At 41.2% G+C, this 72089-nt stretch overlaps 3 protein-coding genes across 3 annotated transcripts; 2 read left to right on the top strand and 1 right to left on the bottom strand.

Annotated features, from left to right (window-relative positions):
* Window positions 1-825: 825 nt before the first annotated feature.
* On the bottom strand, window positions 826-4868 carry PDE6H (phosphodiesterase 6H). Its single transcript, XM_065887871.1, has 3 exons — window positions 4695-4868; window positions 3511-3551; window positions 826-973 (listed from the first exon to the last, which is right to left on the bottom strand). The coding sequence occupies exons 1-3, from the start codon at window positions 4826-4828 to the stop codon at window positions 897-899; spliced, it is 252 nt and encodes an 83-aa protein (XP_065743943.1). The 5' UTR covers window positions 4829-4868; the 3' UTR covers window positions 826-896.
* A 15414-nt stretch (window positions 4869-20282) lies between these two features.
* ARHGDIB (Rho GDP dissociation inhibitor beta) lies at window positions 20283-38395 on the top strand. The gene is made up of 6 exons (XM_065887330.1): window positions 20283-20331; window positions 29213-29393; window positions 30088-30171; window positions 32088-32164; window positions 35570-35633; window positions 37715-38395. Exons 2-6 carry the CDS (start codon window positions 29219-29221, stop codon window positions 37912-37914), a joined length of 600 nt encoding a protein of 199 aa, XP_065743402.1. The 5' UTR covers window positions 20283-20331; window positions 29213-29218; the 3' UTR covers window positions 37915-38395.
* A 1030-nt stretch (window positions 38396-39425) lies between these two features.
* ERP27 (endoplasmic reticulum protein 27) lies at window positions 39426-59495 on the top strand. Its single transcript, XM_065888315.1, has 6 exons — window positions 39426-39519; window positions 39889-39986; window positions 41698-41835; window positions 53254-53370; window positions 56955-57080; window positions 59448-59495. The coding sequence occupies exons 1-6, from the start codon at window positions 39426-39428 to the stop codon at window positions 59493-59495; spliced, it is 621 nt and encodes a 206-aa protein (XP_065744387.1).
* The last annotated feature ends 12594 nt before the right edge of the window (window positions 59496-72089 follow it).

Below are 72089 nucleotides of genomic sequence, written 5' to 3' on the forward strand. Positions count from 1 at the left end.
TCCAAGCCAGACAGAGGCAGCCCTTGAACTGCAAAAATTTCTTGAAAGTATTGGGGAAACATAGCTATGTGCACATTACATCTGACACTACTTCACTGGTGAAGCAAACCATTATTTTATTTTTCCGATTCCGCTACCTATCTTTTGCAGCTGAGTCTAAACTTTAAAGGATACAAATCTTTTCAAGCCACTGAATCAAGGCACTCAGAAGGCTCAGAGTCTTGAGTTTAAATCTCCAGTTTGCCACCAGCTCAGAACTGTACAATTTAAAGCTGCGTCAGATCTCAGGGATAACCTAGTCCAGTAAAATTTAGACCCAGAGAGTCCGTGATTTACAAAGTTATAAAGCAGAATTGGAACTTGACTCTTAACCCTATGCTCCTTTGCATGCACTGTGCTTATTTATTTCCTGTGTGACTGTGCCTTCTTTGTTTAATTGGGTCTCAGAACAGGGCATCAGATATTTGCATATAGCATTTAATACAACTTCATCATGAGATTCGAGGTATCTCCTTTATTAAAGAAAAAGGTAGAGGAGTGACATAAATGGTATCTTAAAGGGCTAATACCGATCGTAATTAATGCCTAGCAAAAACAGATTTGAAAGGCTTAAACTTTAGAGAAATACTGATGACTTCTAACCAGCTGATAGGAAAAGGTGGTAATGTTTGAAAGGCCCTATCGAGAGTTGATTTCACCCGCTCTTCTGAGCTAAACTAGACTGCGTGAGAGAGTCTGACACTAAGAGAACTCTTAGTAGTAACTTAAGGGAAATGACTGTGTAAGCCAAAGAAACCACTTCCGACAGCTGTATGTCAAGACTCTGGCAGATCAATAGGGCAGAAGTAACCAAAGTTACAGCAGATGCTGTTGAGGGTGGCAGAACCTCTGGTGCCTCAGATGATCCCAAACTGAGTGAGCTCGTTCAACTCCAAGTGGCTGAATGCCTCCCAAGGACAAATCACCGTGATATCTGCAAGGGAAAAAAGAAGAACTTATAAGCCAGTCTCACCCCTAGGAGAGCCTCTTCTGCTCAAAAGGGCATCCTTCAGGCAGAGACCCCTCACCCCTCCCTTCCATATGCTGTCTAGATGACCGGGAAGTTGTCTAGAATGGCCCTTCATCCCAGGAAGGATCAGACCAGTTGTTTAATCCTCTGCAGGGCTCTGATTCCCCCAGAACAGGCTCCCAAGGTATTTGTGTTGGTTTTATTCTGCATCCTTTTGGGGGAGATAATCCAAGGCTTTTGACTGGGGCTATCCTGTGGGGGTGTAGCTCTCTGATCACACAGAGTCTCACAAAACCACTAAAGAGGGAACAGAGGTGGAATTCTAGTTAGGCCAAGGGTTAAAGTGACAAATAGGGGTGCTTTAAATTCCCATGGTCTGGGAATCCAGTCTCCTTACTCCTTACCAATCCAGATGTGTTTCTTGGGCTTCTCTGACTGCTCTTAAGCTCCTTTACATTCTGAAATGCTTATATCCCACCACATACTGAGAAGTGATCTCAAGGCATCATCTCATCCAGTCTCTTGCATCAGCAATAAGATATTATTGTTCCCAAATTACAGGGAAGCTGGCTGATACCCAGAGTGATTAAACACCCAGCAAAACATCTCACAGTTGTAGAGACTAGACTAGAACCAGATCAAAGACTTCAGAATTTCCATCAGTATAAACCTTTTGCCACTGTTCCAAATATGTTGGCAGAGTTAAGGATGTGTTCCAGAGTCAAAAGTGAATTTTCTGGTCTTATACACACTTGGCCAAAATAGAGAAGCATTTGATTTAAAAGAGTAGCATCTGAGCTTTATAAAAGTGGCTAGAAATTCTATTTGAGATCCAAAGAGTGGCATTAGACAATAAAAAGTAGATAAACTGAGAGCTGCCCGGAAAGGACACTGATTGCTATGAGTGCCACCATTTATCAAAAGTGTATTGGATGAGCTGGAAACATGTGGCTACACAAAAACCTGCACAAGGAAGTTTATAGCAGCTTTATTCATAATTGCCAAAACTTGGAAGCAATCAAGATGCCTATCAATAGGATAAATAAACTGTGATACAACATATAATGAAATATTCAGTGATAAAAAGAAATGCACTATCAAACCATGTAAAGACATGGAGGGAGCTTAGATAAATATTACTAAGTGAAAGAACTCATACTATATGATTCCAACTGTAGGACCATCTGGAAAAGGCAAAACTATAGAGACAGTAAAAAGATTAGTGGTTGTCAGAAGTTTACGGGGAGAAAGGGATGAACAGGTAGAGCACAAGAGATTTGGGGGGCTAGTGAAGGTATCCTGTATGAACCTGTAATGGTGGATACAGGATATTGTGCATTTGTCAAAACCCAAGGAACTGGACAACACAAAGAATGATGAACAAGCTATTTCAGTTAATAACAATGTATTAATATTGGGTCATGAAATATAACAAATGCCCCACGATAATGCAACATGTTAATAATAGGGGAAACGATGTACAGGGAGAGGAAGGTGGCAGAGGGGGTCTATAGGAACTCTGTACTTTCTGTTTAATTTTCCTATAAACCTAAAACTGCTCTAAAAAATAACGTCTATTAATTTTTAAAAGGACATGCAGGGGACTTCCCTGCTGGAGAAGTGGTTCGGAGTCCGACTGCAGGTGCAGGGGACATGGGTTCGAGCCTTGGTCTAGGAGGACACCACATGCCGTGGAGCAACTGGGCCCCTGCGCCACAACTGCTGGGCCTGAGCTCTGGAGCCCGCGAGCCACGACTGCCGAGCCCGCGCCCCTAGAGGCCAAGCTCCGCAACGGGAGAGGCCACCGCGATGAGAAGCCCGTGCACCGCGGCGAGGAGTGGTCCCCGTTCTCCGCAGCTAGAGAGATCCCGTGTGAAGCTGCAGAGACCCAGTTTAGCCAAAAATAAATAAATAGGGTAAATAATTTTAAAAAATAGGATGTGCAGTAATTTGCATGCATTATCCAACAAATAAAAATTCTAGCCAATTAAAAAATATTGTACCGGATACTTTCAGTATGTAGGGCCCTGTTCTGGGTGCCAGAGGATGTGTGAAAAAAGGAAGTAGGTTGGCCCTGTAGAGTGAAAAGGCTCTCCTGGCCCCACCCTTGTTTCCAGTACCTCACTCTGTGGTCTCAGATTGTCACTTAATTCCTCTATGTCTCAGATTTCTCTTCTGAAAAATAAAGTTGGTCTAGACTCACTCTAAGAATCCTTCTACCGTGAAAGACTACAGTTCATCATTGTACGCCCTCAAGAGTATTTAACAAAACACGAAGATTCATTAAACTTTGGGGCAAGTCTGATTTCTTTTAGAGTTTTAGCCTCTGGGCATACACATACTTATTTTGGAAGTTAAGTTAAAACCCCACTTTTCTAGGTCTTTAAAGAATCTGCTGCCTTAGGTATTTCTGGTAACTTTCAAATGCCCCATGTGGCCTGAAGTAGAGAAAAAGGTGAAATTCCAAGGGTGAGAGTCACTGAAATCTTTGGGTAGCTCACCTGTTCCTAGTCCCTCCATGCCCGGAATGTCATCTCCAAACCTATGGAAAAAAATACAAGAGAAATTAGCTGATATCGGAGCCAAAGGATCCTGGAATAAGTCATGAGAAGAGTTTCCTGATTCAAAGAGAAAGAAGAAGAAGTTTAAGTTTTTGTATTTGAGAAATCCTTTCTGTCTGCATTGAGCTGGCGCAAAGGAAATGGCACTCAGGCAGGTTTTAGACAATGTGTCCCAGAGGAGGAATAGTTTCCCCTCTGTAAAAATTTAGCTCAAGACAATTGAGAGCCAGAAAAAAAAAAAGAGAGAGAGATCAGTGGGGCAATTTAGTCAAGCTCCACTTTTTAAAATAGAAATTGGAATGAGAAAACATTATGAAAATCATTAAAATGATTAATTTATCCATTTGTTTAGTTTATCCAAAAGTACATATTAAGCATCTACTATGTCCCTGGCATTGTGTTAGGCCCTGGGAGTTAAGGAAAAAAACAAACACACAAATTTTCTCTGAGGTATCTCAGTCTCAGGGAACAGATGACAAGAAATAAATGTAATATAAAATAACACAAGTTACCATCGCTGAATGTACAAAATGCAAACATGGAAGTAATGATAATGTTTGTCTAAGGGAGTCAGCAATGGCTTTCAGAAGAAATTAACATGAGTGTGTGTTGAAAATAAACAAGATTTTGCCAAGAAGAGAAAGAGAAAAACAAAGAACTGAAGAGAGAAGATTTGAAGCCATAAAAATAAACGGTGTGTTCCAGAAGTGGCCAGTGTTTCTGTGTTCCAGATTAAAGCACAGGTTACATCAGTGAAGGAGAGTGGTCAAGAAAAGTCTGAAAGGTCAAGTTGAAGGTCACTGTGAAGGTTCCATTTTCCATGTTAATTCTGGCTGTAGATCAGGAATCCTTTCCTGTAGAAAGGATTCCAGGACTGAAAACATGACTCAGCAAAGATTCTGTTCGATAGGAGAACAGAGGGTGGGGTTGGAAATTTTTAAAAGTCTATTTAATATTGTGAGCATTAATTTCTTAAAGCCAAAGCACTCTTTTTTTTTTTATAGATCTTTATTGGAGTGTAATTGCTTTACAATACTGTGTTAGTTTCTGTCGTACAACAAAGTGAATCAGCCATATAGAGGGAAAAAAACAATAGAAAGTCTAATTTTTAATCTTGGTCTTACCCTTTCACGCCTTTCTTAGGAGGCTTGCTCTTGAACTGACGAGTCTGCCTCTGCTTGAACTTGGGGGGTCCTTTGCGTGGGGTGGTGGGACCTTGGTTTGAAGTTGGAGGGGCCACAGTAGAATTGTCACTCATTCTGCTGGTCCTTGGGGGGCTGATGGTTTTCTTTCAGGCTCCTTAGACAGTAAGAGAAAAAAAGAAGACCCTTCAAGGTATGAGAACCATTACTTATTAGACCCTGACGATAAACTGGAGGTGGGGAGAAAAACACCTTGATAAAGAAGCTCAGTATCTTGTGTTGACACCAAAAGGGAGAAGTTATCTTTTAAAGGGGTTTTTAAGAGAATGTGGTACACATCAAGGGAAGCGCTCAGTAGAGTGGGATATAAACTGGCAACTGATAGAGTTCAAAAATCTGGGTGGATTTGTTGCTCCAATAAATCTGCCACTAACTTTCTATGTGAATTTATTATAATGATGTCCTTCTGTTTGACCACCAGTTCTACCATCTATAAAGGGAGAGAAATGAACTAAAGAATGTCTATAGTCTTTGCAGCACTGAAAAATTCTTTAAGCTTTACATATTTGTCCATCTAGCTGTAAAATAACCTGACTCTAAATGTTTATTGACCCATTTTTTATGGCTCTTGTTCTTTATGGTCCTTATTTTATTTACTTCTCATGTGATCCAGAGACTTCTTTCCTAGTTCTGGGGATGACAGTGTAGTAGTCTGGATAGGGGAAACTCTGAACCTGGGGTACCAACACCACGGAAGTGTTCAATACATCCCAATACACACACACACACACACACACACACACAAGCACACAGAAGACAGTGTGGGGTGATTAAGTAGTAAGTGTGTGCTTTAACTCCACATCCAGATATAAAGTTTTCTAGCCACATATTCCTCAGAAATCTTCAACATTTTCTCCTATCTAAATCGAGGAGCTATCCAATATAATTTTCAAGTACAAATAAAAGAACATAACAAATTTTTATTACATGTTATAATAACATGTAATAGCAAATTAGCATGATTTATGCTAAGCTAAAGAATACTTTTCTTTCTCCTTCCCTATAACAAAAGTCGATAGCACTTAATCTGGGAAGGAAGACTCTGAAAAACCTCCACAGAACTTCCAAACAGCCTTAATCTCCCACCTGGAGCCAACCTGTCCATAATCTATGGCCTGGGAGCTTGTTTTCATAGAATTCCATATTTCATTCATTATAGATTTATGCTAATATTCTTAACTTCAATTGTTCCCAACAATGTTTAGCTCATGCTAACCATCTTTTCCCTCTCTCTGCCACACTGCACACCCTTCAAAACTTATATTGTGTAACTTTTATCAACTTTTTCTTATTGCTCTCAAAATCATGTAAAATTATTAATAAATCCTTGCCTCCAAGATATTTTTCTCTATTTTCTCTTCCCCAATTACTATTTTATTTCGATCCTGGCCAGTCCTCAACTCGCTCGATAAAAACACATTGACTACTCTGTGAGCTGGAACCAGGGATGGTGAAGCTGGCCAGGGTCCTGGATCACCTACACATGCAATGGATCTTGTCTTAATCCCCCACTGGAATATGCTCCATGAGGCTGCTTTTTCAGTCTTTGTTCATTTCTGTAGCCTCAGAACCTACAACAGTACCCGGCCCATAGTAGGTATGCCATATACATATCTGTCAGATGAGTGAATAAATAAATAAAGAGAACTAATACTTTGAAACTTGGGTCCTGAGATCCTGTGACCTTCCTGTGACCTTCTCCGTCAAACCATAGGTAAAGCGTCAGCTGATCTTCACCTCATAAAGCCCTCAGTGGCTTTAGGAAATATTCTGCCAGCTCCTCTACTCCCTGAATCCAATTCTTGTGCTGCGGGCCCTCTCCGGCCCTGGTAAACAGGCAAAGTTTGTGCCTCTCCCAAGTGTGGTTGGGACCATGGGAATGGCTTGGCAGGCAGCCGAGAGCAGCATTACTCTCTGACTGTGCCACCAGTAACAGACACATCCCAGCTCCGCCAAAGCCGCAGAGGAAAGTTAGAGAATTTCCCTCAGATCAAGCTTTTGGACTTACCGATTCTTTCAAAGCAATAAGAAACTACAAACTTTCCTTTCTTTAATCTAGAGAGCCTACTAGGCTTAGGATTGCCACATTTAGCAAATAAAAATACAGGAAGACCAGTTAAATTTGAATTTCAGCTATACAACAAATGACTTTTTTTCTAGTATAAGTATATCCCAAATATTTCACGGTACGTACTTATACTTAGAAACTTGTCTTGTTGTTGTTTATCTGAAATTCAAATTTATCTGGGTATCTTCTATGTTATCTGGCAACTCTAACTGGGATCCTACTATGTTAGATCCAAAGTCTATAATGTGAGGGTCTAAGCTAAGGTAACCTTAGTCAGTCAAATCACCCTTTAGGGGGCAAAACAGTGTAAAGAGTAGATGCTTTAGAATCAAATAGAAATAATCTCAAATTCCTGCTCCACAAAACTGTTTATGTGACCTTGGATAAGTTACATAACCTCTCTAGGTCTCACTCCATCTATAAAATGAATCAAATAATATCTTCTTTTTAGGGTAATGGGGAAAATAAGAGGGAATAACGTAGAGTGTTCGGTGAAAAATACTCAAAAAGGAGTAACCTTTTTATAGTAGACCTTCTGACAGTCAAGGAAGCCCTGCAAACAAATTTATGGTTTTGACATAGGTTCACCTGGACTCCCACACCCCTTCCTCCAGGCCATCTGCTGAAGGGTCCTTGTCAAGCACCAGAGAGGTAATTGCTACCTGCACTTGCTGGGTAATCCTCTGCATCCTTCAAATGCCCCAACTATTAAGTTATTTTTGCTCTCAAAATTCTGTCTTAAGAGGACTTCTTTGGATTCCTTTGACAACCCTAACAGCAACCCCAAAGAACTTAAAATTCACACTTGACTTCTATGTACCCCTGATTACACTTCCCCTTTTCTCTGGTGAGTTTCTTTCGCATGTTTATATAATTCTGAAACTGCAGTTGCAAGTTTCTCTAGGCTTGGACCGAGTTCCTGTCTAATTCCAAGTGTGATGCGTTACATAAAAGAATTGTCCTTGGAAATAGTTATGTAAGAGTTGCCTGGCTAATCCCTGAATCCTCATGGCCCTCGGGATTTGCGCTATGAATAATAACTGTTTTCACATTTATTGTGCATTTCGAGTACAATATTTCATTTTTGAGTACCTAGGACAGTCAACCAATCCCTAGGGTGTTTCTGTCATAGATTTACCCTCCAGCTTTCCCTGTAACATCTTTGGGATGAGCAGAACAAATATGACCTTGTCCTGCCTTGGAAATCAGTCCTGTCGGCCACAGGTATCGCCTACAGCTGAACTTATCCTGACTCCGAGGGCAACCCTGGAAGCTGAATACCCTGAATCTAGTATCAGACTTGATTTTAGCTGCAAGCAGAGGTTTCACATTTTTGCCTCCCAAAGTGCCAAGTAATTCATTCCTTCGTGAGACAGAATGTTTTCCCTGTTTTTAAAACACGGTTAGCCCTTCCCCTTTCGAAAATTACAAGCTCTTCCTCTGCAGAAAGTGGATGCAGCAACGTAAGATTTCAAGGTATAGGTTTGAGGGAACTGAGGTTACTGTTGCCTTAGACCCAAGGCAGCAGAGCTCAGCTGTTGGAAGCTACAGATGATGCTCCATAAATTCCAGCTAAGGAAGGGCAGTTTCTGAAGATTCTTGAGTCAGGTTCTCTAATGCTACTATTATCGCCCTAGGCTTCGTGTTCCCTCTTTCTCAGCAAAGATATGGGCGAGGATGGGGCGAATATAGGCGAAGGAGCAATTTCCTCCACGGATGTGGTTGGACCTATAAACGTCACCCAGGGTCCCGCTGAGGCAGAGAGAATCTAATAATGTGGAGAGCCAAGGAAGACCCAAACCAAAGCCGTGAAAAAAACAAAAACAAAAATCCAGCAAATACCTTGCTTCAGCTAGGAGCAAACAAACATTTTAACCTCGGAGGGAGAAGGTTTGGCACACCTGTCCTGCACTGCGGTCATTCCCCCACTGGTTCTGGTATCATTCCCCTCACCCTCACACTCCCACATCAGCCTCTTGGTGCCTGGACTTAGTTTTCAAGCACACCCTGGGAGTAAAGAACTGTTTGCTGTGTGGTCACTTAGTGCCCCAGATCCCTCCTTTCCCAGAAAATTGTTTGCTATGGAGCCGCCAAAAGGGAGGGTCAGTTTTGGGTTGCTTCTAAGTGAATTTAGTAATCAAGGTTTGCAATGACCTTGTAATAATCAAATTTCACTCATTAGCTTGTCACATGGCATTATAAGGAAGTCTGGGTGTATTTCCTCCATGTTTTCTCCCATTTCCATCCCCATCCCTGGTCTAGGCCCACAGGTTCAGTGTGTTCTTTTCTTCCATTTCTTTGTTTTAGAGCCAAATTGAACCCCCCCCCACCCCACGCAAACAAAAGTCCTTTGATTATATCCTGCTTAAACTCTCCAGAAGTTGAGAAATACTCACAGAGCTGAGTGTCTCTCCAATGAGCTGTCCAGTGGCCTTCCTCACAGTAGATGAAGAAAGGACCTTTGCATCCTGATTTATCTCTCTGTAATACCCTCATGCTACCTAAGCGCATCATCACAGGCTTAGAAGCATCAGCCCAGGTGCAAAGAAGCTGCAAGAGTGTGGGGTGAGACTGGGACAGGCTTTTCTGTTAATTGGATGTTCTTACAAACTGACTTGGGCTCTCTCCTGTCCATAAATAAGTATTGAATCCACAAACACACACAATGTGTTGATTTCCAAGGGGAGACTTGCAGATTGTAGTTCAAAATCTTTTTTCCTTCTCCATTGTTACCTTTAGTCCTTACCCCCCATTCTTCCCTTTTCCTGACACACACAAGCCCTTGCATACTGTCCCTCTCTCTCCTCTCTCTCTGTCACACATACACACATATACACACACAGATGATCACATAATTCTCACAGCGTCCCCTGCTTCATTGGAGACATTGATCATGTGAGCAGTGCCATTGAGAAATACCAGTATCTCTCCCTAATCGGTGTTATATGCATTTTCTCAGACACATGAAACCACAAATCAGGAATAACCTAAAATTCAGTGACACGTGACAGACAAAGAGCACAAGTGATAGCTGGGAACTCTTAACTGATGATATTTATTTGAGAATTGACTGCTGGATCTTTTGCACCAAACGCTTCGGGGTGTAAGGTCCAGACTACAATCTCCTTCAGTGGGACCCTTGACACCCATCTTCCAATTGCATTGAGCCACTACTATGAATTTGTACATCACTGTATACAGTTTTGAATAGACCTTGACTCATATGCCAGCATCATTAAGCTCTTTTGACAAATTTGTCATAAAGAAATTAAATGATTTATTCAAGATTGCATATAAAGTGAGTAGGGGAGCCAGGAGCAAGGCCCATCCCTGCAAATATCTTGTTTATTCAGCTATCTTTCTACTCCACTACAGCAAAGCAGACCTGGACCGAGATGCCTGTGTTGCTGGTTACTCTGATGCATTGCTAGTGAACTACAGTGCGCTTCTCTAAATTGTTACTTATAAGAGAATTGTACTCCATGAGATTATAGAGAAAGAATGTCAATTTATCCTTTCTAGGCAGGGAATGATTCTTAACCTGCAGCCCCAAGCAGGTTACATAGGCAGCTAACCAGGTTAAGGGGATTTTTCAGTAATCTTTCCCTTGGTGTTTACCAAAATTAGAGGATTCTGAAGACAGCAAACACCTTGCAGAGGCAGCAGGGTGTTTTGTCTCTGGATGGGTCTTTCCACTCCCTCCTTTGTCTCCATCACTTTTCACATCTTTCTCCACTCCTACACACCAGACCCATGGATGTCTTGATGCTTACCTGTCAAACCCTCCCACATTCTCCACTTCTTTGGTGAAGAACAGAGGACTCCTCATCAGAAACAGTGGAAGCCAGAAGGAAGTGGCACACTTTTCACAGCCTGAAAGAAAAGAACTGTCAGTTCTGAATTCTATTATCAAGTGAATTGATCCTTCAGGAATGAAGGGGAAATAAAGACATCCTCGGACAAAGGAAGATGAAAAGAATCTGTCATCAAAATACCTTGAAAGAATAATAAAGGAAGTTCTTGAAACAGAAAGGAAATGACAGAAGAAGAAAATGTTGAACATCTAGAAAGAAACAACGATGAAAAGAGTAAAAGTATGGGATACAAGGAGGCGCATGAAAGACAAGGAACACGGTGAGCTTCGGCAAGGCTACGTGGAGAAGGACCCTGCAGTTCTAAAGACCTGGTCATCTGGTACCTTCAGGAGGTGCAGCGTGTTTCCCTGTTCCGAGTGGCTTCTCTTTCTGCTCTGCCTCCATTACTTCTACTGAGTCTTAGAGGATTGGAGTAGACTAGCCAATCAACACCCCCTGCCTCTGTTGGACAGAGTTCTTCTACCAGGTCACTTCACTGGTCATTGCCTTGCCTAGTGTGGTGAACTTTTGGTCAGTTATCTATCTCAGATCTTATCAATCAGGTAATAGGGTCACGCAGCTATAAACAAGGTGATCAATAACCAAGTAATTTTCTGGAAGAAGCTTGGGTGTGCCTGGATTTCACAGACAAAAGAAACAAAGCCAGCAGGAACCTTGCTGGGGGGAAAGAAAAATAGAAGATTTATAGATGGATGGAGTGACATAAATGTAATAACATTATTTAATAGATGAATATTAAACACATTTTGCTAAGTGAAAGGATCCAAAGTCAAAAGGCTCTATACTGTCTGATTTTATTTATTATATTCTCAAAAAGGCAAAACTATAGGGCTGGAGAACAGATTGGTGGCTGCCAGGGGGTGAGAGGAGGAGTTGACTATAAAGGGAAATGAAAGGAATTTTTGAAGGGCTATGGAATGATTTGGTATCTAGATCATAGTGGTGGATATACAACTCTATGCATTTGGCCAAACCTATAGAATTGTACACCACAGAGAGCGAGTCTTCCTATATGTCAAATTTAAATCTAAATATCATAAAATACTTTTTTAAAAAAATAATCTTTGTTCCATAGCTCTATAATCCTTAGCTCTTAATCCTTTGTGATGGATGGGAAAGTCTTGTTAATTATATACAGAAAAAGAGTTAAAGGGCAGGTACTAAGTAATTAGAATGTAATTAAGATTTTAGCTGTCCTATAAGCTGCTTACACAAGTGCTAATCTCTAATCTTTCTTTAGTGTTTCTTAAAATACCAGTGAGTCGGAAGACACACGTCAAACACACATCTCCTCCACATTTTGAATCTCCTAGACTGAGCTTCCCACTCTACTAATGCACAAGGGACCCTAGAGAGGAAGACTCTAAATGTGGAGGAGGAATGCACAGGGCCAGTCCCTCCTTCCCTTAACACCTACCACGCTAAGGGATTCTCCAGAACGACATTATTAAGCTTGAAAGAATAACTTCATTAAAAATACAATATTCTCAGGCTTCCCTGGTGGTGCAGTGGTTGGGAGTCCGCCTGCTGATGCAGGGAACACGGGTTCGTGCCCTGGTCCGGGAAGATCCCACACGCCGCGGAGCGGCTGGGCCCGTGAGCCATGGCCGCTGAGCCTGTGCGTCCGGAGCCTGTGCTCCGCAACGGGAGCGGCCACAGCAGTGAGAGGCCCGCGTACTGCAAAAAAAAATTAATAATACAATATTCTCTTTCAGAAAATAGAAAGAAAGGTAGGCTTCCCCACTCATTTTATGATGCCAGTTTTACTCTCATGAGTTTTAAAACTTATTTTTATGTAAGATTCAGGTGTAAGAATTATAGTTTAGCATCTGTATATACTACAAAGTGATCATCACAAGTCTAGTTACCTAGTTACCATCTATCACCATACAACTGACCCCTTCACCCATACCGCATGAAACTTTTCACACCAAAATCAAACAAAAACAGTAAAAAGGAAAAATACAGACCAGTATCGCCCATGAATTTGGATGTAAAATTCCTTAAAATATTAGCATATCCAATACAGCAATACATAAAAATTCTAATACGTCAAGACCAAGTGGGATTTATTCCATATACGCAAGATTTGTTCAATATTCAAAACTCAATCAACATAATTCACTATATCAACAGACTAAAGAAGAAAAATTCTATGATCCTACTAACTGATGCAGAAAAACCATTTCACAAAATCTGGCAGACATTCATGATAAAAACTCTCAAAAAACTAGAAATAGAGGGAAACTAATAAAGACCATCTACAAAAAAACTACAGTTAACATCACATTTAATTATGAAAGGCTGAATGCTTTCTCTCTAAGCTCGGGAGCAAGTCAAGGATGTCTGCTCTCATCACTCTTATCAACACGGGACTGAAAGTTCTGGCCAGTGCAATCAGGCATAAAATAATAGAAACCACAAAGACTGGAAACAAGGGAAAACAACTGTTTCTATTCACAGATGACATGACTAGAAAATCCTAAGGACTCTATATTTTAAAACCTTCCTAAAACTAGTAAGTGAGTTCAGGGCTTCCCTGGTGGCGCAGTGGTTGAGAGTCCGCCTGCCGATGCAGGGGACGCGGGTTCGTGCCCCGGTCCGGGAAGATCCCACATGCCGCGGAGCGGCTGGGCCCATGAGCCATGGCCGCTGAGCCTGCGCGTCCAGAGCCTGTGCCCCGCAACGGGAGAGGCCACAACAGTGAGAGGCCCGCGTACCAGAAAAAAAAAAAAAAAAAAAAGTGGGTTCAGCAATGGGAGATCTCATCCATTTACATAATTAAACCAGTGTTTCCCAAACTTTAAATTTACCTGCAGAGTTTTTTTAAAACAGCTTCCTGGCCCCAACCCCTGAGATTCTGATACAATAGTTCTGAAATCAGGCCTAAGAATTTGCATTTCTAGCAAATTCCTGGGCGATGCTGATCTGCCGATCCTCAGACCGCACTTAGGGTAACCTGGTTTAAACTACTGCCCATAGCCTGATGAAGCGTAAATCATTAACTTAAGGTTGAAATCCAGTTTTATACATCACACTTACTGTCTGAAATCACTTCCTAGAAATGACCCAGTGTCTTTCAAACTCAATACTCAGCATGTCCAAACTCAAGTCATTACTCCCCCAATACCTCTGTTCATTCCTTTGTGTTCTCTATCTCAGCTGGTATTCCTACCAAGGACCCACTCATCCTAGCAAGAAACCCATAAGTCATCTGTGATTCCTCACTCCTTCTCACTCTCATCCTTCACCTCTCATTAATCACCAAGCCATGCCAATTGCACCTAAATCTTTCTCGAATCTGATCACCTCTGTCTCTAGTTCAGGCCTAAACAGTCTCCAAACTGGTTTTGTTCTCATTGAATCCATCTACACAGCTACCAGAGTAAACTGCAAAGGAAAACACAAAATCGATCCTGTCCCTCCTTCACTTTCAATGGCTCTGATCACGGACAGGACCAAGGCCAAGCTCCTTGTTTACATAGTGTAAGGGGTCCACTGTGACCTGGACCTGCACCTACCCCACTCCAGGCATGCTTCTCCGCCGTATGTAATGTGCACTTTGAGGTCCAGCCACCCTGAGCTGCTTCCTTGTAATCCCTTGCACATACCACATTATTTTAGGATGCCACTCCTTTGCTCGTTTCCGCTTTCCTCAAATGCCTTCTCCTCCCCTTCCAACCCTCCCCATGTCAACAACCCAACACCTACTATCCTTTGAGACTGAGCATTGTAGTCATATCCTCCAAGAAGCCTTCTCTGATATCCTTACTTAGTGCTCTCATAATACCCCATGTATATTACTTTTCCTAGGCTCACAAAAAGTTTTCCATTTGTTTATTTCTGTTTTCCCCCATTACATCCCTGGCAACAAGGACTAGCTGCACAGGTCTAGTTCTGTGTCTTGTTTATCTCTGTACCTGTGCACAGGTCGTAGCATGCTGTGGACTGGGAAAGATTAAGAGTTTGTGGAATTAAGAAATGAGTCTTTATGCCAAGGCTATGGAACCCTGAATAACGTAGTTAAAATGTCATATATATGAAAGAAAGAAAGAAAAAGAAAGGTTGGTCTCATTGACCCCTGCAGACATGTGACCATACTCATACTCATCCTTCCCCAAGGCAATATTCTCACCACAGGAAGGAGATGGAATCAGGGGTAGAATGTAGGTAATTCTGTCTAGTTTAGATAGATACACTTCTACTAAAAAACTTCAATTCTGGCATGATTTGGTCAAGTCTTACACTGGGCGTTCCAAAGACTACAAGTTATGTAAAACATAGACCTTTCCTCCTGCAATTTGTATTTGGGTGGAGAAATGAGACTAATATTCATAAAATAATCACTAAATAATACACGGCAGTGTTTACTAAGAGAAAAATTAGACACTTGTTTGGATCAGCAGTGGAAAGGTTCAGCGAAAGAGATAATATTGGATATGCATGCAGGCTGATTATAAGCACTCAGATGAAAATGACTCTCTTCTAGTTATTCTAACATTTGCTCTGCAGTAATAAGGATCAGAATGTGATGGTGGTGATGATTTTCTTAGGCTGGACCATTTATTGAGCACTTACTCTGAAGTAGGGATGCTGCCGTATGATTTTCTCACACATCATTTCCAACCCTTCCAGCAACGCCGAAGTTGGATATCAGCCTTCTTTTACAGAAGAGAAAAAACTAAGGCTCAGAGGAGTGAAACCATTGTCCTAAGGATACAAGGACAGGAAGACACAGAGCCAGGGTATCTGCCTGAACTGCAGCTCTCCGCTCCACCGCAGGTGCTGTTTGGGCCTCAAGGACACATTGCAGAATGAATAGCTCTTGTGGCAGAAAGTCTTCCCTGAGAGTTTATTTTCCCTCCAAGAAATATGTCTGTGAGGGTGGGTGGAGGCAGTGGTGGGATGCAAATCCCACATCTCTTTGAGGACTGAAGTTGAAGAGTTCCTTTGAGATGTCTGTCGACTGAAGAAAATTTGCGCAACCTAAAATTTGTGAGTTAAGTTTTATCCGGGGATCTTACTGAGGACTGTGGCCTGGGAGTCAGCCTCTCACATAGCTCTGAGGAACTGCTCCGAAGAGGTAAAAGCTCTGGTCCAAAACGACAGCTCCTACCACTCTGTGACTCTCTCAGAATTTGTCACTGGCAGAGAGAAATTTCTTCCCTGCAGAAATTTTATCTCAAATGCATCTAGTTTAAGTCTGTGGAAGGCCTTATTTAACATCATATGATGTCCCTAGAAGGTGCTTTAAAAATGCTGGTTAACAGAATGCTTAATATATGCTTTTTAAATTAAAAAAAAACAAAACAAAAAGGAGATTAGCCCTCTGAATTGTCGTTCTTCTTCTCTGTTTAATATAAAAGCACCAGGCCAAAAGAGAAGACTCCCTAAGAACAAGTTCAGTCCTCAGACTCAGATCCTGATGGCACCTCTGAAGGCAAGAAGCCGTTAGAACCCAGGCCTTGTGCTATGACCTAGCAGTGCATGGTCTAATTTGGGGAGAACGGAGGGAACTAAAACATTCAAGTTTTTACTCCATCAAATGATGAGAGAATAATGCTAGTTTTGAGCTCAGACAATTTTTGATGACGATGGATGTATTTAGAGTTGATTCTGGTGATTTCTGCAATGTCAATAGCATTTTCACCAAAACTGTGAACTTCTCTTCTCCTGGCTTAAACATCCTTAGTTTCTTCAGTAATTATTCTGATAGTTTCTAGAATTTTCCCTCTGGTCAGCCCTCCTCCACATCCCCACCAAGCTTGTTGGTCTCATCTAGAACGTATGTAGTTAGCCAACATTTTTCTTGAAATACTGTGTCTGCATTAACGTAATACTCCATGTGTCATCTAGCATGGCTAGTCCACATTCTAATTGTACAATATATACATGTGATCAGGACAGTATTACTGAGAGAGTCCAAAGTTGAATTGTCCACCCTCCCACCGTCTGACACATCACACTCTTGATTGTCTGCTAAATCTGTTGTCTGCTACAGCCTTGGGAGTAACTTCCAAGACAATCTCAACTCTTTTTATTCTCAACTTTTAGAACTTCCTTTTCTTTTTTCTAGTTATTTAGATATAGAACTTTACATCTATTTTATTTCAAATGCATCTAGTTTAAGTCTGTGGAAGGCCTTATTTAGCATCATATGATATCCCTAGAAGGCGCTTTAAAAACGCCGGTTAACAGAATGCTTAATATATGCTTTTTAAATTAAAAAAAAAAATGAAATATGTCTCTGCAGAAAGGGGAGGTTTCAACAGTCTGCAGTCATCCGTCACTTTTTCAGGCTCACGGCGAAGGTACCATGGAAAATTTGCCTAGAATTTACATTTCAGTATCCTTATAGCAGCAAAGGAAAGCTAGAAAATACTTAAAAGTTTTGATTGTGTTCCGGAAATTCCTGTGCAAATTTCCCAGTTCCATTGATTTCATTTGGCATTACAGACCTAAGGTCCTTAGAGTAAGAGCATCTTACTACCATGACAGGCATTTTCGTACACTTCCAGAAGCTCAGATATGGAGATGGGAGCCTTGGTACATAACACATCTTTGTCAGCATGGGCTAGAAGGGGGACGTCTGCCATGTTAATCTTCTTGACGGAAACTCTTAATCTCAGTTTTCTCATCAGATAAAAAATACATGTGAAAAATGAACTGCAACAGAAGAAAATGAGAAATGGTAATTTCAGGTAGATCCCAACCCTGACCGTGATGCTGGAAGATATTTTAGAAGAATATGGCAATTGTCCTCCTACTTACTGAAAATCCATCATTATATCATCAAGAAGAGGCTCTATTCTACATTAGCAACTCTTAATTCATTTGAGGTCATGGACCTCCTTGAAAATTTGATGAAAGCTATGAATTCTCTCTCCTCCCCCAATAAATGTACACACACTGCATACATACATATTTCTTTTACAGACTCTTTTAGAGGTTTTCATACCTTCCAATGTCTGTGCCTAAAGCAGTGCATTAAGAAAAATTGTGAGGACATATTGGGTTTAGAAGAAAAAAAATGCCCTTTTTGAATAGTGATGGCTTCCCTAAGAGTATGAGAAATGGATAGTGGCATCCATTGAATCTACCACTCCCAATTTTTCAAATCCTTCTTGTTCCAAATAATTTATTCTACCTATGTTGTTGTTTTTTATTGAAGTATAGTTGAGTTACAATGTTGTGTTAGTTTCAGGTGTACAGGTCCTTCTGTACACCTGATTCTTTTCCAGTATAGGTTATTACAATGTACTGAATATAGTTCCCTGTGCTATATAGTAGGTCCTTGTTGTTTATCTGTTTTATGTACAGTAGTGTGTATCTGTTAATCCCAAGCTCCTAATTTATCCCTCCCTCCCCCTTTCCCCTTTGGTAACTATAAGTTTGTTTTCTACATCTATGAGCCTTTTTCTGTTTTGTAAATAAGTTCATTTGTATCATTTTTTTTAGATTCCACATGTAAGTGATATCATATGACACTTGTCTTTCTCTGTCTGACTTACTTCACTTCGTATGACAATCTCTAGGTCCATTCATGTTGCTGCAAATGGCATTATTTCATTCTTTCTAATGGCTGAGTAATATTCCATCATACATATATACCATGTCTATATATACCTTCTATATATATATATATATACCATGTCTTCTTTATCCATTCATCTGTCAATGGACATTTAGGTTGCTTCCATGTCTTGGCTACTGTAAATAATGTTGCTGTGAACATTGGGGTGCATGTATCTTTTATAATTATAGGTTTCGCTTTTTTTGGATATGTGCCCAGGAGTAGGATTGCTGGATCATATGGTAACTCTACCTATGTTATTCTATGTTATTTTTCAATTGTCTGTCTCCCCTAGAACATAAATTCCACAAGAGAGCAGAGATTTTGAGATTGTCTGTTGCCTACTGCTGTATCTAGATACCTTGTATTTATATGCAGTGTCTAGAACAATACCTGGAGGAATTATGTGCTCAAAAAGTATTATTGAAAGAAGAAATATGTCCCTTCTTGAGAGCTCTGAGCTACAAACTTTACTATCTTCTGTGTAAATTAATATTCGCTTTTATTTATAATACGGTCAGATACTTTGTTTCAAAGGCTATGTTCTATCTACATCATTTTGAAATTTATAGACTAAATCTGTATTTGGTTTTCCTCACTTTTATTAATTTTAATTCTATACTGTTTTCCTTTTCATATTTTTCTAGATTAATCTCTTTTCTCCCATCAGATGACCACCACCTCCTTACTTATTTCAGTTCCATTGACTAAGGATAAGATCTAGCTGGTGGCATCAACTTACTAAATGAAGCGAACAGAATGCACTACATTTAAATGACTACAAAATAAATGTCAGTTTCTCATAATAAATGTCAGTTTGGGGCTTCCCTGGTGGCGCAGTGGTTGAGAGTCTGCCTGCCGATACAGAGGACACGGGTTCGTGCCCCGGTCCGGGAAGATCCCACATGCCGCAGAGCAGCTGGGCCCATGAGCCATGGCCGCTGAGCCTGTGCGTCTGGAGCCTGTGCTCCGCAACGGGAGAGGCCACCACAGTGAGAGGCCCGCGTATCACCAAAAAAAAAAAAAAAAGTCAGTTTGCATAATTAGTCAGCTCTAAACATATTAGAACAATGTAAATACTGAATATTGAAATATTAATACAAATAAGCATTTATTATTGGCAGCAACAATGGAAATGTCTAGTGAAAATGTGGCTTGGGTGCTTTAAGAACTGTTTGTTCCCTCAAATGATTTAAATATGGCCTCTGCAACTTGTTTCCATTTAAATTACTTCACAAGCCATTTCCTCAAATAAGGTACAAAGACAGTTTTAGCACTTGTAAAATTATAACAAGTTCTCAGTTAGAAGACTATGAATTAATGAAGTTTTATTTTGTAATCTGCATTCCGAGGTTTAATCAAAACAGTGCTTTGGCTTCTTTTAATTTAAAAGAAAAATTAGTGAAAACTACAATAAATAACATTTGATGGTTTGTGCTGGAATACACGCTACATCTTGAAATTATGACCAACAAAACTCTAAAGCTCAGTTTGAGGACAAATGTTAAGATTTAGGGCTAAATACATGTAGTTAAAATTCATAATGTCTTAGCACCCTGCATTCACTACCAGCTAACTTTCAAAATATCTGGCTGATAAGGAAGCTGGCAGAGACCCCAAAGGAACAGAAGTTAGTGATACAAAGTAAGGTCTATGTGAATTTTCTGCTACTGGTTTTAGATTACTGCCTCAGAAGCGTATGCACTGAAACTGATTTTTAGACATATCCACACAATTATCCATAGGACGCACAGTTATAAGCTCCAGACCCTTGTCTGAACACTCAGGTATATCCGTGTTCACATGGGTGGCCATGCTCTCACATGTGCCGTGAATTGTCAGGAATGCTGTTCAGAGTTGGCTGATCAAGAGATACACAGAGCAAAGGAACAGGATTTGAGACAGCCCAGGGTTTCCTCTTCAAGTAGGTTTAAAACTTTTTTTTTTTTTTTCTCACAACTTCCTTCCTGTTCTAACTGCCAGTGCTCAGAAGTCAGCCTTGAGAGACAGAGGCACCCAGGACGGAGACGTGAACCCTTGAATGTAAGTTGAAATACCTTCAGGGTAGGGGAGGCTACAGGTGAGCACAGACAAATGGAGGAATCTCTACACAAGACTACAGTCCTCTACGGTTTATTTTTTTGAGAGGGGCTGTGCCTCTATAAAACAAACTTTATGAAAAGAAAGTACCTAAGGAGGCTGCAGAGAAGGGGAAGTCAGAGCGGGAGAGCGGGAGTGGCAGCAGTGACTCAGGGGAGGCACCTCGGTGAGGGAGGGTGAGTGCTACAGCCCAGGAGATAAATTCTGGATGTCCTGGAAAAAGGCTCTGAATGTACCCACTGGGCGTGCCTGGCCAGGTTCCTACAAGGTTGGAGCCGGCATCTGGCCAAGCTCAGAAGCAAAAAGACTGTAGATCCAAACTGATACGAAACGCGTTGGTGGATGGTGGGTTTCTGCTGGGGTGGAGACGTGTGGTTTCCTGTTTATAGGCAGATTTTAAAGAGACTGGTTGAAAAGAAAAAAAATGGTTCAAAGTTGTCAAATATTAAGCTCTTTTCCACTGAAGAATTTTCTGGGGATGTAAGAGAAATGCATAATGAAAGCCTCCCCTAGGGTACAGTGGGATTTAATTATCCAAGGGGGAGCATGGCTATTCACTCATCACTCTACAGGGATAGCATTTCTACCATTAGCAAAAGCCAGTGAGATGGGCAAAAAGATAAGTGCTGTTGTTGCCAAAGACCAGCTCTTTACCTCTGAGAGAACTAAAAGCAAACACGGAAGACACCAAACAATTTATTAAGAGATACATTCTAGAAAAATCCAAGTGGGCTCAGATAGGACCCCCAGTCAGTGGGCCTTCAAAGTGTCAAGGTCTGAATTTGGCAGCCATGAGAAGTGCTTTAGGTGTGACTGGAAATACTTTCTTCCTTTTTAGAGGATGTCCTAGGCAGCATGTTTTAGAAAGTGGTCTGTAATTAAACTCTGGACCTAGGGTAACTTGCGGCATGGGTCTGATAAACTCTGAGCTGTTCTTCTGCTCAGGGTCGGGGAATGCAGATTTCTCCTACATGGAGGTCCCGTAGTCACCCCTTCATGTAGAGACCAAGAACCACTGAATTCGGGGTTAGCAGGTTGGAGCCTCAGTGCAGGAATGATTAAGCAAAGAGAATCAAGCGGTCTGTGCTGGCCCCAGAGAGTCCAGTCATAGGCAACCATCATTCACCTTCACCATTGCTTTGTTTCATTACCTTTATAAGGAAAGATCCCTCCCAAATCCAGATATGACACAGACATAGTAAGATCATCTTATTATTTCCTGAGATGTGTGGACTTCTGAGAGAATAGTTCATTCCCCATCCATACCGCACAGATCCAGCACACGTGGAATAACCAGGTTTTAGCCGAACAAAGGCTGGCATCTTCCAGGCATTGGAATTCGGTCCTTATTTGGGAGACCGTGAGTTTGTCCCTCAGGAAGTATCCTCGGAGCAATGTCAAGGTTCTGTTTTCGGTGGAAGCTCAGAACAGCAGAGTCAATCAGATGGAAAATGAGCGCCCCGACCAATTCATGGGAGCACAATAAATTCCAAACTTCAGCTGGCAGGAAGAGAGATGCCTTGGGGGGAGTAAAAATTAAGCAGATAGAGAAAGAGAAACAACTTACGTGGAGGGCCTTCTTCGGGTCAGACCTGGTATGAGAAATGTATAAATCTGAATTCTGAGAGGACACAGTGAGGACAGGAAGGCTCAGAAGTGTTCAATGACTTGGCTAAGGTCACACACTGGTGCAAAAAAGAACCAGTAGCTACAATGCCTCAGAGGGACATTTTAGGAAATGCCCATGGAAGAAATATTCTTTAATCCCACATTCTGAGCATCCTTGTTCCTGGGTCAGTGTTACTGTCACCCAGAATTTGGGGTTAGAGTCCATACTGGCACCCCCAGAGATGGGTCTCATGTTACTCCTGAAACTTCAACGTTTATCCATTCAATGAAGAATCACTGAGTCCCTCCCTGCTGGTTTGCACACACTCTGGTTTCCACAGCCAGAGCTTGTAAAAATTCACTTGGGTTTTCTTAGAGGGGCTGATATTCACCATTTGTGCTTATAAAAATTGTCTCTACTTCTGTCTAACTTTTCATGCTTAATTTAAAACCTCTGTGAATGGATCGAATAATTGCAGTGTAGTCTTTTGCCCAATAATGGCCGCCTTAATGCAGTTTCCTTTGAGGATTATTTAAAATGAACGTTTGTGGGAGTAGAGTGACTTCACACAGCAGAGGCTCAGGAAAGACGAATGCGTCCGCTGAGTTCTCTCTCCTTTTGCATATGAATCTGGGTGTCCACGGGGCACTGGTCCTAGGACCACCCCCCTTCTTCCTTGATACTAAAATCCATGGATGCTCTGAGTCCCGTGCCCTCAGTATCAGCAGAAGACCAGCTGTACTATGAATGTCCGGGAAGGAATGATGTATTATTTCTCAGGAAATAACCCTTTCAAGGGAAATGCTAAAGAATTCTGCTTCTAGGAACCTGTACCCTCCTCTGATTTATCTTAATGTTTATTGTAACAAGAGAGTGTAACAAGACACTGTCCTCTCAGGCATGGGGTTGGTTCCTCTTATCCAGCACTGCACTTTCAGATGTTCTTGGTGGGGGGTGGTAAAGAGCAGCTCTGAGAGGTCCTAGAAGCACCAATTCCTCTCGGGTCACTAGGGAATAGTGACACACCAGAAAGGAAGCCAGAAACAGGACAGCTTCTGGAGTCCCGAAGGATAAACTCGGATTCCCCAAATGAGCCAAATTACCACGTAGACAGCAAAGCAGACCCAAATCATCCTCCACCAGCCCTGAGAGGGTCCAGCTCTCCATGACCTGCTGGAAAGCTACAACCCCAGATTTGGGGAAAGTGGGCATATCCTGGACATTGGGAAACGAAGATGACAGGGAAAGCTGATGCTCACGTAGGTACTTCTCTGACGGAAATCCCCTACTTCTGTGACTTCCACATTTGTCTCTCTCTCTCCCTCCACTTTACTCTTTTATCTAATACTCCGGCCTGTGCATCTAAGAAGCATGATCTGGCAACTTTGGGGCATGAGTTAAGTCTCCACTGTACTTTGCTCTAGAGCCAGAGGGAATTCTCTCCATTAGCTGTGCCTGTGTCTCCTGTCATTTCCCATCATTCACAGAGTGACCCTTGGCTTTACTTATGAAAGGAAGCAAAAAATAGAATCTAAAATTAAATTGCTTTTTAAAGAAATATAATAGTGACAGTCCCATTTTATGGCTGACTCAGTTCATAAACAATCCTTGCAGTTCCCAGAACTTCTTGTCTCTTTCGTACTCCTCAAAGAGACAAAATCTATTTTTAAGAAGGAAGGAGATGAGCTTGTCAACACTGCAGATCCAAAAGAAAGCATTGGTGTCTGGCAGTCAGTTACCTTGCTGAAGCTGAAACTGTAGCAAAACTGTAGCGTCACCAGGAAAGGAGGAGAGGAAGCGAATAGAGTGTTATTGAACATCTACTATTGACCAGGACAGTCCAAGAACTTTCATGTTTTCTCCCACTCTTCAACCCTGTAAAGAAAGATTATTATTCCCACTTTACTGGTGGAAAAACTTGGGCTCAATGAGGTTAATAACTGGCTTCAGTCCCATAAAAAGTCAATCGTGGATACACATTTTGAATTTCTGGCCCATCGGTCTCAAAGCTCAAGTTCCAGGAGACATACAGGGTCATCTTTCTATGAATTAACCAGGTGATTTGTTTCATCTAAACTCAAGAGTTTTACCTTTTCTTGCCCTCCAATTATTTAGAACTGCATTAATGAACCAGTAGAGTGTGCTCCATCCTGGAGACTGGTAAATTCTTAAGGGCATTTCACTTTCAGTGTCTTGGTAAATTCTTAAGGGCATTTCACTTTCAGTGTCTTGGAAATTTCACTGAATTTGTAAGCAAAAACACCGATTTGTGCTATGTTATACTCACGCCATGAGTACCCACCCTAATTTAATTTGGCATTTTAATTGAGCCTGAGAGGATTAAGTGGCTGCCTCCGCCCATCTAAATCTTGGCACTGTTTCACTGAATACTAAACATGGGTGTGTGTGGGTTTGCTGTGAAAATTCACATGTGTAGGCATCTGTGAAGCAGGAAGTAGATAAGTAGAGTGGTGAGCACATAAAAAAAAAAAGCGTATGTGCTTTGGGGCCTTATGAAATAAAAAATTGATAATTCTCCATTTCACTTCTACTGTGTAAAGAACCAAAGTCAAAAACAACCTACAAAGAAACAAACAAACAAAACAGCCCTGCTCTTTGTGGAACAGGGGGTGAGCTGCAGAGGGAGGTGAGCAGACCCCAACAAGAACGTTCTGTGCTGATGGGCTGGGTTCTCCCCAACCTCACCTCCACTTCCTCTTTCCCTTTCTTGTTTTACAGCCTTCTTTAACTTAAGGAGCATTAGGGTCATTGAATTATGAAAGGGTCTCAGAGATGTTTTAACGCAATGATTTCATTTTGCAGAGGCCAAAACTGGAGCAGAGGTTCAGTGACTTGCGCAAGGGGACATGGAGCCTAGTTGCACTGAAAACCCTCTTTATGTGACACTTCCCTGACTTGCTAAAGCTGCCCTGCAGTTTTGCAAAGCAGCACTTACCTCTGCCTGTGCACCCCCCAGGGAGATTCCCACAATGACCAAACGAGCTCTCCAGAGCTCTCCAGTTTCATTATTACTTCTTAATAAAGAGAGCTGGAGTGACAGAGCGTAGAGCCTCAGGTCAGACCACCCGGGCTCAGATATTCATTCTGCCGCTTACACAGCAATCTTCTTGGGCAAATTACTTACCTCACCTTTAGTTTCCTGGTCTGTAGAAGGGAATGGTGATAACGGCCGTCCTTAAGGTTGTGGTGAGGACTAAATGAGATAATCCTCGTGACAGCATTTAGCACTATGTGTGATAACTGTTAGAATTATTATCATCAGTTACAAAACCAGCTGTTCTTTAGATGATGAGATTAGAAAAAAGTCTGGAATTTCCATAAAATTACTATTTTCACTTCAGCAGCACCCATAAAATGGAAAAGAGAAAAATGAGGGAGTTCCCTGGTGGCCTAGGGGTTAGGATTCCAGGCTTTCGCTGCCATGGTCTGGGTTCAACCCCTGGTCAGGGAACTGAGATCGTTCAAGCTGCATGGTGCGGCCAAAAACAAAAAAACAATAAAAATTATAAAAAGGAAAATTGCATTTGTGATTCAATATACACACACAGGTAGTCTGGGAAACCATTGTCAAGATATATAAACCAGTTGGGGCTTTGGGAGAATCTGAAGTTCCCCGGAAATGAACTGTGAAATTGAAAATGTAGGATCTTTGGGGAATTCACATAAATTTGAAATAGTAAAACAGAGGTAGGTAGTCTCATATACACCGGTGAAATAAGGTAACGGAATGGCAATTTAGCTGACACTTGACTACAGGTAAAGGCCTTAGAAAAGGAAAGCACCTAGAGATGGTCTGCCCTAACCCCTCACTTCCCAAGATGAGGAAAGGAAGATCACAGCAGTTGCAACATTTGCTCGCAGGGTTACAGCTAGTTAGTGGCAAAGCCAGAATGAAAACTCTTGCATGATGAGGCCTAGTTCAGTGAGGGAATAATTATCCAAAATCAAATAGATTGACCCAGAACTCTTCCCTAAAACTGCCCCCTGTGCACTGTCGCTCTTCTGCTGGGCTTGTGGTCAGATCCAGATGTTACATGGTAACTTCTCCTGCTTCTGAGGGCCAGCGTTTCAGGCTCACAGACAGGATCCGTGGCTTGAGGCTGAGTTGTGTCATTGGTCTGGCCAGGCTTCAGAGACAAGCAAGCTTCCCCTTTAACACTCAACGCTCTGCTTCATTGTTTCCAAAAGTGACACTTTCAAGGTCATGTTCTTAATCACGGACTTCAGTAGAATCTACAAAGGACTTCAGGAGTCCATGAACCCCTGTACTGCATGCACAATTTCATGGGCTTTTTCCTTTTTTCCTTTTATAAGGACCATGACCCTTACCCAATTTTTAAAGAGCTTTGTAATCTCCAAAAAGATTAAGAAACATCAGTCAGACAAGCTGGGCTTTTCGATAGGGCTAGATTGCGCTTCCTCCAATGTCTTCTCCACTTTGGAGAATGACAAACATCAGTATGTGCTAAAGTACAGTGTCTTGTAAATACTAGAGGCTCATCATATATTTGTGACCTTAATTTTGCTTTCAAAAGGCCTTTCCCTAAGAAGTGGTTTCCAGTCCTTTATTTGCCATATTATGACATTTTCATCTTTTTTTTCCAAGCAGCTCTCCAGAGTGAACTGGTTTGGGGTCATCTGACTTCATATCTCTTTTTTTTTATGCTATATAATTAGACCAAATTATTTTCATGTAGTCCCGAATTTCCTCCTCTTGACTTCTACAATTTCATATAGTAATCCCACATTATCCTCTGATCTTCAATGCCTTTAAATACATTTTTGGCTCATTTTTATAGAGCAATTATTGTATCTGTAATGAATCAAGGAAATTTAAAAGTGACACAAGTCTCAGATTCACTAATGAAAAGATCAAGCTCTAGATGACAGATAAATTGACTTGTCAATGATTACACTGTGAGGAGTTAGGAAATGCTGTCCTAGACCAGATCTTTCTCTCTCTCTGTCTCTCTGTCTCTGTCTCTGATTCTCTCTCTCTCTCTCTCCTTTCAAAATTGAGATTTGAGGGTGCAGAATTACAATTCGCTAGGTTATTAAAGTCACCGTGATCTTCTGTGATGTCATCATCTCATGGTCAAACTTCAAGCACATGACTTGTTAGAACCAAGCAATATATTCCAGAAAGTCCTGCCTATGGGGCCTGAGATGCTTTCATCTGTAGATAGCTTTCCTGATGCTCTGTCTGCAGGTTTCTTATGTGACCTCTACCCTGGATATCTGGTCAGGCTCCAGAGGAGAACCTGTCTCATCTGATTAGTCTCCTCTGGGTTGCTCTTTATGTGTGACTTAATGGTTGTCCTTAAACTACCCACAACCTACAACCTCCACCCACTGCATCCTTCATTGTTTTTCCAACCAGTTCATTCACTTTCCCTGAGTGTTTTTTGTAACATGAGTTGAGTTAGTCACTCTGTTTATTGTGATCTTCTCTAGAGGCTCAACTCTGAGTGGAGTGGGTTCTGTAGCTGAAGCAAGAGTTGCCATAGGAACAGGCCTACATGCTTCCTTCCTACACAGGAAGTGGACCTGGGCATTGCAATACTGTTTTCAGAGTTGATCCAAGAGTCACAGTGTTTGGCTTGTTAGTTTGCTGGAAGAGGATTGAGGAGCCAGGAGATATGATTTCTTTTCCTTCCCTTTTTTTTATTCTGTTAAAACTGCTTCCAAATTATTTTTCTTCCTGTTGCCAATAATAGTGACATTGAGACTCAAAACCATAACTGATTTTGGCCAGACACAGCTTCACTCTCAGGGGACTTTTTAGAGATTTGAAGAGTCACTCAGGATGAGATGTGATAGGTATTTACTTAGTGTTCTGCCACTTCCGAGCACTAAAGCCTTTACCCAAAACAGGGAAGAGGGTTACCCTCAGAGCAGAACAAAAGCAAATCAGGACATTATCTCCTTCTCCAAATATCTCATTTGTTTCCCCCAAATAGCTCCATTGCTTCCAGCCATGGGGCCTGAAATTCTTCCAGTAGAGATTTCTTCCTCTTTATTAAAACATGGCATCTCACCCCACTATGTGAACTTGGGCAATTCTTTTAATCTCTGGGTTTCAAGGTTCTCAATGATTAAATTAGGGTTTGGAATACATTACCTCTAAGGGTCATTTCAGCTCTGAAAAGCTCTGGCTTTACATGCCCTAAGAGGAGTGATTTTTACATTTATTATTCGTTCATCAACACTTATGTGTGAATAATTTTATTAGATCTTCCCTCAATGTTTTAACACAAAACAAGTAAATATAAATGATGATGGAAGAAGACAGACCCCAGAGTACGCCCAGGTGAGGTCTTAGAGCATAAGGTCAGGGGAGATCTCAAGAGGGTAGAGAAGTACTAAAAGGGAAGTGAAAATTGATAGAAGGTACTAAAGACACAGTTATAATTTGTCTGGAGGAATTTAGAGTCCTTTGTTATTTTGTGTCATTTCAAAAGAACAGAAGATCTTTATATATAGAACCTATTAAGTTAATGAATGAACGCTTATAAAATGGCTGAACTATTTCAGTGTCTTGGGAGATTCAAGAGAAACACAACACTTAGTACCTGCGCTCAAGAAATTATTAGCAGTGTTGGGGGAAAACGAATCAGACACTCAGGCAGGTATCACAGGGACCTACAACTTCTCATGAGTTACCTTTGAGCTCTTGTAGGAGGTCAGGGAAAGATTCAATGAATGGGAAAGAGCTAACATTTTTTAGCACGTACTTGAAACCATCATAACTGGGATTGTACACACTAGGCACTTTGACACCGGCAAGGCTGGCTGGATTTGGAGGACTGTGATAATTTCTATAAGTATATGAGCTAGGGACACTCATTATCGTCAGGGACAGCTGTACTATGTTGTCTCACTTGTTTTACAGGATTCCCGAAGAGTTACTTATTTTCTGTCAGTTTCATTCAGTGAACAGGAGGGACACATCCCAGTACGGTAACATTCAGGCATGTGAAAGGAAAGCCTGGAATGCATTATATTCTTATTTTGTGAAATAGAATGAGGCTGAATTAGGGGAGAATCTGGAAAATCACTGACAATTACACAAGTTCATTAGGGCAAAAATAATGCTAAGAACAGCCCCACAAACATCGTTCATATCCACTGACTTTTGGCTAATAGACCATCCTCTCTCTCTCTCTTTCTTTCTCTCCCTCCCTCTCTCTCTAGATCAAAATGACTGAAAAGGCCCCAGAACCACACCTGGAGGAGGATGAAGAGCTGGATGGCAAGCTCAGTTACAAGCCTCCACCACAGAAGTCCCTGAAGGAGCTGCAGGAGATGGACAAAGATGATGAAAGTCTAGCGAAGTACAAGAAAACGCTCCTGGGGGACGGGCCTGTGGTAGCAGGTGCGTGTGTGCCGAGATGCGGGGCAGGTGGAGGGGCACTGACAAGGCAGACATTTCAGCTACTCAGGAGCAGTTGCAAAGGAAAATGTACCAAGTGCTCCCAGGGTTAAGTGAGTGAGGTGCAATCTCTATGTGCCGAATCAAGTTATGGACCAGATAATTAAGTTTTCTTTGGAGATAAGGTGCAAGTTGACATTGACATAGATAAAAATAACACATAGGGAGGGTTTAGAAGGAATTTCAGACTACCACTCAGAATTGTCTTCTCTCCACTATTGCTCACCTTCTCTCTTTTTCATCTCTTTCTCCTTCTCACTCCTTACCTAAATAACCATCTCTTCCACATACACATAGGCAATGGCGAACTAAGAAAGACATGGCCCAAAGATATGGATGGGTCATGACTAACCAGCAGAGTACCCATAGCCACTCAGGAGATGTCTGCTATTGAGGACTGAGATGGACCTACAAGGACCTGAAGCAGAAATAGCATCACTGGAATGTATAAGGCCACTCAGACCAAGCATGGTGAATCAGCCACTTCCATTTCTTTTCTCCTCCAGATGGAGATATCCCTTTTCTTTGTTATCTTCTCTCTCTCCTACTTTAAATGCACACACACACACACACACACACACACACGAGTATGCAAATACCTCCTCTCTGTGCTTATATTCCCTTTTGAATCCTGCAGACCCAACAGCTCCCAATGTCACTGTCACCCGTCTTACCCTGGTTTGTGAAAGTGCCCCAGGACCCATCACCATGGACCTCACTGGTAAGTGGACACATCTGTTCTGTTTAGTGGGGCCTAATGGCATCACTGGGCAAACTGGTTTTTGTCTTCTGTCTCAGCAAAAAAAGAGAAAAATCCTAGTAAAGTGAATTCTAGTAAGGTATGCTGAGTCAGTTCACAAATCATAGTTTTCACAGTATTTACTGTGCTTAATGAAAAGCCCAATCTCTGTCTCTAATTGAAAAGGGGTCAGGTGTAAGTACTGGATATATCTACCTATATCATATTTACTTCAGATTTTTATCTCCACATGGTAGCAGGAGAATTACTATTTGTGTAAAAAGACTGCTGGTGGAAATGTTAAGAAGCAAGCTGTATGCTTCTGAAATGGTAATATTTATACAATCTAAACATCAGAGAAAATATTGACCTTGCATCAGCTACAGAACTTACCCAAAGACAAGAAGAAATCTAAGACCTCCTGAATAATGCTAGGAATTCCACTGTTAAATACACATTATTTAACTTAAAGCTCTGATTCTTTTAAATAAGCAACTTCCCCCACTAAAGATGTACAAATTAACATGTTATTTTCTTTCACTTTATTGTGACAAGGGTCAAGTCCTTTCCTGAGACTTAGGTCTGGAGGAAATGAGGAGAGACGGGGAAGGTGGCTGATTTGGGGAAAATAGGCAAATGGGAGGAATGAGGAAAGGGCCACTGAGCTAGGGGTTTGGGGCATGAAAGGCAGGTCTTTAGTAAAAAACCAAAAATTATTACTAGATTCAAAAAATGGACTCATGAGACAGAATAAAGCATGACTCTAGAACAGTAGGCTTAACAGCAAGGTGGTTCCCCTCACACAGGACACATCCACTCTTTACCTTATATGGGCTTTTTGTCAGAGAGAGGAAATTGGAGGCTAAGACACACTTCCTATTCAACCGAAATCATTAGAGCATACATTCAGCTATCTCCACGTTCTAGCATTTCTCCAAGAGAGAAACTCTCTCTCTCTCTCTCTCTCTCATCGGACCTCAGACCTCTTCCTGTGCGAAATTGCGTAAAGTTACCGGGTACAGCCATCATTTTGCAAGATAAGGGCTGAATTAGCGCTAAGGAAACCTGCTCTGTTCAGAAGGGCTTGATGATATTGCAGGGAAAACTTGGTCTCTGTCCTCTTTTCCCAGCAGCGAGAAAACCAAATTCAGTTTTCTGTCACAAAAAAGCTATCGAGGGGAATCCCAGATGTATACATAGGATGCTGGTACCAACTCTGTACATGAAGCAGGTACACAGAATTGTGCAAAACACACACACACACACACACACACACACACACACACACAGTCACCCCGAATGTCAAATTATACAGGATCACGTTGGGAGAGGAGCAGAGAAAGATCACCTCTCTAATTAGGGGCAGATCTCAGTTTTATGGAGCCTGAAGCTTTTATAACTTAAGTGATGTTTCCTTTTCCTTAAGAAAAATAATATGAAATTGCAAATGCAAAAGCAAAATTAAGTACAAAAGTGAAATTTTTTTAGAATGATAAAAAGGAACCAAATGAGTACATTTTTTAAAGCTAGAAAACACCACAAATGCTAACAAATCTACAAAAAAAAATAGCTGGCACTCATATAATATTTTTCTCCTATTTCTTTATTTGAGGGGTGGGGGCAGAGTCTTTAACCATAGCATCTTACATATCCTTAAGGTTGCAGTCAAACTTGGGGGAAAGCTCTATCACATTTCTTTCACATCTGGCTGCAAGATTTCAGGCATTTCAAATGTGTTTTTGTGCAGCAACTAATCTCAGACATTCTTTGACTTGAGGACCATGTGGACCATGTTGCTCTGAGGAGCCCAGCAAATGGCTCTGGAGCTTCAACTTCATTCATCTCCTTGTGAATGTCCTTCTGAGGAGAATTAACTCTTTCACAATCCACTTCTACAGGGGATCTGGAAGCCCTCAAAAAAGAAACCTTTGTGCTAAAGGAAGGTGTTGAATATAGAGTCAAAATTAACTTCAAAGTAAGTATCTGGTTTTGTATGTTTTAATAAAGTTTAAATCCTTCCTATAATCAGAGGAAGAAAAAATCAAATTTCTTGCATTATCACGTTGGCATACTTTTTGTTTATTTCTCTTTTTTCCCTGGACTGTCCTCTCCCCAATCCTGGGCTCTACCTGTTACAGGTGCACCTTTGCTTCATGCTTTTTTCCAGCCAGGACCCTTCCCTTGGACTCTCCCTTGATCACTGAAGCCAATGGGATCCCTCTCCTGGGACCTTCTAATACTCCCATCCACAAGGCACACATTAATTTGTATTACACCATTTGTATCATTTCTCCCCTATTCAGCCTAAACACCTTGAGATAGGGAGAGACTGTCTATCACTTCTTTGCAATATTTCAAGCAAAACTTTTAAAATGGTAGATATTTCATGACTATTTATTGAGAAATAGATAAATGAATGAATCAATTAATAGGAAAAGAAAATAGAACAGCTAGAGCCTCAGCTCTAATTGCTCAAGGATATATAAATCCAGGGGGTGTGGTGCTTGGTAAATAACTGGAAATTACAACTTAGTTGTACAGCAGGTAAACAAATAAGAGCAAAACTAAATAGGAGATAAACTGACAGAATGAATAGGCCCACATCCCAGTGAGCAACCAAAATCAAGGAGAAAAGTAACCTTGACTTTGAAAACAAATGAGTTAGAAATTCACTGTTTGCATTTAATTGCTTATATGTGCTTTGGTTGCCCCTCACTCCCACTTGGTCACTTCCTCCAGGGCTTGGGCTCCACCAACAAAGACCCCATCTGCCCTCTCTATTTGTACACCAGCCCTTCTTTCTCCAAGGTTCAGGATATGATTCAGGGTCCATGGACAATCATTCCCCACCACATACAAATATGCCTCAAAATAATTTCCTTCTGAAAATATTTGTTGATGCCTACTCTATAATAGACACTCTATAATAGTCACTTACTTGTTTCCTGTATTTATTACTAAAGCACCTGAGAGTTTAGTAAGGCGTTGTATCCAAATATGCTTCAAATGGGTTTCACATCAGTCCAATTTCGAATCATTAATGCTACTGCCTTAATTTTTCAATTTAATAAGCAGTTGGAATTGACACATATACATTAATATGTATAAGATAGATAACTAATAGGAACCTGCTGTATAAAAATAAATAAATAAAATTCAAAAAGAAATGTTGATGTGAATAAGATGAGAAGGAAAGGTCTGGTGCGTGGGCTTCTGCCATGGGTGGCGAGGCCGGGGTTGGGTCCTCGGCAGTCAGGATTATACATGAAGGCGATGGAGGAGGTGGGCACAGAAAGCAGTTTTCAAGTCCCATCCACTTCAGAGATTTGGCCTTGTCTCTAACAGGGAAAGGTCACTCTCTATGTGTAACCCACATAAAGTCGAACCTCCCTGTGGCCTGTCCCAGCGTGGATCGAGGAAGAAACACCAGTTCCAAACTGAAAATATGTAATTGGAAAGTGATTTAAATCTTTACTGATGTCTTTTGAAAAATGTCCAAGAAAGTTTGCATTCATAACACCAGCAACACACCCTAGAATCCTCTTTCATTAACTCTCTTAGTTGTTCTCAAAGTTCTCTTTCTCCCTCAAAACTTAACAACACTCTCCAAAAACTGGGATGGTTCTTTTAGTTTCTTCCTCTTTTCCTTCTGCCTCGCAAGGAGATGTGGTATATGTGATTTCCATGGCTCTCACTTTTTGTTTGTTTGTTTGTTTGTTGGGTTTTTTTTGCGGTACGCGGGCCTCTCACTGCTGTGGCCTCTCCCGTTGCGGAGCACAGGCTCTGGACACGCAGGCTCAGCGGCCATGGCTCACGGGCCCAGCCGCTCCGCGGCATGTGGGATCTTCCCGGACCGGGGCACGAACCCATGTCCCCTGCATCGACAGGCGGACTCTCAACCACTGTGCCACCAGGGAAGCCCGGCTCTCACTTTTATTCATGCTCCCAGTAAACTGTCTTTTCCTGGGGTGGAAAAGACAATTGGGAGGGATGTGCTGGCAGAGGAAGAGAATAACTAGGAATATTTATACTTTTCTTTCGTCTGTTTCAACCACATTTATGTTAAATGAACCCTCTATTGAGCAGTAGAAAAACAGGAATCTCTTTATTTTGAAGCCCTTATTTACTACCCTGCCACCATTCCTGTTTTTTGGTCTTTTAACCACCAGACCACATCTTCTACTAGGCCCAGAAGACCAGCTTAGAGACTTCTAGAAAGATGCATTCATTTTTCCTGTTTCTATGAGTCACATGTGGAAGTCAGAGGAATTAGAAAGTTTGGGTTTCATTTCATCACAGTTTCTTCAATGAAGCTGTTTTCTTTCTGTCTGCTTTTGGTAGGTTTATGCTACAGATTTTACTGAACGACAGTTTCAAACCTCAGCTGGCAGTATTCACGGCTATGCTACCTCATTGCCAACGAAACAAAATGTAGCACTGACAGATTGCTTTAACTATTCTGTCCAAAACAAAAAGGGAGTCCTACCTATTGTCGAGGAGAACCTATTTTTAAGATGCTTTAATTCTTACATCGGTGAACAATTAACCAAGCCATCCAGCTAATGCTGCCATGCCCACTTTAATTTGTTTGTATAAACATGACCACTGTATAAAATTAACAGAGAGACCAGTTCAGTCCTAGGTAGAATGAATCATGGAAAAACAAAGTGCTTGGGCTGTCTATATTTTCATTCTGCTTTAGTAAATTTTCTTTGAAAGTCTTGGGAAAGTGGCAAAATCTCAGACAACGTCTGAAAATGACAGCCATCCAAAATACAGATGCAAATGGATTTCACCCATTATTTACATATGAGGGGGATGTTTTCCTGTGACACATCCCCTCATCTCTAGACTCCAATCACAGTTACATTCCAGGCAAAGTCACCTTCTAGACCTGATTTTCCACTACGGCTTTTCTCTTTGCTTGTTTTTCATATGTTAGGTGGATCATTTCTGAAGTTAGGATTTTTCAGATATTTACACAATAGTTTCCATGGGTACCTTTGTAACCTAAAACGAGGATGGTCTTCTGGCCAGTAATATCAGGGAGGGGAGATCAAGACCATTCTCTGGACCATTGAGGAAGGAGAAATGCAATGAAGAATATTGAGACAATGTTGTAATTAACCACCCCATCCCCGACACCAAAAATCACAGTACTAGACAGTTACAACCAGGTTGGTAACGTTGAGTCTTGTGACCTCCTCTCTCCAATGTCTGCCTCATCATCACGCTAAAAGACAGTAGTAACTTATTCTGAACCGAATCTTCAGTCCTTTCGTCCTCAGAGAAGCCTCAGCTAGGTAGGATCAGCATGAAAGATGAGGGAAAATGAAAGATCCTCTCTAATCCGAATCGCTTGAATCCTTCCCACCTACAGGTGAACAGGGATATTGTGTCAGGACTGAAATATGTTCAACACACCTACCGGACTGGGGTGAAAGGTAAAGTATCAACACTTTCCACTGTCCCAAACTCTGCTTCTCACCGACACTTAAACTTCAGGTTATTAGCAACTTTTGGCCCTAAACTCATTTAAGAATCTGATGACAGCTGTGGACACTCACCCTATGAGAGGCACACATATACTTCTAACCTACGTATTAATGGCAAGATCTGTATTCAGGAAACTTAGTTAAGACTGGGTCAGCCACTAACCTTCAGCATTCAGCTTCTGGAATTCAACTTTATTACTTGTAAAGGGGAAGAGTAACCAAGATAAGTTTGAATCAAAGTACATAAATGTAGTCTTAAAATTAAAAAAAAATTATAAAAGCAGTTCACAAGTATAAAACCTGGGTGTCAGAGAAATCCGAGATAGGAAAGACCTATCCAATGGGAGGTGGTAGCAGCATACGGGGGGCAGGTGGCGGGGCAGAGGGGTAGGGACAGTGCTCAATTTCATAAACAAAGAAATAGAAAAAAGTACTCTTTCTAGAATCGAGAAAAGCTTTGTAACTGAAACAAATAATATCACATTACTTAACATGCAGTTTTCTTGACAAGTTGCACCTAAGCGGTACATGCCGTGGGAACCTGTCTTCAGTTGTCTTCCATTAATATGGGCAGGGAGAAGTGAACGGTGGAAGGCTGATGGAAGCACTTGTAAAGTTCCCTTTTACCTGAAGGTGTCAAACAGCATCCCCCGGAAGTGTGAAACAATAATGTGTAGGTTAGTTCCTCCAAATCGATCAATGAGGGCTAGGGAAGATGCTGTAGGTCAGTTCCTCCAAATCGATCAATGAGGGCTAGGGAAGATGCTGATCCATTTGCATGGCATAGAGAACCACTCAGTGACTCAAATGCCACAGAAGATTGTTAACCTGAAAGATCGTGGTTGATCGTTCCAATACCTAGTCTCATGAAAAAATAGTTCAGTTTATTATTTTCCTTTGGGCGTAAAGACTGTGGTGCTTCACTTGGGCAAGAGGTCGATGAGGTGTCTGTAGCGGTTCCTCCAAGCTTATTCAAAACAACAGCTAACTAAATGTCACCTGCCTGCCTACCTACCTTTATTTATACTTTCTAATCCCTACTATTCTTAATATATAACCCAGTTACCTATTAATAACTTTGGTTGGCTATTTTTACCATCTGTCCCAGTTCATCACTATTTTTTGTTTTTACCAAATTATTGGGTTTTCCTTTCCATTTAATTATTCCATCCATAAGTTCTGTTCATTCTGATCCCCAGCTGTTACCTTATCTCCTCCAACTGTTCATAGATTGATAGTTTGTATATAGAAGACCCTTGAAGTTCATTATATAGAAAAGAAAGAGAGGCTCCAAAGTGTTAGGTAGTTGCAGAGCTGAAGCCAGAACTCAGGTCTCAACTAGTTTGAGATATTTTTTTATGGAGATAGAATTGACATATAACATTGTATCATTTTGAGGCTTATAGCATAATGATCTGATATATGTATATATTGCAGAATGATTACCAAAAGTTTAGTTAATACCCATCACCACACATAGTTACAATGCTTTTTTCTTGTGTTGAGAACTTTTAATATCAACTCTCTCAGCAACTTCCAAATATACACTAGAGTACTGTTAACGATGGTCACCATGCTGTGCATTCCATCCCCAGGACTTACTTATCTTATAACTGGGAGTTTGTACCTTTAGACACCTGGGATTTTTTTTATGGTATAATCTGCTACATATCCATAAAAAGAGTCTAGATCCCCATGGATTTAGGGCACTGATTCCCCACCTTCCTGAATCTCAAAATCATCTGTAATGTGTTTTAAAGACACCGATGCTTGGGACCCACAGCAGATCACTAACCTTTGGGAGTGGGTCAAAGAATAGTGTATTATTCAAAAGAACTCCAATTTTTTTTAAAAAATGTTTTTAAGAGAAAAAAAAAAAGTTGCCCCAGGTAAATCTGGTATTTAGCCAGGATTGGAAACCATTGCTCTTGGCTTTGATCACAGTGAGCTGTGCTCCAAATTCTTCAGTGTGCAGTGTTTGTTTTCCCTCTACCAGGCTTTCACCCTAATGAACTTTTCTTTCTTCCCAGTGGATAAAGCAACATTCATGGTTGGCAGCTACGGGCCTCGGCCAGAGGAGTATGAGTTTCTGACTCCAACTGAGGAGGCTCCCAAGGGCATGCTGGCTCGAGGCACTTACCACAACAAATCCTTCTTCACGGATGATGACAAGCACGACCACCTTACCTGGGAGTGGAGCCTGTCCATCAAGAAGGACTGGACAGAATGAGCGCCTCTGCCCATCCCTTTCCCTACCCTTGCCACCCAGAAGAGCCCCGTCCCTCCTCCCTGATCACAGCTGAGCCCCATCTCCATCAACCTCCACCTTCTCTTATCGCTGCATCCTCTCCCACACTGTCTCTCACAGTGGTGCCCCGAACAAGATGCTTAAAACCCAGGCTTTAATCCTGCCCCCACGCTTCTGATCCCCTCTCATAGCCAGATCTCCCCGGTTCTCCATCCCAGTAGACAATCATTTAATATTCCCTCTTTTATTCCCATTCGAGCAACTAGAGGCCAGGAAATGGGCAAACTAGCACTAACAGTCCTTTTGCCTTGGGTCCCTGTATCTCCTTCCCATCCCTGGATTCTCCTGTGGTTGCTGCTGATTCACTGAAGGTCCCTAATCACATTCCCTGCCAACTGGGGTTCTTCTTCACTGGGAGACACTGTAAACAGCACAAGAGTACAAGAATAAAACAGTTGTATGATCAGATTGAGACCCTCATTTCTTTGCTTTCTTCCTTCAAACAAATATGGTAACCGGATGGTTCCCATTCATGAGTTTCCTCAGAGGAACTGGGGCAGAGCACGGTACACGTGGTGTCACATCATTGGGAACAGTCTCGTTCCCCCATTCCAGTGCGATGGGCAATGAGCTTTCAGGATAGGAATGGTAGGAAATCTCAATTTATTTTATTTTATAGTATTATCATATAGAAGTTTCTACTAAGCTGGAGACTTATATATCCCTCTGCCTGTGAGAATCTCTCGAATTTCCACAGGCACCTGGGCCACATCAGGCACTGTTTCTCTCCAGCTTAAGATCTTTCAGTGGCTTCCCATCACCTATGAAATAAGACAAGCTCCTACACTTAGAATGTAAAGCCCCCTGCGATCTGGTCCCAGCGTGCCTTTCTGCCTGGATTTTTCATTCCCTTTTCTGGTAATGCTAAATTACTAATAATTCTCTCTCACACCACGTTCACATCTCTGTGCTTTGGCTCTTTACATGAAACTCCCTTTCCACCTTCGTTGCTTCGTAAAATTTTATTTACCCAGGACTCTGCTTAGGCATCCCCAGCAGGAAGAAAGCCTTCACTGGACCCCACCAGTGTTTAAAATGTCTTTAGTTCATCCTCTCCTAGCACCCTGTGAGTTTCCCAATTTTATCATCATTTTCCATTTTGTATTTAAACGATCTGTTCATTTGCCCACTTTTCACATAAACAATCTAGGCTGGGAGAGGTGATCAGGTCACAGTTATCATTGGTGCATAGGTCAATACCCGGCATCGAATATTTTATTTAAATGAACTGACCTGACTTTCTTCTAGCCGGTTTTGTCCTGAGGCCCTGTCACTGAACTCCATCTCTTATCTCAGAAGTTGAAGGTCCCCCATCCCAGAGCCAGCTGCTAAGTTCCCAGAGCTTGAATAACCCCACAGTCAGCTGAAGAGTGGGCTGTCCTGGATCAGCAGTCGTAGACACCACGGCCGGGGCTTGGAGAAGCAGCAGGAAAATGGGGGCCATGCCGTTCAGACACCTGTATCTGTTATGTCTCTTCACGTGCAAACTATCCCCGGAAGTTGCTGCAGAAGTTCAGGAATCCTCAGGTAAAAGAAAAGAACACCATGGGGTGAAAGTGTTGTTGGAAGAAGGGAAGGGAACATAATAGGGCTCTGGGTATATGTCCTCCAAACCTAGGAAACTTCCCAGGAGATGCTAGACAAGGATCTGCCTCCCCTAGTCTGGCATTCTCCTTCAGAAATAGGCTATCTTGTGTGGACCCCCCTCCCCATGTTAGTAAAAAATAAATAAATAAAGCCTTGGAATGATAACTGCACTCCTAAATCTCATTGGCCTTAGTATGAAGAGAAAAAGTAGAGATGCCCTTATGATTTAGAGCTGCTTCTTCTCTACTCAGTACGCCCAAACCTTCTGTCTCTCTCTCACTCTCCCCCCACCCTCCTGTCTCCGCCTAGATGGTCCCAGTGCCCGGGAACCTGTCTGGCTCACAGATGTCCAGGCTGCCATGGAATTCGTCGCTGCTGCCGAGGTGACTGTCATAGGCTTCTTCCAGGTTCGTCCAGATACCCCCCCCCGCTGTCGTTCCTCCAAAGAACCAGAAATATTCTACCTCAAGGAAGCCACGTTAGTCACCTGCTGGCCAGATGACATTGCCTTAGCAGCCTAAGGGTACAGAGTCTGCTTTTAGCTTGTCCATCAAGATCTCTCGATTTCTAGCCATTCCCAGTCTCTGAATTATGAATTCCTCACACTTGCTTCAAGAGTTCTGAGACTGCCGACTGGGTCTCCCCATCTGTGGATGCTTTGAAGCTTCGGACAGTATCTAAATTTCTGAGGCAGGGCCAACTTCTATCATCCAGGCAACGCATTTGTCAATAGTTGCCTCCAGTGTAGAGCCTCTTACCAAATAAGTAGTCCCCTATGCGTCTTTCTCTTTTTTTGCTCTGAAATGTTGAATAAGGATGGCATTTTGTATATGGAAGGTGTTAGCCTCCATCTTCCAGATTGGCTTCCTGGCTAAGAAAAGCAGCCATAAAGGAGAAGGCATCATTCCAGCATTTTTCTATTTGTCTGGAGGTAACATCTGGAGATTCTCACAGCTGATCAAGCCCCTGCTCTCTCCTGGCAGACCTTCTTGTCTTGCTTCCATTCATTAATTCCAACTCATCATCACCCTGTCTATTCTGTGTACACAGCTGGAAATAGCCTTGATGAGATGTAAGTCGGGTAGGAAAATCGGGGAGCAAATTTTTCAGTGATGAGAGATCTGAACTGTAGACAAAAACAGCCACCCTCAGACAGGAAGGAGTGCCAAGGAAGCGGAGTTGGGTGCAATAACTTAAATGACCACCGGGTGTCGTTGTTTGATTCACGAGCAATTCCATTCTAAGGAGCAGAATAAAAAAAGAGGAAGCCTTGATGAACAATTGTTCATAACCTCGAATGAACTCCACACACCTTTTTGGATGAGCAAGGTGCCAACTCCCTCTGCTTGACCCCAGATGCAAGGCTAACCATGATCTTTTCTCTTAGCACATCTCCTTCTCTAGCTAGAAAGGTGTCAGGGACAAATACGGTCACTCTAGTGTATTGCCTGGAGCTGCTGAGGACAAAGGTCCCATGACAGCAGGGAAATAATGCCAGCTTGCTATAGAAGGACTGGAATCATCACTCAGAATAGGCTTCCCTGCTCTGTCTTGCAGGCCTGGGTTCTAGAATTGGACCAACCCATGAACAGTATCTTGATGGCTTACACACAGTGGAAAGAGGACTGTTCCTCTACATCCTACACAAGCCTTTGTTAATAAACCTTCTAAGCTTCCACTCTAATTTCTCTTATTTTTATTATTTTCTTTTTTGACCCTTTTGACAACACTTATTTCTGATTTTTGCATTTCTTTTTTCTTCCACAAATTATTCCCCAAACATTTGCCCCCTCTGGTATATCAATGACAGAGCAGCCCAACTCTGCAGGTCTCTATGATTTTGAGACCCCCCCTCAGCTACTAGTAAACTGCAAGTTCTATGGTAAAGCCAGACAGGAGTCCCAGGCTTAGCCACAATGTTATAGTTACCTATTAACCCACCCAGCCTGGAAAATTCAACAATGTCACTGCAAATCCAGCCTGCATTTTTAGAGGTCAATGTTGTCTCACTGGACACTATGATTTCTGAGATGAATGAACACATTCCTACTCCCTAGTCTGTTTCTCTGTCTCTCTCCTCCAAAAACAACCTGTGGGGTTTTTTCTTCTCGTTTCTAGGATTTAGAAGTACCAGCAGTGTCCCTATTCCACAGTGTGGTGAAAAATTTCCAAGATGTGTCATTTGGAATCAGCACTGCCTCCGAGGTTCTGGCCCACTACAGTGTTACTGGGAACACCATTTCCCTCTTTCGTCTGGTAAGTCAGGTGGGCAGCTCCAGCCTTCTCCCAGTTTTTCCTTGGGTTGTGGACGTACAGACTTCTGAGACCAGAAAAGAGTCTAGGTCTTGAACACTAATGGTGCTGCCTGAGTCAGGGACCATGATGACAAGGACGATGGCTCAACTCAAGCTTCCTAAACAGATGCTGTCATGAAATGGGAAGAAGCCTGGACTGAGGGTCAGGACATAAGATTTGGAGCACTGCTTTGTCACCAACCAGCCATGTGACTTGGGCAGGTCACTGAACATTTTTTGGCTTCAGTTCTTTCATCTATAAAATAAAAGGGTTTGACTGTATCATCAGTAAGGTCATTGTGAGCTCTAAAATTTTATATTTTCATACCTTTGAGAGTTCACTTACATTCATCAAACATGTGGTAACAACTACTCTCTGCACTATGCAAGATAATGATAATAAAAACACATTGAGTATATTCTCCCCTCTCACAGATCTTACAAATATAGTAGAGATTGTAAACATAATATGCACGTATCCATGATACAAAGAGCATCACCATGGATAAAATATTACAAGGGTTCAAATGATAAAGGCAGGGTAGGAATTCTGACCAAAATAAATTATGAAGGAGACAACTGAACTGGAGTTAAAGAACAGATAAAATTTGGACAAAATAGAGGAGAATTCGTGGCCAACGTGGGGGAAAAAAAATAAACTTGGGAAACAGTGATCAGGCCAACTTGACTGGATCTCAGGGAACATGTTTTGGGCAAATGAATAAAAGACAGAGAAGCTTGATTGGAACCATATTGTGAGGAAATTTGAATACCAGCTTAATGGGTTTGCACTTAAGTTGCTTGGCACTGGGCAGCCCCTCAAGCCTTTAGATCAGGGGAATAATATGAACAGAAATGTGTTCGCAAAATTATTTTGGCAGCAATGAGTCAGACGGACTGTTAGGCAAAGAGACAAGAGTAGAGAGAACTTTTATTAGGCTGACAAAATAGATCATGTACTAAGGATCTGTAGCAAAGAGGTAACAGTAGAAAGTGAAGAAAAGGCAGGTCCTGCAAAGATAAGGTATCAAAATTATGGAAAGGAGGCAAGGTTGAAAGCCAGGGTACCTAGGAATAGTGAGGGCATAACAGAAATAGGGATTTCTGATGTTTTATTTTGTTGTTGAGTTTACATTGTTGGTGGAATACCAAGGTGAAAATGACCAGAGTCCACTGGAAATGAGAAACTGAGCAAAAGTTAAAGTTTCAAGATTTCTGGACTGAAGGTCCTTCCCGCTCTCACTTCCATCCTATCTATCTCATATTCCTCATCCAACTGTCTTTTAAATGTATTTTCTACTCAGTGTCTCCAATTTTCTTTAAGCCCTTAAACTACCTAGTTTATGTACCACTCCATTAAAACTGTTTTCATCCAGTCCAGGGTGGCTTCCATATTTCCAAATCCAATGAATACTGCTTAAGTCTTATTTTACTGAACATTTCTGCCATATTTGACATTGTTGGTCTCTCTTTTCTCTTTAATATTCTCTCTTTCCTTGACCTAGGAGCCTCCTTCTCCTGGTCCACTTCTTCTTTTCGTCTCCCTGGGATATTCTCTTCCTCCACCCATACTACTGCCTGACTCAATGCTCTTCCCCATGTAGGTTACATAATCCATGCTCCATGGGGCCAAAGACTGTCTTGTTCATTACTTCAACCACCGAGCATTTAAAAGTGCCTGTCATGTAGCAGGTACTCATACATGTTTGGTGAATAGATGAATATGTGAATAAATTTTTTTTTTTTTTTACTTTTTGAAAAAATATTTACTTGGAGCAGTTTTAAGTTCAGAGCAAAATTAAGAGAAAGATATAAAGATTCTTCTTATCTCTTACCTCATACATACATGATCTCCCCCATTATCAACATCCCCCTCCAGAGTGGTACATTTGTCACAATTGATGAAACTACACTGAAACATCATAATCACCCAAACTCCATAGTTTACTTCACGGTTCACTCTTGGTGTCCTATGGTCTATGGTTTTGGACAAATATATAATGACATGAATCTATCATTGCTGTATCCCAGTATTTTCACTGCCTTAAATTCCTCTGTACTATGCCTGTGAAGGACTCAATTACTGAATGAATGTGTAATCCTTCAGCGATATAATTCTTTCTCATGTCTGACGATCGTATGTTTGTTGAGGATTTGGAATGTTTTACCTCTAGCCTGGACCTCTCCTGTGATTCAGAATCTTGCTGGACATAACTGTTTGAATACCCTCGTAAGCACTGCAGTCTTAACTTTGTCAAAACTGAATTTGTCATTTGCACCTGCTGAATCATGTTCTTTCCTCTAAACGCCGTCTTACTGAATTGCTGTGTTCATTCAGTATTTAATCTTGGCCAATCATACCTCCTACCCTACTGAGCCTATGCTCTCCTCCACTCTTTCTATTTCACTCCTTGCTTAGATTCTTAGCATCTTTGGCATAAACATTTTCAATATCTTCTTAATACATCTCCCTTTACTACTTCTTATAGTTTCTAGGTTGGTATCACAATGATGGATATAAAATGGAAATTTGACCATGACACGTCTTTCCTAAAAACTCTTCAATATTCCCCATGTCTTAAGAGAGCAAAATCAAGATATTTAAACATGTAGTTTTTTTTTTTTTTTTTTGTGGTACGCGGGCCTCTCACTGTTGTGGCCTCTCCCTTTGTGGAGCTCCGGACGCACAGGCTCAGCGGCCATGGCTCACGGGCCCAGCCGCTCCGCGACATGTGGAATCTTCCCGGACCGGGGCACGAACCCACGTCCCCCGCATCGGCAGGTAGACTCTCAACCACTGCGCCACCAGGGAAGCCCCTCTTTTTCTATTTCTTAAGAGTATTTTTATTATCTGATTTAGTTTTTGGTTAACATATAATGTTTTAGAGGAAACATGAGTATTTCAACGTTCTAATCCCTGGAACCTGTGAATATGTTACTTTATGTGGCAAAAGGGACTTTGCAGATGTGATTAAGAATCCTGAGATGAGGAGATTATCCTGGATTATCTGGGTGGGCCCAATGTAATCTCAACAATGCTTATGAGGGGGATACAGGAGGTCCAAGAGGAGAGAAGATGCTATCTATGGTGCTGGCTCTGAAGATGGATGAAGGGGCCAATGAATGGCTAAGGTCTCTAGAAGCTGGAAAAGGCAAGAAAATGTCTTTCTTCACTAGAGCTTCTGGGAGGTCTACCAACAACTTGATTTTAGTTCAGCGAAACTCGTATTGGATTTCTGACCTCCAAAACCAAAGATAATAAAAGTGTATTGTTGTTTTTTTTAAGATAGGTTAGCTATTATTTTTATTCTTCCAATCCAAATCCTCTCCCAGCAACTAGCCATCTTTTTTTTTTTAACGTCTTTATTGGAGTATAATTGCTTTACAATGGCATGTTAGTTTCTGCTTTATAACAAAGTGAATCAGTTATACATATACATATGTTCCCATATCTCTTCCCTCTTGCATCTGCCTCCCTCCCACCCTCCCTATCCCACCCCTCTAGGTGGTCACAAACCACCTAGCTGATCTCCCTGTGCTATGTGGCTACTTCCCACTAGCTATCTATTTTATGTTTGGTAGTGTATATATGTCCATGCCACTCTCTCGCTTTGTCACAGCTTACCCTTCCCCCTCCCCATATCCTCAAGCCCATGCTCTAGTAGGTCTGTGTCTTTATTCCCACCTTGCCCCTAGGTTCTTCATGACCTTTTCTTTTCTTTTTTTTTCTTAGATTCCATATATATGTGTTAGCATACGGTATTTGTTTTTCTCTTTCTGACTTACTTCACTCTGTATGACAGACTCTAGGTCCATCCACCTCACTACAAATAACTCAATTTCATTTCTTTTTATGGCTGAGTAATATTCCACTGTATATATGTGCCACAGCAAAGGAAACCATAAACAAGACTAAAAGACAGCCCTCAGAATGGGAGAAAATATTTGCAAATGAAGCAACTGACAAAGGATTAATCTCCAAAATTTATAAGCAGCTCATGCAGCTCAATAACAAAAAAACAAACCACCCAATCCAAAAATGGGCAGAAGACCTAAACAGACATTTCTCCAAAGAAGATATACAGACTGCCAACAAACACATGAAAGAATGCTTGAGAAATGCAAATCAAAACTACAATGAGATATCATCTCACACCAGTCAGAATGGCCATCATCAAAAAACCTAGAAACAATAAATGCTGGAGAGGGTGTGGAGAAAAGGTAACACTCTTGCACTGCTGGTGGGAATGTAAATTGATACAGCCACTATGGAGAACAGTATGGAGGTTCCTTAAAAAACTAAAAATAGAACTACCATCTGACCCAGCAATCCCACTACTGGGCATATACCCTGAGAAAACCGTAGTTCAAAAAGAGTCATGTACCACAATGTTCATTGCAGCTCTATTTACAATAGCCAGGAGATGGAAGCAACCTAAGCGTCCATCGACAGATGAATGGAGAAAGAAAACCGATGTTTTTACTCCTAGATTCTATTTACTCTAATGTTCCTCATTCTAAAGACTTAAAAAAAGAAGAAGAAAAGAAACACACTTTCTCCTAAACCATTTCTCTATCTCCCTGGCACTATTTAATCAAACCCCAGGATTATTTCTCAAGAGCTAATCTAGGCATGGCATATTTTGGCAAAGAAATTTCAGAATTTGTCCCTACAGTAAATTTCCATTGTAGGAACATGTTTAGAAATAAGCTGAAATAATAAGTGGGAATATGAATTGACAACTATGTTGGAGAGATGAGAGACTGGCAAATGCTATATTTATGGAACGCATCACCTGCAAAAACAGTGCAGGCCAACTATATACATGCGATTGGGAAAAATGTAAAATGGAGCAATAGTAAGCTGTGTATGACAACCTGTCTGTGTGAGGACAGAGCTTGTCTTTTGTGAGAGTGATAGCAACTCTCACCATTCCCAACAGGACTCTTAATGTTGCCCCAACAGAGATGTAATCCCATGTTGAATAAACCATGAGCCTGTCCTAAACTGGAATTTCAGATATTATTTGAATGTTTACCTCATTTTGAGTATTCTCAATCACTTCTATTTTAAGAAATATAGGGACTTTCCTGGTGGTCCAGTGGTTAAGACTCTGTGCTTCCAGTGCAGGGAGTGTAGGTTCGATCCCTGGTTGGGGAACTAAGATCCCACATGCCAAAAAAGAGATATAATTAGCCTAACTTTGACCCAATGGGATAGTGATGGAAACACAGTAGAGGCATCCTTTCACACCTTTCACAATTATTCCTTGGAAACCTATTATAAGAAATGCACCTTTCCAAGCAGAGAATCAGAAGAAACCACTGCATAAAAATAAACTGATAAGAAAGGCAAGAAGTAAGATACATCAAATTTTTAAATATTTTTTCTAAAGTATATATTTACCAAATATATGGTAAGCTAAGCAACCTATAAAAACAACCCAGAGAAGCCGCCGCACAGCACAGGGAGCTCAGCTCGGTGCTTTGTGACCGCCTAGAGGGCTGGGATAGGGAGGGCGGGAGGGAGGGAGACGCAAGAGGGAGGAGGTATGGGAACATACGTATATGTATAACTGATTCATTTTGTTGTAGAGCAGAAACTAACACACCATTGTAAAGCAATTATACTACAATAAAGATGTTAAAAAAAAACAAACAAACCCAGAGACATGAGGGCATTTGTTAAACAAATGATTTCTCCGTGGTAGCCCAGATATTTAATATTGTAACTGGTGTAAACTAAGACAACTTTAATATGTTTTATGAACTGTTGGGTTGTTAATTACGGAAATTGAGCAGAATTCAAAGGAATATTGCTGGAATACTAATAAACGGAAAAGGAGTGATGAAATCCATTGGTAGCACACAGTGTCTGAAACATAAAATAATCCACATCTGATTCTCTTGGGGAACCTCAAATTATATTGTAAAGTGACAACCCTTCTGGTTTACTGTTTACTGTTTTTATTCTGGTGCCTCTTTTCTTGGGGAGAAAAATAATATGATTTTTCAAGGAAAATTCTTTCCAAAAACTGGAAAAATATATAAAAATTTTTCTTGGTTCCAGGGTTGGGTTTTTCTTTCCAGGGCATTAGGCAAATAAATTCCCTTTATAGAAGAAAGAATTCCTTTCAAATGTTTCCAGGAACCCTACACATGAATGTTCCAGAGTTTTTTGGTTTAAGAAATAGAGAAATAATCGGGTATGTTTCGTTCAAAGAAACCCAACCAACTGGAAAGGCTTCAGGAGGGTGGTTTTTAATAAAGCTCTTTGCTTCTTAGAGAATGTTATCACCGCTTAACCACGGTGCTTCCAGTATACAGCATGCCTTAAGTCCAGAAACACCTGGAGTTTCCTGTTGGTCTTGTTCTGGGAAATGTGAGGCCTTGCCTGGAAAAGGGAGCAGAAAGGGAGGAACTCCTGGCTCAGACCACAACTCTGTCCCCTGAGCTTAGACTCCAGGCCTGCAAGTTTCCAGAAAAATAATCAAGAACTATTTAAACATATTAAAGATTCAAAGGACACTGGTTGTGATTATAATGATGATTTTGATGGTTGTACAATTAGCAAAGCCTTAGGAAGGAGACATGCCAGGTGGCAAAGCAGGCCTTAAGCAGCTTTTAAGATCCTTTGTGTTCACTTTCTTCTCTATCGACTAGAGGAGAGGGATGGGAGACGGGTGGGCAAGGACTCCACCTAGGAAGACTTTTTTCTCCTGCTTTTATATTTCTGCCCCAAGCTTTCTACTCAAACTGTGTGAATTTTAAAACAATTAAATATGCAAAATAGTCCACCTTTTAAAACATCCTGTGGTTTCGTTGAATTTTTTTCAAAATTCTTTTTTTGAAAGACAAACATTTTCTGTAACAATCATGAAATAAAATGATTAAATTGCCATCTGAGTGAGGTCAGCACTTCTGGGCCTCAGTACCTAATATACAGCAGGCACTCAACAAATAATTGAACACAAACGGATTATAAGAGAAATACCCAGATATACCTAAATAGACTCAGAATTAATCAAATTAACCATAAAGAGTGCATTGGGTTTCTTGGAGGTTCATATTGCTTTTAACTAACCCAGTGAGAGACCACCTTGAAGAAAAGAAGAGAAAAATAGAAGATGGTTCTGATCCAGGGCAAGATCTGGTGGGGTAGGACCGATATAAGATAGCAGATAAAGGGAAAGAGTTAAGGAGTGTTCAAGTGTTGGTGGCCCAAAGATCTCAAAAGTGACCCAAACTATTTCAGGAAGCAGACAGTTCAGGATCTGGCCCTGACAGTTTTATCTGTAGGCATAGTTGCTATGGGTGATGGAAGCTTTATCTTCTGTCTCTATGGGCATGAGGAGATGGGAGAGGGGAATGGGAAACTTCTGGGAGCAATGTTTGGCAATATGACATCCTATCTTTCAACATACCTGAGTATCATGGAAAGGCAGCTCTAAAATGCAAATCTGGGACAGCAGACCAGGTAACTAGACAATCCCTTCCACTAAGGATAATTTTTTTGAAAAAGCTGAGCAAAAATAAAATATTTTAAAGAAAGACCTTGGAGAACCAGCAAGAGAAGGGGGAATGTCTAGGCTAAGATCTAAAATAAAATGGAAACCCAGAAAGATGAACCCTATATTTGGACTGCTTTTCATCTGGGGGACATAGCCAGTTCTAGCTGGAGCAGCAGAGAGGCTGAGAGGTTTATTAGCATTTTTGCAATATTCAAGGAGCCAGAAAATTAAATGTTGGAGTTCAGGGATCCCAAGGGGAAGTAGGAGGTAAAACTAGTAAGACATCCTTTGCTCTACTTTGGACCCTAAAGAGAAATACCCTAAAATCAAACATGAACCATAAGTAGATCAGCCCTCCCAAGAGCTGCAGCACAGATTCGAGTCACCTCAGCCCCTGATCATATATGAATATATAAATTCACACACACACATACACATATATACACACACACACTACATACACCTGCACACATATATAATTATATATATGTATCATCTATATAATTTACCCGTAGCCATGCCATAGTATAATAACAGAAAGTCAAAGAAAAAGAGAAAAATCTTAAATCAGACAAAAAAAGATTACCTTCAAAGTAAGCTCAAAGGGTAATACTAAGATTCTCAGATGACTTCTCAATAGAAAGAATGGAATGCAGAATACAAATAATTATATCTTTCAAAAACTGAAAGAAAATAACTCTCAACAAAGAATGCTATCTCCAGCAAAAATAACCTTCAAAAATAAAGGTGAAATAAGCATATTTTAAACAATCAAACTGAAAGAATATTTCACCCAACAGATCGAACTCATTCTAAAGGGAATACTAAATGTGTTCTCTGGGCAGAGGGAAAAAATTCCCAGATAGAAGCTCAAAAATGCAGAAAGAAATGAAGAGAAACTAAAATGTAAATATGTGCATAAATGTAAATGTATATTGATTATATAACAATAATAATAATGTCTTGTGAGATTTAGAATTAACACACAGAACAATAATCGCCTGTAGGTCTTGAGTGTGGGCCATGAACTGATTTGGAAGGAAGTAAAGTGTATTAGAATGTTCTAATGTCTGCATTATCCAAGAAGAAGGTAGAATTGCCAGCTAATATTAGATTCTGATAAGTAAAGTATGCATGTTGTAACACATGCTGGTGATCCTTAGGAGAATAATTATAGCGTGTGTAACTTCTGAGTCAAAAAAGAGAAAGAAGGCATAATAAAAGGTGCTCAATGGATTCAAAGTAGGCCAAAAATGAAGGAAAATGAGATTTGGAACAGGCAGAACCAATGGAAAAAATGCATATTTAATTAAATATATTAGTAATTACATTATATAAAAATAATCCAATTAAAAGGCAAAGATTATCAGACTGGATTTAAAAATAAAACTATGTGCTTTCTACAAGAGATACAATGTTTTAAAAAATAGGGACATATGTAAAGTATAAAGATAGGTTGAAAGTAAAAGGATGGAGATATGCCATGTAAACACTTCTAAAAGAATGCTGGTATAAGTATATTAGTATGAACAAAGTAGTCTTTTATGCAATGAGCATCCATAGGGATAAAGAAGGACACTTCATAAAGGCAGCAATTTTAATTTGCCCAGAAGATTTACCAATTCTAAATCTGCATACATGACTTGAGAATATGTAAGAAGAAACTGACAGAATTGTAAGAAAAAATGGTTAAATCCACAATCATACTGGGAGATTTTGACACTCCTCTACTGAGAGAATAAGCTAGTCAAAAAATAAATATATATATATATATAACTTGAATTATAAATTAACTAAGTGTCTTGATGAGCATATGCAGAATACTGTATTCAATTAACATGTATTTTGGAGAACAGTAATGCTAAAAATCAGAATCTAAGCATCATTTTAAGAAGGAAGGAAAAATGAGTCCCAGGTAGATTTTAGATCCGTTGTGAATGACAAAATAATAACCTTTCTAGGAGATAAAATAAGAGAATATATTCAAAACTTTGGTGTAGTCAAAGCACTTTAAACAAAACAAAACAAAAACACACACGAGTTATAGGAAAAGGTTGATAACTTGACTACATTGAAATTACCTTCTGTTCATATGCAGTCACCATTAAAAGGGAAGTCCCCAGTGAGAAAAGATGTATAGCATAAAACCACAAAGCGTTCATATCCAGAATATATAAAACATCTTCAAATCAGCAAAGAAAAGATCAACTCAATAGAAAAATAGGCAAGTGACTTGAACACAGACTTCAAAGAAATGGATATACAACTGGTTAATCAGAGAAATACAAGTGAAACCACAGTGAGATACTACCAGATATTCACCAAACTGAATAAAATTAGAAAGGTGGATAATGCCAAGTGTTAGCAAGGATGTGGAACAATGGGACATTTCCAACAGTACAAATGCAAATGTACATTATTGTCCATTTTAGAAAACAGCTTTGGCATTGTCTCCCAAACACACATCAAAATACATGTCAAAAATACATATATCCGGGCGTCTCTGGTGGCGCGGTGGTTGGGAGTCTGCCTGCTGATGTAGGGGACACGGGTTCGTGCCCTGGTCCGGGGGGATCCCGCATGCCGCGGAGTGGCTGGGCCCGTGGGCCATAGCCGCTGGGCCTGCACGTCCGGAGCCTGTGCTCCTCAACAGGAGAGGCCGCGGCGGTGAGAGGCCCGCGTGCCGCAAAACAAAAAACAAAAACAAAATGCACATATCCTACAATCAAATCCTAATCCTAGATACATGCCCAACAGATATAGAGACATGAGTACCAAGAGAAATGAACAAGAGTGTTCATTGCAGCCTTATTTTAATAACCAGAAGCTGAAAACAGTCTAAATTTTCATCAATAGTAAAATGAATAAATGCTTTGCATATTTATACAATCAGATATTATAGAGCAAGGAAAATGAACAAACTATAGCTAAATGCAATAACATGGATCGCTCTTATAAACAAAATTTTAAGCAAAAGAATTGAGATACACATACAAAAAATAGTTTGTTTCCACTTACATAATGTTTTTAAAAAGATGAAACTAAACTATAACATTAAGAGATGCATTTTTAAGCAGTAAAGCTATAAAGGAAAGGATGAAGAAGGTCATCATAAGTCAGGATAATGGTCCCTTTGGCAGAAAACTAATGGATTATTCATTAGAAGGGATCACAGAGGGCTTCAGGCATTCTGGCAATGTTCTATTTCTTTCCCTGAGTGGTGGTTCCACAGTTGTTTACTCTGTGATCATTTACTGAGGTTTATATTTTCTGTTTTGTGGTTTTCTCTATATGTGTGTTTTATTTCACATTCGAAGGGTACATAAATAAAACATAAATCTGATCCTGTAAGTGTATCCCCTTGCCCTCAGGTTAGAGCTTAATCTACTTACCTTGACTTCAAGGCTCTTTGGGAATTTCCCCTGCCTACCCCACTGTCTATGTCTCTCTTCTACCCGCACTTAACATCTACTGCTAGAGTCAAGCTAAACGAACTGCAGCTTCTAGAATGGGCATCTCGCATCATTTTGCCTTTGGCAAATGCTGTACTTTATTTAAAATCCCACCCCCATCCTCATTCATCTGAACAAGTCTTAGCCATTCTTCAGGAGCTGCCTCTTCCTGGGAGTTTTTCTGCTCTTCCTTAGGTGACAAATGGGTCTGTGATGACACTAGCCGCATTCTGTGTGATGTTTCTGTTTACTTCTCTGTGTCCCACAGGACAGTGTGTTCCTAGAGGGCAGGGAACATTTCCTATTTACCTTTCTGTCTTTAGAGCTTTAGTTAGTGCCTGACATGTGGTAAATAGTCTAGAAACATTTATTGATGAATGAAGACAGTGACAATTTTATCCTTTTTGTGTGACCCAGGTGGATAACAAACAGCTGGATTTAAAGAGTGAAGACATTGAAAGCATGGATGCTACCAAGTTAAGCCATTTCATTCAGAGGAACAACCTCCACTTGGTGACAGAGTATAACCCTATGGTAAATAGCCCCTGTCCGCAGACCCTTAAGTCCCTATGTCAGGGAGGGTACTTGCCTTCATAGCAGAAATCCTTTCCTCCAGGAGTTCTGATCTTTTGACCAATAATAATATTAACCACCAAAAAAAAAAAATATATATATATATATATATATTAACCACCATTAATTGAACACCTAGTCGTTTATGTTGCCATCCCTCTACAACCCTTAAGATTGATAGACTTGTCCCTACCCAACAAAGAAAGAAACAGAAAAGTTAAATGACATCACATGACTAGTAAGAAAGAGAGAGTGCAGTGCTGAGGTGACTACTTCAAAACTTCTGAGTTTGGTTGCCTGAGAGAGTTCAGTGAAGGCAACAAGATTGTGAGCTCGCCACAGCTGCAAAAACGCTGAAGGCCCATTTTGTTTCCCTAAAGCATTGGTGACCAATACTTTTGTAAATTACAACAAAAGTAAATTAATAGACCAATCAAATGTTGAAAAACAAAAAAGTAAAATTTTAAAAAAATTTTTATACACCTATTCCCATTTTCTGTGCCTATCTCCTTGTGGACTAGTAACTAACATTTCCTGGTGTGGCCTAGACCCTCAAGGGGACTCAGGTTTCTTTCTGGGTTTGTCTTCCTTGGGTGTTGCATGCTGCCTGAAACCTGGGTGAGGCTGCTGGTCCACCTGTCCTGCTGGCCTTCTAACACTCTACAGCTTATAGAATTACCTTGCATGTCCTGCTTTTGCCTTCCTGAACGTAAATCGTAGACTGATGGAGTGTTGACTTCCAGTGATCCACATCAGCTCAGAAATGCTATGCGTTCTCTAGTAATAGTACGTTATACGCATGTCATGCTTTTTAGAACTTACAAAGCCCTTTCACACCATTTTCTCATTTAATACTCACAGAGATGCTTTGAGGTAGAAGAGAGGAAATTATTATGTCCATTTTATAGAGAACTCTCAAGTTCCAAACAACATTCAAGTTTACACAGTAAGTGGAAAAGGCATCTTTTAAGTCAGAAAATTTAACTGGTGATGCATTAGCTCATATCGTCTACTTCTATTCTACTGGAGAGGAAATGGGAGTTCAGAAAAGTGAAGTAACTTCCTCAAGGCCATATGACTAGGAATTTGAGCTTCAGTGACAGCCCTATCCACTTGTCCCTGATTTTTTTATGACTGGTCTGTCTGACTGAGTCCTGTGGTTTTTCCATTGCCCCATGCAGCCTTCTACAGGAAACACCCCTTTTCCTGTTGACTAAATTCCTGTCCACCTCTCACACCATGTTTTTCTCCGTGGAATGGTGACTCCATTTCCACTTCTGCTAAGATTCCAAACACACGCACCGCAGGGGTGTTGGCAGCAATTATTGAAAAGGCATTTTTCTCCCAGACCATCATCATTCTGGTCATTGTGTCTATAAAGCTGCCAGGAGTGCATGTGGGACCAGGAAAGATGATCTTCCGGTCCCTGAGCTTATGGTCCAGGGTCCTGGAGTTCTGCAGGCGAACGAGGGCGGACGCAAGGACTAGCCTTCCTGAGCTCTGATGCCTGGTCCATCTCTCATCTTATAGAACAATGACATTTGTTAAGTTCCATATTAGTAGTGACAGCAAATCACATCAAGAAGAAATTAGGAAAGAATTTCTTTAGAGAAGCAAGTTCAAACTTTTATTGTGACTTTTACATTTCCGAAAAGTAGTTTTTCTCAACTGGTGACCTGCCCACACTACTATAACTGTTTCTCATCTGTTGCTGGTACAGAGGTTTGTATCAGTAGCAACTGGGCAGAAATTCATAGCCATGTAGTTGGCCTCCTGTGCATTTTTAAGGCACACACTCAATACTTGGCTTCAAGGGGAAAATCCAGCTGTTTAATCTATTAGAATTAAACTAATCACTTCTGCTGTGTTCAATCCCTTCTGCTAAGACAACTATATCATTTGACTCCTCAGCTTTGATTTTTTTGACTCTTCTCAAGCTTTATTCTCCATCACCACTCTAGGAGAGTAGATGCATGCTCTAAATTTAAGTAGCAGGATCTAGTAGAACAAGAGACAATTATTTAGCATCCAATCTCCCAAACTTAAAATGTAAGACCTGGTTTGAAACTCCAGGGGGAAAGTTTTGGGAAAGAACTCACTGGACTCCTTACCTACATGTTGGCCAGTAGAGGTGAAAAAAAAATCTCCACAGAGGAGTGTGCAGCTTCTGGAAGGATCCTACCTAGTTGCTCCCCCTCCCACCACCCTGGGACTCTGCCCAAAGATTCCTTAACACACCATACTCTCTCTTCTTGTGCACACGCTAGTTTTACAGCAGTGCTTTCTGTATTTAGAAGGGAGGGGTGAAAAGGAATGGGATTTTGTTTAAAATAGCGACAGTTGCAGCACTATTTCGGGAAAGGGAAATGAAGGGAACCCGTGCCAGAGTTTTACACTCTACCTTCTCTCCTCCCTCTGGTTCACAGCTGTCCCCTCCCCTCCATCACCGACAACTTCCCGGGGAATGACCATCTCTAATCAGCAAAAAAGGGCCAATGCTTCTGGTCTCCTGAAGAGCTTACCTTACGGCTGACCTGAGGTGCTCTGATTCAGCCATGCTGAGGGCTGAATTGGTTTTGTTGAGGATTTGCCATCAGCTGTGTATGAGGCAGTACATCCCACTGGTTAAGATCATGGACTCTGGAGCCACACTGCTTGCTGCGAATCGCAGTTCAACACTTTCAGGACTTTAGGAGATCTTGGGCCTCAATTTCTTCTTTTATAAAACTGAGGATTAAATTGAGGATTAAATTAGTTATTACACGCAAAGACCTGAAAACTGTGCCCAGCACATCATAAGCACTCAAAAGTATACACTACCGACACGCAAAGTCCACATTTTAAGAGCATCTGGCTCCTCTCGCAACATGAAAAGGGGTTGAAAAGGTGACTAAAATGTTCCATGGTGTATTTGTTACCTATTGATGTATAACAGCTTACTCCAAAATTTAACAACTTAGAACAGAAAAAAATGGACTGTCTCGCACAGTTTCTGTGGGTCAACCGTTTGGGAGTGGCTAGGGTTAGGTGCTGCAAATCTGGGGGCTCATGTGAAGTGGCAGCCATTGGTCAGGGAGGCAGTCATGGGAAGGGCTGACTGGGGCTGAAGAGTTTGCTTCCAAGATGGCTCAATCACAGACAAGTCAGTGCTGGCTGTTGGCAGGAGGCCTTAGCTCCTTGCCATGCGAATCTCTTCATAAGACTGCTTGAGTGACCAGTGTAAGAGAGTAAGCGATACGAGTGAGAACAAGGCAGAAGCCACTGTGTCTTCTATGACCTAACCTTGGAGGTCACACTCCAGCATTACTGCAACATCCCTTTGGTTACCCAGCTCAGCCCTATTCAATGTGGGGAGGAGAAAACGACACAGTTGCATGAAAACCAGAGGGTGAGACTGACTCAGCACCACCTTGGAGGAGTTGCCACTGATGTGATGGATGGACAGCTCTCATTTATGTTCTAGTGTACCTATTCACCGGTTGTCACTAATGTTTTTTTCCCTCCTTTTCACTTTCATTCTGCTTCAATACATTTCAATTTCCCAGACTGTAATTGGCCTATTTAATAGTATGACTTCAATTCATCTTCTACTGATGATGAACAAGGCCTCCCCAGAGCATGAAGAAAGCTTGCACAGATACCGGGAAGCAGCTAAGCTCTTCCAGGGGAAGGTAAGTCTGGACTGGGAAATACCTTTTTGAATACTCAGCAGCGAGACACTAGAGAAAGGGAGATGGGACCAGGGAAGTGAGATAAATGAGGAAAAGACATCAGGTTAAGAGATAACAAAGTGAGAACTAGGGCATAATAAATCCCATTACTCTGATTTAAAACTTAAGATGTATTTTATACTCTTAAAGATGTGTTTAATCATATCTTCCATTAGCAGTAAGTCTATTTCTTTTTTTTATGCCTTGATGGGTGCAGAGAAAATAGAGACCCAAAGAAACTGAAAATTAAAATCACCTGTTAGTCACGATTTATTTACCCCTTGCTATAAACTCTGAAGTTTTAGACCTCAGGGCTTATTTCTCATCTAAAACACCTGTCAGGTATCTAGTGCCCACTGGATGTTCAATAAATATTTATTTCTTTCCCTTCCCTACTTTGTGCGGTTCTGCTTATGTTACTGAAATAGTAACACTTAAACCACTTCAAGGCTACTGCATTGAATTAGAGGCCTCAATGACAAGGGCTGTCTGGTAATAAAACAAGCTGACTTTCTGGTTTTCTGGTTTCCCTAGCACTGGAAGTTTTCAGTGTTACTAAACATAAATAACTCTCTAGACTATTATCAAGAAGATTTCCACTTTGGACAGAAGGTTTGACTTAATAATACAAAATAGCTAACAGTTTTCAAGCACTTACTATATGCTAAAAACTGTACTAGAAATATTAAATCCATTCTCTCATTCAGTCTCCCCCAACAAAAGCCCATTTTTCCAATGAGAACACCTAATCTCAGGGAAGCTGAGTAATGTACCCAAAGTCACACAGCTAGAAAGTACTACAGGTAACATTTAAAAAGAATTCTCCACATTTAGCCAATAGGCCATACTTTCTCCCTTAGCTAACCCCTAAAGTCTCTTCCAGTTCTACGGTCTTAAAATTAAATAAACCCGATCAAAGGGATAAAAAACCAAAACAATGCAAAATAAGAAGAAATTCATTTTAACTCAATGAAGATTTAAATTGTGTGGCACAGGGCTTCCTGGTGGCGCAGTGGTTGGGGGTCCACCTGCCGATGCAGGGGACGCGGGTTCGTGCCCCGGTCCGGGAAGATCCCACATGCCGTGGAGTGGCTGGGCCCGTGAACCATGGCCGCTGAGCCTGCGCGTCCGGAGCCTGTGCTCCGCGACGGGAGAGGCCACAACGGTGAGAGGCCCGCGTACCGGGGAAATAAATAAATAAATAAATAAATAATAAATTGTGTGGCACAGACCCTAAATCCCATCAGTGTAAACTCCAACAATCACAAGGTGTCTCTTCCTCCCCAGAGCCTCAGAGAGATCTTTCTTTTCCAAACTTCTCCAACTGCAGATTCTTTTTATTCTGGTGGACAGTGGTGTGAAGAAAAATGGGAAGGTGATATCATTTTTCAAACTAAAGAAGCCTCAGCTGCCTGCATTGGCAATTTACCAGACTCTGGACGATGTGTGGGATACACTGCCCATAACGGAAGTCTCAGTAGAGCACGTGCAAAACTTTTGTGATGGATTCCTGAAAGGGAAGAGGTTGGTAAGTGTGAGACTACAGGTAAAGCAAGTTGAGGCTTGTTTCCCCTCTTGGCCCCTTTAATTTCCTGTTGAATAAAAATTCTTTGACCTCCACTGGATTTGATTAAGAGTAAAGGGATAGGAAATGTGCATATAAATACATGCACTCACCCTCTTCTTTCGCATAATTGATAGAGTATTATACACTATTGTATATCATTGTACAGCTTGACTCTTTTACTTAACGTGAAGTATCATTTCATATGTGACAAGCTTTCTTATAGTTTATTAACCAACTACACAGAATTTTAATGTATTGATGGACCATGATTTATTTAACTATTCTCTTATTGATTAGATTGTTTCCAGTTTTTTTTCCAGCTGTTTCTCATCCCCCAATAATATAAACAAAAGTCTGTTTTACCCAAACTTTGTCCACACAATGTGTTCTCAAGCTTTCTGATCTTTATCAATATTAAAGGCGAAAAAATGGTATCAGTGTAAAAAAAGAAAAGAGTAAAGGGATAGGAGGATATGGTGGTCAGAGTTGGGATGCTTTTTAAGATGTAGTCATGGGAACAGAACTCCAAAAACAGTTCTGGAAAGGTCTTGCATATTCAAAGGAGCTGAATTTTGGATTTTACCATTCTGTGTACAACATCAATGGGAAACAAGTAAATTCCATATGAAGATTCATGAGATAAAAATTGAAGATGGATTTAGGACTTTCAGGAGGAATTAAACAGCTCAATTTGCTAATCTCAGAGTTCAAAAACAAGAGTGGACTCCAAATCTGAATATCAGTCTCATGGTGTTTTTCAGAGAGAAACTCATGAATCAGAAGAAAAGATGTCAAAGATGGAACTCTGATTTCTCCCTGCTTCTTCTGCGTAGGACCAGCTACTTTATACCGAATAAAAAGGGGTAACCCAAACCTCAGAGACAGTAAACAGGGTCACCAGACTTTACACATATACATACATGCACAAACACATACACACACACACACACACACACACACACGCACAGCTCCAGTTTGTTCCTTAAAGTCTCATTGACTCTACTTTCCCTTTCTTTTAAATTTTACCCTTCCGATTTTCTCTTCTGCATTCACACTGAGTAGGCCCATGCACTGCATACCACCGGATGGAGGCTGTATGAGAAATACTGCACTACTGCTATGAAGGGGCAACATTCCTAGAGGGAGATTGTTCTGGTGTGTCACTTGATATTGAATTCATATGCTGCACGTGACTTACACACAACCCCTTGTAGGGTTGCCTAAGGGTTGAAACTCTGCTTTCCTCATAAGCCCATGTCCCTCTCTGGGTCAAGGACAAAAAGATGGTTTTAAATGCCTTTCTGAAATTGCCTTTTTGCCAGAAGTCAAATCATATTTCCAAGTCTCTGAACTCAACAGAAACAGACCATGTAAAAACTCTATTCTTGTTTCAAGTTCCTAACTCCCCATATAAATCAACAGCTGCACGATAAATAAAAGGCCATCATGTTATAGGAAAAGACTGGCATCTCTTTGCGGACCAAATCCCTTATAAATATCCCGCCACCCAACTCAGCAGAATGGACCTCCCCCTTTGGTATCTACTGTTAGAGTCAGGCCATGAGCCACTAATGTGTTATCGTTCACTGTGGGTGGGATGGGAGTTGGTAGAGACCATCTTGCATGAGGAATGATATAAACGTGGCAGAGGAGCTATGGGGATCAAATTAGGTAAAAGGTTGGAGAAGGGGTAGGAGCGGGGAGCTTGGCCCCAGGGGCGAGCTGGGGCTGGCTAAACGTGGATTATTGCAGGTGAAGTGTGCGATCCAGCCCTTGTGGAATAGAGGGAGAGTTTGGCTGAGTGTCTCTGGCCCACAGGCTGTTAGTGTGAACACACAGATGAGACATTGTTCCCAGGAGGCCCTTGGCTCCAAAGCAAAGTACCTAAGTGCTGAAGAGCTGAAAAACTACAGTGCATACCTAAGGACTGGTCCAAGTGGGGAACAGAGACTGAAAGACTTAGTTGTTCCTTCCTAGGGGGAAATCTCCATGGCCACTGAGCTGGGAGTCAGCTGCTGGCATGGACTCTGTGAAAGCAACTGTGTATGGTACACCCCTCGGCAACACGAGGCCAGTAGATTCTGAGAAGCCCATCCCATCCATCCACAGGTCTACTGAAAACCACCCAAACAGTCTCCTGCTTTAAGGCTGAAAAATATTCCTGGGATAGGCACATCCCAGAAGCCTCCCTTTGATACTGCAAACGAGAGCTCTTGACATTTACAGTCAGTAAATTCTTCCTGATATCCAGCTGAGGTCCAGTAGCCGCCCAAGCTTGTTTCTTCTTACCTGTACTGAGCGGAAATTCTTAACAGCTGCCAATCACCATCACTAAACGGTACCTTTAACTCCTTGCTGGTTGGTCTTAAGCCCTCTTATCTAATCTTCTTTCCTCCATACTCATAATCCAAACTTTTCACCTTTTTAAAAAATTTCCAAGTCATTTGATTGACTTTATTATTTTCTCTCTTCCCTCTTTTTTAAAGTTCCCTCTTTCTTTGCTTAAAATAATGGGATTCCAGACTATCGTAGGGATTTGGTAAATGCTAAAACATAAATTCCCGTGAGCTGTATTTTATTCAATATTGAGTTAATTTTTCAAATATTTTACTTGAAGTCTTCCCCCTAATAACTATGGTCACCACTGACCATAGGTCTTACATTTTTACAGTGTAATTTTCTGCTTGATTACCTTCAAATAGCGATTTTACTATACATAGTACTTTGTATGTGCCTTTTTATCTTTATGGTATTTAATTTAATTATTCCTTTTCAGTTTATGTTTCTCCAGAACTGAAAGTTATTTTTGTCTGTCTTCTTCACAGTCAATCTTGTTCTTTGTACAGGAGTTATGACCAAAGAATAGAACTTCTTTCAAAAGAAGAGATTTATAAAAGTTCTCATTCATTCACTAAAGATCACACTTAGTATTATAAACTGTCATCTCTAGATCTTCTCTGTCTTTGAGTAATATCTTCCTAAGACTCTAGATTCATTTTCCCAAGGCCATATTATTGTTGAAATATCTAGATATATCACAGCTATTTTTCATTGTGGAGTCATTTATTGGTCCTAGCTGGCAAGACTGCCATACTTTTTTCCTTAGAGGCTGAAGGAAGTGGTGATGTTATACAATAGAACTTTGTAAAATCTATTAGAAGGTTTGGAAGACTACAACAGAAGGCAGGAGTGGGAGGAGGACATGAGTCAGAGCAATGCCAGGAAAGTTTGTATTTGAGTCTCACCTCTTCTGTGCCTGTGGCTTTGTGACCATGGAAAAAACACTTTCTATCTTAGAACTTCAGTTCACTGAAGATAATAGAATAATAATTCATAGGAGTTTTTGAGATCCCAGAGTGATAATACATATTAAGTAAGTTTTTCATTACTTTTATTTTTTGGTTTAATGCTACCCTGTCTTCTCTGGGTAATGGTCATTTCTCCAATTGTCAGAACTTATGGCAAAGGAAAGGCTTCCTTCAGGAGAAGTAGTTGAAATAACTTCTAAAGTTTTGTGTTTTTGTTAATCAATCAAACATGGAGGGGCTGGGAGTTGAACCCATGGGCTCATGTATGCTAAGCATGTGCTCTACCACTGAGCTACACTCCCTCCTTCTTTGAAATAATTTTTTTTATGTAGGCTTTATTATTATCCACGTATGGTGAAGCCAACAGATCAGGAGATGATTGCCATTGAAAAGATAGTTTGTTACTCACAGTTCCCAAGAGGAGGGCACATGCCATGTCACAAAGGGCCACATGGGGAAACACCAGCATTGGTCAGGAGACAGAAGAAACAAGGAGGAAATATGGGCAAGAGGCTTCATTGTGGCTTTTGTGGGAAGGGACAGTCAAGGCAGGGTAAGCAGGATTGGCTGGTTTGAATAATTTCAGCAGACTCTGGGCCATAGAAGCTGTCCCTGGTTGCCCCGAACATGACCCTGGTGTTATTAGGGCAAATGGATTTTGTCCCAGAGTGTAAGAGCCTTGTGAGAGTTCAGTAAAGGAGGCAGTATGGGTACAGAACATGGACTTGTTAATTTGCATGTGAAAGAAACTCTAGCAGATGAGTTGTTTACTACCTCTAGAATTGGCTAGCTCTGGGAGGAGCAATCTCTCCAGGGTCAGCAAGGCCCCAGATGTCAAGCATCAGAAACATACGGTTAATACAATGCTCTCACACTCACCTGTCGTGAGATTTGTCTCCCAACTCGCCTAGTCTGGTCATGCTACAAAGGAAGGCATACTGTCTTTATCAGGCCCTTATTAATACACGTATACCTTGGGTGTGGAGGGATAAGATGGGTACCAAGTGGTGCATTATTAGAGAACAGTTCATTTATTCATATATTCATTCATGCATTTAAATACTTACTAACCAACTACAAGGATGTCAGGCAAAGTTGCCTCCTAAGAGAGAAAATTTGGCCTTGGGTGATGAGCTATAGAACAGGGAAGTTTCAGTTGTAGTGACAACAGGCAGCATGGAAGCCATCAGACTGATTCAGAGAACTTTAGGACAGAGAAAGCTGGATAAAGGAGAAGGGAGTGCTGTGGAGAGGGATGGATGGGAGTCTGGCAGTGGGCTGAGGAGCCCCGGAGTTGGAGAAGAGGAACAACAAAGGGACAGAGTCTACCACAAAAGGGGAGAGGCTCATCATGGACAAACTTTACTTCACAATTGAGTTTGGAACCAGTCCTATTTATTTCACCTTTCTGGAAGGATCTGGTTTCCTAAGCAAGGAAAATAGAACAGGAAGTGGGATATATCTGACACGTGCTCCTAATTACAGCACTTTTACATACAGAGACCTAAGAATAGAAAAAGAAGGATGTTTAAAACTTCTTTTGAGTTTTGAACCTTTGAAGAAACGGTACTCAAGAAATCAAAGAAACAAATGAATTTTAAAATCATACCTTTGTAAACAAGCATGAGATTCACCCTCATTCAAGTCATTTCCAAGATAGGCCAGGGTGTCATTCTTTTTCTTTCCATTCTGCAACCATTTCTGTGAGCTTCACAGTGAAATATCTGAGTGACTCTAGGAGCAGAAGGTAAGGGAGAGTGAAGGATGAGGGGGTTAAGCTACATGTATAGGTTCTGAAAAATTGTGTGGAATCCAGACTTTAATGTGTCGTTGTCCAAACAGTTGCACTAAGTCTTAATAGCAGGATTCAATTTCTACATTAGAGCTACTAGTCTTAATACAGTAACATGGTTTTAGCCTGGGCTTGAGGAAGAAAAAATAGATGAGATTTGACATAATTCCAGCTGTAGTGAAGTAAGAACTTAAAAATTAACAAATATGTAGTGTTGAACTTACCTGGTGGCACAGTGGTTAAGAATCCTCCTGCCAATGCAGGGGACATGGTTCAAGCCCTGGTCCAGGAAGATCCCACATCCTGGGAAGCAACTAAGCCTGTGCACCACAACTTACGAGCCTGCGCTCTAGAGCCCATGAGCCACAACTACGAAGCCCTCGTGCCACAACTACTGAAGCCCATGCACATCGAGCCCGTGCTCCAAAGCAACAGAAGCCACCTCAGTGAGAAGCCCACGCACCAAAACAAAGAGCAGCCCCTGCTCTCTGCAACTAGAGAAAGCCTGCGCGCAGCAATGAAGACCCAACACAGCCAAAAATAAACAAATAAATGAATTAATTAATTAAAAATGTAGTGTTACAGGTCATGTTTCCCAGAAAGAAGACTCTGAGACTGAATTTCCTTGCAGAAAGTTTATTGGGGGGTGTTCTTAGGACCTGTGAGGAAATGAAGAAAGTAGGATTGGGCAGAAGGAAAAGCTGGGATGTGATCTAGTCACACAATATCCAGATCATCCCATGGGGCTATTTGGTGCTGAAATGTCCTTGCAGAATTATCCCAAATTGGAGAATGGGGGTGGGGTCTTTATACCCTGATGTTGATCATTTGATGCAAGCCACACACAGGAAAGGGTGTGATTGTGGGCAAGGTGACTCTCCTTAGCAGAGGACAATCTCTGGGTTTGAAGTTAGTGAGTGGGAATTCTGCTGAGAACTGTCATCTGTCAACACACCCAGCAGCTGGGCTGCTATATTCTGAGTGTTTGTGTGACCCCAGGATTCAAATATTAAATTCCAACACCCAATGTGATTAGGTATTAGGAGATGGGCTCTTTGGGAGATGATTAGGTCAGGAGAGTGGAACCCTTGTGAATGGGATTAGTGCCATTATAAGAGATCCCAGAGTTTCCTTCCCCTTCCACTATGTGAGGATACAATTAGAAGTTTGCCACCCAGAAGAGGACCCTCACTCAACCATACTGGCACCCTGGTCTCAGACTTCCAGCCTCCAGAACCATGAGATATAAATTTCTGTTGTTTATAAGCCACTCAGTCTGTGGTATTTTGTTATTGCAGCCTGAATGGACTCAGACATATGGGAAGAGTGCTTCTGATCTAAAGAAGTTGGGGGTGATCTGCTCACCACAGTATCTTCTTTCAGGCTACCATAATCATTGTACCAATGCTATGCAAAAGAATGAGGAAATAATAAATTTGTTTTATCAAATAAAATATATAGCTACTTCACTGAATTGGGATTCGGGGTGAATGTTTGCTTATGTTATCTTCAGAAGAAGGGTTAGAGCAGGCTTCTGGTGACTTGTTTTCACAGTCACTCACCCATTCACCCTTTCATCAAGCATTTATTGCGTCTCCCATGCAGCGAAGATGTTTCAGGAAACAGACTAGACCCCATATGTTGACTTCACCCCTTCCCATCCCCAGCCATCTGGTTTTCCAGTAGAGGACAAATGTGAAGTTAACTGGGAATTTGGTCTGTTGGTTCTCAAACTTGAGAGCTCCCCAGGTGAAATCTAAAATTGGCCCCTGCACACTGAGACCAAGGAGAGACAGAAGCAAGAGAGCACTCCAGGTCAGTAAGTGACAGTTTTAATCAGCAAGGGATATTCATCCAAGGCTTGTTTAGGTGGCCGAGAGACTAGTAGATCTCTGTACCTGCCCACCAGAATCTTAAAAGTTTATACAGAGATCTTAACAGGGTTCAGTCACGTATACTGTCCAGATGGCCTCAACAACACGTTACTCTCTCAAGGCCGTGTCCTTGAAATGGCTCCAGCCATGAGAACAGTGGGCAGAACGTACATTCTAAGGACAGGGGAGTGGGTGAGGAGCCTCCAGTTGCCCAGGTCCAGCTCACAGGTCAATGTCCTCTCAATGACTCCTTCCAACATGGTCTGAATTTCTAATGTACTCAGTAAGTATTCAAATATTTTAAAGATGATGATGATGTATACTCAAAAAAGGGAAAGCGAAGACTTGAATAGTAATTTGTGAGTGAGCAAAAACTAGCATTAGATTTAATTCTCAATTCTGACCATAATGCTTATTTATACCAACTCAATTTCATAAACACTATCATATCACTTATTAAATATCTTTTCCCTTATGTTCAGAGTCAATGGTGCCTTACCTTCCTGTCTCCACTTCCTGCTCCTCATTCCCTCTGGTATGTTCACTTTCTTGTTAATAATTACCAACCCTGATGTCCATCCTTTATGACTTTCCTACAGTTCATGGTCTCTGTCTCTACTTCTCCCTCTATCTTAACTCTTCCTAGGATGTTGCTCCAGGTGATGACATGGGGGAGATGTTGAGGCAGGTTGAGTTAGTAGGAAGGGATAGCACAAAGGGGCATAGTCAGGGAACGAAGTATCCAGGAAGAAGCAGATACATACTGAACAGTATATTGAAAGTTCTGGCCTGGTCCTCCACTCTCCACTTTTATCTCCATGATCATGAGAATCTTACTGGTCCCAGAGGGCACTCCACTGCACTTAGGCAAACAAACATGCCACAGAATAAAAATGGGAAATAATTACTTGGATTGACTCATTCCACTCACTCCACCTGCTCTTTTCCCTTCACACCACTACTAATATACCAGGGCTGGGGAGGGGAAGAGGCTAAGTCAGTCAGTAAGTGGAAATGTTAGGTGTTTGTGGGCAGGCAGGTGGTTTGTGGTAAGGTATTTACATGATTGTGAAATGCAAGAATGGTATTCGCCAATGATGGGATGTTGATTTGTAAGCCAAGGGCTAAAGGGTCAGAGAACTATTGCTGTGTTGGGGCCAGCTAGTATTTGGAAAAGGATGGCAGTCAGTGAGGTTAAGGCTGGATATAATTATGGAAGCTAGACCAGGTGTTAAAATGGCAACTTACTCAGGGTGACAGTTTTAGAATTGTCATCAACTTATGACCCTCTAGTTCTCCTTCCACCGTCTCATTTTCCAATTTGCTAAGTTACAAAATATTCAAGTTCATCAGCGTTTCCTCAGGGAGAAAGTCACCATTTTCTAATTGTGTGATTCTGGTTACATTTCAGTATCTTAGCAAAAGCCATTTCCGAAAAGTCACAAACACAATTTTCACATAGTTTTCAAGACATCCGGTTTTAAACACAACTTTCTCAAGTTCCAAGAAGAGATAAAATTTTAAGAATAAACTTAAAAGGATTTGGTTGCTAGATAAGTAAAGAATGAATGAGGAAAGCTGTGATAACCATCAAGCAAGATCTTAAAAGGGATGCATTTAGAACAGACCATATAATAGTTACAGCTCTTAGTCACCAAAAATGGAATAGAACCCAAACCACAGCAAAGGCTCTTTCATTTGTGAAGCCAATATTAATTTCTCATGCACCTCCACAAATTCTTGACCATGTTTCAATTTATCCTTAAATAAACAGATACTCAAAAATCCAACAAGATAAAAGGTTTCATTTTTTTTCTTCCTATGGAGAGATCGAGCCTTTAAGATCTGATCGAAGTGGTCACAGTTGTATGAAAGGGAAGAAACTCCAAGGGAATAGGAATCTCGTTAAGGAAAAAGTCACCTCTCCAAGCAGCTGTGCCTTCCGTCAGAGTTACTCCTCTGCTCAGCTCTTAAAAGACTGTCATGGGTTTTGTTTTTAAGACATCTAGTCTTTTATCATCTGTCACAGTAAAATGATTTTCCACTAGAAGGGTTGGGCATGGATTGTCCACAAAGAAGCATGTGAAAGGATCTGTCTCTTTTAGTGTAGACATGGAAAGTTAAATTTTACAATAACAAAGTCCAAAAAAGAAGTGACTCTTAAGAATCCAAACGCTTTTTAAAATTAGCCCAACATATTAGACAAATTAACCAGAAGCATCTTTTGTGAAAATGAGCATAGGAGCATACGTACCTTCCAGTCTTCCTTTATCAGACACTTTTCTAATTCATATTAATGGGAGGGAATGGTGGGAAAGAGGCCTGCTGTTAGGAAAACTGAGGTGAGAGAGGAGACATTTGGGTCTGAATCTGGACTTGCCCATTAAATTCAGCATGTCTTCTTGAGAATATCTCTTGGTCTCATTTTCCCTGCATGTAAAATGGAGTTCATCGTAACTTTCTATCTCCTCACAAGTATACAGTCGGGATAAAATGAGATGAAGAATGGAAAGCATTCTGAGATATAAAAATACACATTGACTTTGGCCCGGACTAAGAAACTCCAGTGAACTCGTCCTGCACAAACACGCACACACCCTTGTCCAGATGCACCATAAAAGGCAGGCTCGAATGGCTGAGAAGTAGAGGGGAGAAAACAGGAGAATCCTTAAACGCAGAGTCTATCAATTAATAAAGAGTTGACTCAGAATGTGCGCTCACCTGTGTGCAAACTGAATTGTTCCCACATTGGGTTTTCAACCCAGAAGAGCCAAAACGGAAAATCCCCCTTTGTAGGTACTGTCTGGTAACTGTGTGACGTATTGTTTGATCCCATGCTCAGAAGGGGAAGACATCTTACTTCTCTGAGTCCCAGTTTCCGCCACACAAAATAAGGTGGTGGGAGGGCTTGCCTGGTGGCGCAGTGGTTGAGTGTCCGCCTGCCGATGCAGGGGACACGGGTTCGTGCCCCGGTCTGGGAAGATCCCACATGCCGCGGAGCGGCTGGGCCCGTGAGCCATGGCCGCTGAGCCTGCGCGTCGGGAGCCTGTGCTCCGCAACGGGAGAGGCCACAGCAGTGAGAGGCCTGCGTACCGCAAAAATAAAATAAAATAAAATAAGGTGGTGGGAAAAGTGATTATAAGGGTTCCTTGAACTAACATTTTCAGTTTTGAAAATTGAAGGAAAAGGAGGGCAGAACCGACAGACTAACTAGTTCCTGTCCTGGGCGCCAGGACAGACATATTGCCTCCCTATCGTCCCCTCAGAATGAAAATAACTTTGGTTCAGTTCATTCCAGCACAGCCTTAATCTACCACTGGTTTGTAAATCAATCATTAGACTAGACTCAAAAGCAGCTGATTCTATTTCTGTCTGAGTCTCAATGCCAAAATTCAATGCCTAGTTTGTTTGGTTTTAATAAATTTATTCTGTGTTGCAAACATTGCGCAAAATGGAAAAAAGTCTAGAGTGGTCTGAGTTCAGGAAGTGAGGGCAGGGCTTCTTTCTGAAAAATAAACATCCTCCTCCTTGTTTCCTTTTCACTCTTTTCTCGCAAGTCTGCTCGCTCAAAGCCCTTGGAATCCAAAGCTCCAGCATGGGCTTATTGCCTCAGATCCATGTGGATCGCCTCTGTGAATAATAAAGCCAAGAATATATGAAGTTCCTAAAGGCAGCTGACAGTCATACAAGCTGCACATGACAAAAAAAAAAAAAAAATGAATTACCTGAACCCAAGTAGGATCCTTTATCTTCCTTTTATAAAAGTTGGTGCATTAATCCCCGTGAAGGAGACACGTTTTGTCTGAATCTTGCCTTCCATGTTTTTTGGCACTCACTGCCCTTCTAGTGTTAACTAAGGATGTAACCTTTATCACTTCCTGTCCCACCACGGTATTCAGACCTATAACTAAATCCAGGATTGAGTCTGTTTTCAGCTCTCTCTCTTCCACCTTTAAAGGTTTTCATTTCCTTTTGGGGTCTGCTCCTTTTTGTTTCTCCTCAGGAGATTTTGTGAAGTGCTATTAAAATATAGGGGTTTCTGATTAGTGAAGCACACAAGTGACCCAGAGGAGGAACCACACTAATATTAATTCTAGTTCAACAAACACTTGGAAGGGCCTGGTAGGAGGGAGTATAACATGGGGATAAGCACACAGCCTCTGGAGTCAGACAGCCTGATCCTACTACTTATTAACGGTGTAATAAAAGCGTGAACGGGGCTTCCCTGGTGGCGCAGTGGTTGAGAGTCCGCCTGCCGATGCAGGGGACGCCGGTTCGTGCCCCGGTCCGGGAGGATCCCACGTGCCGCGGAGCGGCTGGGCCCGTGAGCCATGGCCGCTGAGCCTGTGCGTCCGGAGCCTGTGCTCCGCGGCGGGAGGGGCCACAGCGGTGGGAGGCCCGCATACCGCAAAAAAAAAAAAAAAAAAAAAAAAAGCGTGAACGTTCTCAAGGTTACTGATTTCTCTGTGCCCCAGTTTCTACAATGTAAAATGGGAATAATAACAGAACTAACTTCCTAGCTGAAGATTAAATGAAATAGCACGAGTTAAGGGCTTGACACAGAGCAAGCACTGATTATCATACTTGAGGAATATTCCAGAGTAAGCAGATGTCACACACTTCACAAACTTTCTTTGTTTTTCCTTTCTTTCCCTGGTTTGTGCTATGCACTAGCTGTTCATTTTACCTAGAATGCCCACCGCACCTTCCCTGTTGGCGGCCCCTCATCAAGTCATCAAGGGCCCCAGTCAAATGGGTCTCTCTGGGCTCCCCTAGCACACAGGACAGGCCCTGAATAATACAGCATTGATCACATCCTACTGCCACAATTTATTATATATTTTATATATATATATAATTTTTAAAATATATTTCTTATATATGGTATATTATATATATATACATCTTTACAAAGCATATAGCACACACTGAGAACTCAGTACATAGTTTTGATCTCTGGGATACATCCCTAAACCTGTTTTCAATAGTTTCTTTCCACCACCATGTTTATGCTGACCTGATAATGTACGAGCACATGACCATGACCGTCAGAAGACTCAGAGCTGTCTGGGGCATACAGATTAGCTTGGTTTCTTCCAAGAATAAATTTGCTGGAATCTACTGGTTTTCTACTCTAAGAAACTGTATGTATGTTCCCCCACCCCCCATAGGAAGGCCACACAAATTAGCAGCCCCAGCTGAACAAATTAACTTTTTGGAATTTAGCTAGTTACCTAAAGAGCCTTTGGAAATTTTTCAGATTAGACCAGGGATTTACTGATAGAAAAATACATCAGGGAGATAGGAAGTAGGATTGAAAACTCACTTTTAAAAATAAATGAGTGTTTATGAACAAGTAGAAGGACAAAGAATAGTGAAGGCATAAAAGAAAGAAGAAGAAAACCAAAAAAAAAAAAAGAAAGAAAGAAACTGAAGCTTTTCTCATTTGAAATGAGGAGGCACAAAATGTGGGTCTCTCTCTCTCTCTCTCTGGCTCCTGTGAAGGCTGGCTCTGGAGATGGCCACAGAAGCTCTAGGAGATGAGGGACATAAACTATGTAATCAAGGATTCAGATTAATCAAGTCGACAACTATTCCAAGACAGCCTGGAGTAGAGGAGAGAACTCAAACCTGAGCTCTGATCTCAGCCTCAACATTTACTGGTTCAACCTCTGAGCAAATTAGCCTTTCTAAACCCAAAATGGAGATAACATGCGTATCTGGAAGGGTTTTATGAAAATTAGAAATAAAAAAGGTGAAATATCTGGAATATATTTTGGACTTCATAAATAATAGATATTATTTTTCTTAAAAAGTGTATGAAGCAACGTAAGTAAAACATGCTTCCTAACCCACAGTAAGTATATGATGCATTAAATTTAATGTACTAAAACAGTAATTATTTCCTGAAAATAGCAATTTTTCAGTAGCAAAAGAAGAGAAAAACTCACTGAAAGTTCTGGGGAAAAGTGGGCAAAATTCTTTAAGGCACATAAAAGATGGCAACATCTACCTCCTAAAACAAACATACTACTATGACTTGGCATTTTTATTAGGAAATAGATTTTCACCCGAGTAGACTTTTGCCCACTAGTTCTCAGGCCAATTAAATATTGTATCAATGGTTACACAAGATATAGGACCTGAGCTGGTTCACAGAAAATAGAAAGGATTTAGGTAGGCAAAGGGAGAGGGGAGCAATCTAAAAGAAAGGAGGCGTGTGATGCAAAAGGACCCAGGTGTCTGAGATGATCCTGAGCTTTGAAATGCCCCCATCCTCCCAACCCCAATAAAAGAAACTCCTACACCCTTGCTTATTCACAACTACATTCTGGACCTTTTTCCATATTCTTGTCTCCTTGCACTAGGTTAGGAGACCTATTACTGATCTCTTAATTTCTGGCAACATTTCCTGTCTACACATCCCTA

Source organism: Phocoena phocoena, chromosome 11 (genome assembly GCF_963924675.1).
Source record: "Phocoena phocoena chromosome 11, mPhoPho1.1, whole genome shotgun sequence".
NCBI lineage: Eukaryota > Metazoa > Chordata > Mammalia > Artiodactyla > Phocoenidae > Phocoena > Phocoena phocoena.

Coding starts and splice junctions, on each gene's coding strand:
- ARHGDIB (XM_065887330.1), top strand. CDS start 29,219: ATGACTGAAAAGGCCCCAGAACCACACCTGGAGGAGGATGAAGAGCTG. Junction 30,172..32,087: donor CATCACCATGGACCTCACTG/GTAAGTGGACAC, acceptor CCACTTCTACAG/GGGATCTGGAAGCCCTCAAA. Junction 32,165..35,569: donor GAGTCAAAATTAACTTCAAA/GTAAGTATCTGG, acceptor TCCCACCTACAG/GTGAACAGGGATATTGTGTC.
- ERP27 (XM_065888315.1), top strand. CDS start 39,426: ATGGGGGCCATGCCGTTCAGACACCTGTATCTGTTATGTCTCTTCACG. Junction 53,371..56,954: donor TGACAGAGTATAACCCTATG/GTAAATAGCCCC, acceptor TCAATTTCCCAG/ACTGTAATTGGCCTATTTAA. Junction 57,081..59,447: donor CTAAGCTCTTCCAGGGGAAG/GTAAGTCTGGAC, acceptor GGTGTTTTTCAG/AGAGAAACTCATGAATCAGA.
- PDE6H (XM_065887871.1), bottom strand. CDS start 4,828: ATGAGTGACAATTCTACTGTGGCCCCTCCAACTTCAAACCAAGGTCCC. Junction 3,552..4,694: donor CCTAAGAAAGGCGTGAAAGG/GTAAGACCAAGA, acceptor TTTTTTCCATAG/GTTTGGAGATGACATTCCGG. Junction 974..3,510: donor CATGGAGGGACTAGGAACAG/GTGAGCTACCCA, acceptor TTTCCCTTGCAG/ATATCACGGTGATTTGTCCT.